We start from the raw sequence: 72,089 nt of genomic DNA on the forward strand, positions 1-72,089 counted from the left end.
TAGAGGAGGTGGACGAAGTAGACTAGGGCTTCTTTTGATCTTTTGGGCTCTGTAGTGTTTAGTTTTGTTGGCCCGTTTGTGCTTGTACTTAGTTTTCTTTAGGCTTTGGTTTGGGTCCACTTTTGCTTTGTTTTAATCTTGTAACTAGGCCTTTTTGTGTACTATGTTGGCTGTTGCTCTGGAATGATATTTCCAGTTTTCCCAAAAAAAAAAAAAAAAAAAAAAGAAAAAAAAAGGGTTTAGGGTTAAAAGAAGGTTAAAAAAGAAATCAACAATTCTAGAACGAATTCCTAAATAAAAAAGAAATGAGAAACCCTAAATTCGAAATACTTTTGAAACAGCCCTGAAATTGAACAAATTAAAAACCCTAAATTCCTAAATCACAAAGAAACCCACATAATTCAACAAGCCTAATTCATAAATGACCTTGGGGGTGTACATGACGACGGTGATTGGTGAGGTGATGCCGTGTGGTGGCTGCAATCTGTGATGTCAAGACAATCGAATTGAAATTGACTCAGTCACTGTCAAGAACGAAAAATGATAAACAGAGGTGAAAGGGACCACAATAAAGGAGTCGAAAGAGTCGAGTCGAGTCGAGGCTCAAGGGTGGGAAAGACTAGGGAGAACGAGAAATAGAGTGTTGTCTAGGACCTAAACAGCAAAGGCTTGTGGAAAATAATTGAATTGTGGTGTTGGAAGCAAGGTAGCTTGTTGATATTGATCAACGAATGCTTGAAATGATTATGAAGTTCATCCAGTGTGGTTGAAGAAATGCGAAGCATAATTGAGTCAGTAAGGTATCGTTTGGTACGCAGACGGGACGGAACGGGACCAAAAGATTAAAATGACTAAAATACCCATGTTCCGTCTGTTGTTTGATGCAATTTTATGCGTGGAACGGGACAAGACTTTTTTTTTTTTTTTTTCCCTAAGTTGTTCAAATTTGAACACTATTATCCATTATTTGTCTTTTCTTGGTCCAAATTTTATTAGGTATATGTTGTGTTCCACATGCAAACCCTTTTAAAATTTGTAATATGTCTTCTATGATTTGTTGATGAAGTCATACTTCCTTGAGCCAGTGAATATTGGAAGTAATGAGATCGTTAACATGAATGAGATGGCTGAGATGGTTCTGTTCATGGTTGCCATGCAATGTTGAAAAATATAAAAGTTTAATGATCATGCATGTCGTAAACGTTTTAGGGTTTAAACATTCAAAACTTAAACAAAGAAAATGAAATATCTAGAACTTAAACATGAAATATCTGAAATCAAACATTCGTCCTAACTTAAAAAACAAATAATGTCTTGCTAAAGCAATAATGAAAACACTAGAAGTTGATAAAGTTTATCATACTAAAACCACAGATACTAAAACCCCAAATGCTCAAAGGCTCTCCATAAACACTTTAATGAAATCTGGCTTCTGTGAGTCATCCAAGGTGGACCAAATGTCCATCAGATCGGTATCTTTCACTAACTTCATTAAAATTCTTAGCACCTGATCGTATGAGAGACTCGTGTCCTGAAGCTCAGAAGGTAGTCTAGCTTTCGCTTCTTTGAAAGTAAAACTTTCACCTAATTTCTTCATTTCAGTAACAGCTTTATTCCAACCTTTACTAATAACAGATACAATATTTGCATCACCATCATTCCTACTCCTTTTCCTCTTCCTAACAGGTTGAGATGCACTAGATGTAGCAACAGAAGGAGATGGGGTAGGTGAAGGTGGAGGCATCTCGGAAATCTCACAATCCTCACTTTCCAAACCCATATTTTCTATTGCATCTCTGCTAATTCAGCCATACTACCCGTGGCTCGGTCTCTCCCAAACACCGTACATAACCGCGGATACAACGGGAATGGCTTATTTGGTTTGCAAGACACATTGGGATGTTTCTACAATAAGAATCCAAAGAAATCAAGGTTAGGACTTTCAAAGCAACTAATTGATAAAGAATAAGAAACAAAATTTACCTTCACCCACTCCTGTAGTATCTCGTCACTATCCACAACAACACATTTTTTCTCATCATCCCAACCAAATCCAGATGTATTCATCATGTCATATGCAGATAAATACTTTTCTTTCAGATGCTTCGATTTGTTTTGTATATGCTTCGACTCTATATTAATGCTAGGAATCTGTTCCCTTATCTTGGAGGCAACCATACAAAAGTACCAGCCTTAAAACTGTCGGTCTCACATCTAACACCATTAACAACCATCTCCTCGAGGATGGTAAGTAGTACATCCTTCTCTTGATCAATCCAATTACTCGAGGTGGCCATATAATCTATCAAAAAGCCATATATTACATAAGTAACACAAATAAACATATTAGTAATCCATTCAACACTTAAATAATAGAACTCCCATATACAAGGAGGAGAGCTAAACGTATATGAGAACACCAAATAAAAGACACCAGGCTTTATCAGCCATAACATACAGATAACTCCCAATTACCACATTACAATAACAAACATCTCAATAATCTTGATGTTACGAATTTTCAAGTCAATTACAACAACTACATTGAGTCGACATCTCAATAAAAGACAATTACAACAGCTACCATGTTAACCAATTTTCAAGCCCTCATGCCTCTCCACTCATCATATATTTCTCTTACAAGATCATCCCTCTATTGAGTCCATGTCTGGCTTGACCCAACGGTTTCAATGTAGGCTAATACTTATGGTAAATCTTCCCCTATAGGTAATTCTTCAAATTCAAGCCTTGCATTTTCCTCAGGATCAACCGCCATATACATTCTGATAAAATTATGAAGTAAACTACATGCGATGATCATTCGTCCCTGAATCTTGATTGGATAGTGGGAAAGACTTTGTAAGATAGCCCAACGTCTTTTGAGGAGGCCAAAACATCTATCAATGACATTCCTAGCATGTGAGTGTTTCATTTTAAAATATTCTTCATGATTCCTAGGTGCACGTGAATTGTCTTCCCACTCTTGCAAATGGTATCTAGTGCCTCTATACGGTGCCAGAAAACCCTCACCATTTGTATATTCGGAATCAACCAAATAGTATGTACCTATATTAGTTGATAATAAATTTTAGTTGTTGGCCAACGAAGGTAAGGAAAAATACTAGGTACTTGTCTATCTTACCAGTTGGGACCTTGTGTCACATCCTGGCCCGGGGGGGGGACCACTTCCTGGCCTTACTCCACCACCGTAGCACGATATTGTCCGCTTTGGGCCCCGATCACGCCCCTCACGGTTTTGTTTTTGGGAACTCACACGAGAACTTCCCGATGGGTCACCTATCCTGGGAAGTTGCTCGTGAGTTCCCAAAAACAAAACCGTGAGGGAATGGTAAGCCCAAAGCAGACAATATCGTGCTACATTGGTGGAGCGAGCCCGGGAAGTGATCCGCCCCGGGCCGGGATGTGACAATTTGGTATCAGAGCCTAACCCTGGTCGTGGTGTGCAGACGAGGACGTCGGGCCCCTAAGGGGGTGGATTGTGACATCCCACATCGCCCAGGGGAGTGATCCTTACATGTATATTCCCATCTCTACGTAGCACGAGGCCTTTTGGAAGCTCACTGGCTTCGGGTTCCATCGAAACTCCGAAGTTAAGCGAGAAAGGGGCTAGAGCAATCCCATGATGGGTGACCCACTAGGAAGTTGCTCGTGAGTTCCCAAAAACAAAACCGTGAGGGAATGGTAAGCCCAAAGCGGACAATATTGTGCTACGGTGGTGAAGCGGGCCCGGGAAGTGATCCACCCTGGGCGGGGATGTGACACCTTGAGGTGATTAGCTCTAGTAACAGCGTCACCAAGAACTCTCGAATCAGTAGCTGATCCCTCCCAACCAAATAACACATATACGAATTTGAGGTCGTGTGTGCATACGCCTAACACATTAGTTGCTATATGACCCTTCCTTGTTCTATATCTTGGTCTATCAACATCAGGCACAGTGACCCCTATGTATGTTCCATCTAGCGCTCCTAAGCAACCCTAGACAAAAGAAAAACTTATATTAATTAGCAACTACAAATAATTATGTTATTAATGATTTTACTATGATGCTTACCTTAAAGCATTTCCATCTCGATTCCATGCAATCCTCTAGGATAGGGATTGGTTTTGCAAATAACACATCTTGCAAACTGAGCAACGCACGCAATACTTTGCGGACATACCGACTAATAGTTTCACCAGACCTAATGAATCTAACTTGCATTGACCTATTTTTATTGTGGTGGGCTAATATGTTAATAAAAGGAGCTACTTGCTCATCTATTGTAACATGACCATCATCTACCAATCCTCCACAAGTTTGTAGTAAATCACATAAAACTGTAAATGCATTCCTATCCATTCGCAGCTCCAACAAACAGTTAGTATCACTCAATTGCGTGATACGATTTATTTCCTCTCTCCTAACATGAAGTCTAACAAATTCCCTTTGCTCTAAACTAGCTATTTCCTGTTGTCTCCTTTGTTGTTGTCTATACCTCAACAATTGTGCATTCATAGTACAGACTTGTACAATTATAATCCAAACGTTCAAAAGAACAAACAATTGAGTCCATATTCATCCATACCTTCACGTTCTAAAAAACAACACATGAATGAGTGGAGCATCAACATACGTAGAATTCAATTACAAGCGTATGATTAAATGGTAAAACAAAGTGGAGCATCATATCCTAATTGCAATTCTTAAAGCGGAGCATCAACTTTGGCATGCGCTGAAAATCTGAGAGTGCTACCATATGAGGATTCGACTAATGCTATATGAATGCACTTTAGTCTTGCAAAAACTAAGGTCATTAAAAATTAATGCAAACAAAGAGATGCTGCAAAGTGAAGATTTTTTTTCCATAAATACTTCTAGAACCAACTTTTTTTTTTTTTTTGGGGTAATATAACCTATTTTATTGTAGATATTAAGGTTTGGTAGAATTCTACGATGAGAGTTTGGCTCCTTCAAATTGAGTGAGGAATTTTTTTTTTTTTTTTTTCCATAAATACTACCAGAACCTGTTTAATTTTAGATACTTGGTTGGACTTGGTAAAATTAACTTGGTAAAATTAATGATAAGAGTTTTACTCCTTTAAGGTTGAGTGAGGTCTTCGAAAGATGCATTTGTTTGTGTCCATATTCAAGATATGCTGGGAGTGGCTCTTGAACATAGAAGCATTAAATTTGGTTTTAAAAAAAATAACACAGAACACAATCCAACAGAGGAAAATCCAAAACATGTAACCCAATCCAATCCAACAGAACACCAAGACATCAGATTTATAGATTTCAGCACATAAAAATCGAAACTTAAACAATGAAAAAATTAATCCAGATAGAGATACCTCTGAATGCAGTACTGTTCAATAGGGGGAGTGGAAGTAGATAAACAGAGGCAGAACTTTGGTTGCAGATGCAGTATTGGGCAGATCGATGCACTACAGAATACAAAGAAATTGAAACAAGCAAATCATAAAAGAATACAAAGAAATCGAAGCACTACAAAATACAAAGAAATTCAGTAGAATCAAGAGAGGCTCGAGGATTTGGCAAAATGGAAAGCTCAGTCTGAGCAAAGCTTGAAAGTGATTTTAGGTTCTTGGAAGGGTATGCAGGTATATAAAATGGAAATCCCAGTAAATTGTTTTGTCATGTTTTGCAAAATCCATCTATTATTGGACAAGAAGTATGTGTTTTGTCGCGTATGTTTACGACATTTTGGTTCTGATGAAATTTCATCTTCTTTTCTTTTGTACAGGACAATTTTGAGGAATTAATGACATGGAAGGATAAAGTCGAGCAACAGGTAGTGGAAATTACAAATGTTTTGAATAATATGCAAGGACCAAAGGAGATCGAACCAACCAAAGTAGACGAAAACAGGTAGTGGAAATTACAAATGTTTTGCATCTTAACTGGGTGTTAATGAAATCGAAACAAGCAAATAAGAAAAGAATAATAATGTCACTTCAAATTTACATCAAAATTAAGACCTCCTGGAAGCAATTTTTTTATTTTACAAAGAAAGAGAGACCGAGAGGCTACACAAAAACAGATCGAACCTGGAATAGAGATGCAGAGCTACTACACGGAAGAAGATGAGGAGGAAGGTTGCGAAGGGGAGATGCAGAGCTGAGAGGCTACACGAAAGAAGATGAGGAGGAAGGTTGCGAAGGGGGGATGCAAAGGTGAAGAGGTTCACAGCTGCTGAGAATAAGATAAGATAGTTTTAGGGTTTGTTGTATGATTTAGATGATATAAATTTTGAAAAAGACAAGGGGTATTTTTATCTTCAAATGTTATAAATTTGTGTCCCATGGACGTGGAACAAGTCGTTCCAGGGGGAGGCGGAACGAAAAATCATCTAAGACTTGTCCCGTGGAACAGCGTGTTCCACTCGTTTTAGGTGCACCAAACGTGAGACGGAACATCTCGTTCCACTCCGTTTCGTCCCGTCCCACGTACCAAACGCGACCTAAAGGACTCATTAATCCGGAAAACCATTGAGAGTAACGGCGATGAGATCATGCTCAGAAACACACGCACCAACAACCATTAAGACCATCTCCAAAGGAGATGTCAAATTTTGAACCTGAAATTTAATTTGACAGCTTATGTGGCATTTTGACATATTTTCATGTTTTGCTCTCCACCACCTGATATGTCAAATTAAATTATTATTTTATTACATTATTTTTGTTTTCTTAATTTCTGTCTGATACTTTAAATTTTACATATAAATAATTCATAATTAAAGTCTTATTAATTTCTGAGGCTTCAGAGCATCACCGTCGAACCGTAATCCAAACCCCTTACTTTTCATGGTGTTGGAGTTGCGCTCCATGGTGGGTAGGTCTTTGTCATTGAGAATCTGGGTGGGGAACCAAAACGCAAGGTCGGCTAACGTATCAACCATCTAAGAAGAAGGGGTGAACTACAGAAAAGAGTAGAGAGAGAGAAAGTGGGGTTTGATGGGTTTGAGATATGGGGTTTTGCTGCTTGGTGAAGGTATAATAATGGCGAAGCCAACTTGGTTTGATGGTCCTACAGAGAAACTTATAGGGACCCAACAGATATGAAGAAGCAGAGGTTAATGAGAATGAGATAATAGAGGAGGAAGATATCTCTGGGATGATGAGAGGCTTTATTGAAAGTTGAGAGGAAGCCCCTAATAAATTACATTAAAATATTAATAAAACGCATTTAATAATTAGTAAAAAAAAAATTTGAAGCTGTTGTCAAATTTGATAGCAAGCCCTTTTGCTGCCATTCCATGTCATGCCACATAGGATTTGGCATTTCAGTTGGAAACAATTAGTGGTTGTTTTTTTTTTACTGTTATAGCTTACGTGGACAATTTGGCATCTCCTTTGGAGATGCTCTAAGGCATTAGAAATTCCTTTAATTCGTTGTAGGTACCCAGAGATAGGAAGATCACCTTTCTGTACAAAATGAAGATGACATTTGAGTTGGTGAATGTGAGCAGTAGAAACACCACCAAAATGATCTTCAAGGTTCAGCCAGAGCACATGAGATGAAGGTACACCAACAGTGAAAGGAATTATGTCCTCTGATAGCATGGTATTGAGCCAAATTAGAATGTTCTAATCCTTTTCATATCTGACATCAAATTTAGGATTAGGAACACTAGTACTATTACTAGATCCATCAAGAAGAAATTACACTTTACAAATAAAGCTGAGTAACTAATCACATCTAATCAACTCACTAAACTAGGATTAGTTACAATGATTACAACCATATGACAATTGTACAATCTAACTAAGACTCATTATGCGTCCCTTACTAGCATCGTATTAAGCTGAAGTTTGGTGACATTGATAATTATTTCTCTAGGACGCGTGAGTGCCTGCTAAGAAGAGTTAAAAATGAAGAAGAGACTTGCTCCTCAAGGATTAAGAAAAAACTCCTCTTTAAAATATTTTGCGGCTTATTTATAAAATTTTATGTTTATGATTGGAACTATTCCTATTGTATATCATTCTATAAAAAGCACCTCTACAAAAAATAAATTAAAATTAAAATCGTTTAGTCATCGAATTTTATAAAAACAGATGAACATATTTGTTAAATGTATTACGAGCTGTCGATTTATTTGTTAAAATTGATTAACTAAATAGTCTTAATTTTAATTAAATTATTCTTTACAGAATAATTTATAAATTAAATGAAAAGCAAATTACCAGCCATTCGAAGAATGTTGTAGTGGCACATTGTATACGGGAATTGAACACAACATTCCCTTGAAAGCCGGACCTATCAGCTTCACCCACGTGTAAACATCGACGTGCCGGCACCGGCTTCCGTTCCAGCTCCTCCAGAAAAGACAACCTCACCGCATCGATAATACCTTCTTTCTCTCTCTCCCCTCTCTCTTCCCTCGAATCATCGCCGCGTGCTTAGCTCCCGTTTTCGCCCCAATTCTCAATTCCTGTGCCCCGAACACCAATTTGCCTTCTATTTCCTTGAAATTCGTGTCGGGATTTTCTCGGGAAACGTAAGGGTTAGGGTTGGGGAGGGACAGCAAAGATGAGCTTTCGGGATCTGGAAGCGGGTCGGGGCACCAATTATTCCCGGCGAGGAGACCTCATCAATGGCAAGCGGGACCCCACCCAAGCTGTGGCCTCCGGCATTTTCCAGATCAACACCGCCGTATCCACCTTCCAGAGGCTCGTCAACACCCTCGGCACCCCCAAAGACACGCCGGACCTCCGCGAAAAGCTGTGAGTTGGTTCTTCACTTCCGATTGTCGATTGTGTATTGTTTACTGAATTCTGTTTGAAATGTGAGGTTTTGATTTTGTATTGTATGGTTGAGTTATTGAGGATTTTGTTTAATCAAGGTTGAATTAGGTTTTAGTTGTTGTTAAATCATGATAAGTCGGGTTTGATTGTTCGGATGGGTTTCGGCCTCCTGTTTGCTGTATAATTCGATGGATTCGGATTTATCTGTTTCGCTATCGTTTTGGAGGTGCATGTAGTATCACTTCAAAGTATTCAAGAAAAAATAGATAAGGGGCCAGTACAACTTAGTTGTGACCCAATCATAAAGAATAGCGACATCCTGGATAGCAATCACGATTACTTCTTTCAAGTAATCAAGTTGCAAAATGTCATTTCTGGTCGTTAGTCATTCTCTTTTCTTGTGAATGATTTTAGCAAAATACTGCATGCATGATAGATTCCATCGAGTAGTGCTCCCCGTATTGACTTTTCCTGATTGCAGGCACAAGACAAGACTACATATCGGGCAATTGGTGAAGGATACTTCAGAAAAACTTAAACAAGTCAGCGAAAGAGATCATCATACCGAAGTTAATGTAAGTTTCTCTGTCACTCTCGTCCCGTCTCTCACACACACAGACACACCCAAAAGTAGAGACACATGCCTTTCAAAGTCCCAAATTCTTCATTTCCACATCCAATTTCATCCAAATTCCTCATTTCTGATTAAACCCTAGATCCCAAATCCAATCCCAGAAGAAATTCTAGTGTAATCAATTCCATTTCCTTTCTGTCTATGGGGGTTTTAGGTCTGCTATCATCTTCCAGCATGCCTCGCCTTAGTCTTTGTCTTTCTCTTCTCTTCCTCCCAGTTGGTAAGCCTCGTAACCAATCCGCTCCGACCATCTGGGGTGGTATAGCGAAAGTTGGTTTGTCACCAACCAATTCCAGCACTATTTGCTAGGCTAATTAGTCTTGGAAAGCCTTGCAGATGCTCCAGAATCACTGAAACAAGTCCCACAGTTATCACCCACTAAGGATTATTGTGTTTGGAATCAGGTCAAAACAAAGATAGTATTGACGTTACGAAATCTAAAATTAATGTCGGACTTTTACCCTGTCAAAATATCATAACTAGGTAAAATCTGATTTTCACTCAAGGGAATTTCCTTATTGGCCCCGCGAAATTGATGTATTTGATTCATTTGAAATTGTGCATTCTTGTTCTCTATTGCGGGTTGGTCTTTGAAAAACTCAAACTTTTTGGTGTGATGAACATAGATGTCTTCAACTTAATTGCAGGCAAGCAAGAAGATTACAGATGCTAAGCTTGCAAAAGATTTTCAAGCAGTGCTGAGAGAATTTCAGAAGGCTCAACGACTTGCAGCTGAGAGAGAAACAACATATGCTCCTTTTGTTCCTCAAGCAGTTCTTCCATCCAGGTAACTTTTGCCAGAGGATTTATACAAGTAATTCCAGTCTTTTATTTGTGTCCACTATTTATGTGATATCTTCCAGAAGATATTTTTGTTTTGTTTAGTTTGCATTACATCTACTGTTGGAGGCCCTCAATCTGAAGTTGTATGATTATTCTAAATGTTTCACGCAGTTACACTGCTAGCGAGATAGATGTAAACTCAGACAAAAGTCCAGAACAGCGTGCTCTCCTTGTGGAATCTAGAAGGTGAGTTTTACTTAACAATGATAAGGAATTCTAACTGTTTTTGCAGAAAAGGGGTTGTTATTCTACAACGACATTAAACGTAACTCCAAATCAAATGCTGAAAGGCATTAGTAAATTTCTGTTGGAAAAGAAGAAGGAAAGACGAGGGACAAACTAGTAGAATCGTGCATTTTCCAGTAAAAGGAAATTGAATGAAATTATATGTTCAATGGGAAGACGATGAGTTATGTACTATAATCTGGAGACAATCAATGCAACATAAATGAATTTTTCTCCAAGTCTAGTTTTAGGTTTATGGTGGAGGGATAGAGCCTTTGGTGGGAAGTGGTGTAGTGTAATGTGGTTCATAGAAAAGGGGTATTTTATTGGTAGTCATGGGATAGGGTGTTAGAGACTGTTATTCGTGGGGTTGCAATCCCTTTGGAACAAAGTGCAGGTCAGACCATGAGATTGAGTGAAGTGTTTGATGAGTGTTGTGGTGTTGGAGCTCTGTGTCTTGGTTCTTCTAGTTAGTGTTCTAAAAATCGGCCTAGGTGGCCACCTAGGCGCTAGGCGGTGGAGTGCCGCTGGGATTTATGCCAAAGTGTTCATCAAATCGGGTGGGAGTTAGTTGGCCACCTAGGTGCTATCTAGGCGGTCTAGGCGGCCTTGTAAGAACCTCAACGGTTCTCCATCTCATTGCAATCTGACAAGAAGAGAGGGGCGATGCATACAAACCCCATTGATCGTTCAAAGAATCCACCTCAGATTTCTTCACAAACTGCTGCTTGACCAGTGGGCCACGCCGATGTTGTTTGATCATTCGGGATCTTGGGATGAAAGTTGAGGGTTTGGAGTAACTTGTGGAAGTGGGGAAGAGGTCTGATGATGGGAGAGGCCTCTTGATTCTAAAACAGAGAGGAGAGAAAGCGGCTTCTCTTTGTCGAAAAAAGAGTGAAAGCGATGGAAACGAGGGGTTGAAATGAGGAATCGGAAATGAGGCTGGTTTTAATAAAAGCGAGAGAGGTATCTAGATGATTTGACTATTTTAATTAGTTGATGGAAACGAGGCATTCTTATAATAAAAGAGAGAAGATTTGCCATAAAGAAAGGGTGGGGTGGGTTTGGCTGGGACGGGCCATTTTATATGCTTATCATTTTTTTCACTCTTGAATTGGGGTTAAAAAAACAGCCCATCTTATTAAGTAGACCTAGTTTTTGTTATAATAAATTTAATTAAATAAATAAAAATTACAAATCTGTCTAGGCCGCCTAGGCACTAGGCCCTAGTCAACCGCCTGACTAGCGCATAGCGTTTTTTAGAACCATGCTTCTAGTATTTTGGTCTAGAAGCTATCTTTGAAATTTTTTGAGTCTCCATTGTTTGTCGGAGTGGTCTATTGTTTTTCTATTATTTAACTAGTCTTTCAGTGTTTTGAAGAACCATACAAGTCACTTGGGTCAAGGTTGTTTCAGTCTTTAACTGTCTACAGTTAATACTCTCTTCTGCCAAAAGACAAAACATAAAAAACTGAACCATCTCTTTTCATGGTCGTAAAACTTAAAGGTGGTGGAACCATCGTACCATTTCAAAACTGCCCTCAAAAAGGGAACTGCATCGGCACTGACTTTGTTGATGCACAAAATCAGCAAGACTTTGGAACAACATAAAGTGTCAGGTTTGTGACCCTCGCCCGGTTGCTCCGGTCACTTCATGAGGATAATATGTAAGGGATAGAGGTTGGGAAGCAAACACAAGATGTATGTAGTTAACCCTAAGTTTGGCTACGTCCACGGAGTAGAGGAGTTTTCATTAATAGTGAAGGGTTACACAAATACAGAAGTTTAAGCATAATGACTACTTTAAGTACAATAATGACATTAGGGATTAATTGTAGGAGAATGGTCTCCTTTTATAGTTGAGGAGAGTCTCCAGCTTCTGTTCGCGGTCGATGTGGGACTCTGTGAGCTTTATTCTGACGTTGACATGTGTCATGCTGTGATTGGCCTCCTGGTTGGAGGGAAACTCTTGTGCTTCGGCAAGGGTGCCTCAGCATGAACCCCTTTGTGGGTTCTTGACGGTATGACGTTGACTGAGGCTTGGTAGTTTCGAGATTGGTCAAGTATGGTACAAACAAACCTCATTGTACCTCCATTCTTATTAGAAAAAGTTATATCCCAGAAAACATGTATTCCTTTCTTATTAGAAAGGCCATATGATAATTAGTAGTTAGGGTGGTTTATCTGAATATATGATATTGTGCCTTTGGTGAAGGAAACGATGGAGGGGAACAGTCGGTCAATTTCACTTGTTAATTAGCAAGGGAAAAAGTTTATGAAGACTTATTACATTTAAGATGGGTAAATTTCGAAAACAAAATTGAATTAATTTTAGGGATTGAATGCTTAGTTTTAGGTTCTAGAAAATTGACACCTGGTGGAACAGTGAGAAGGTGGCTAGCATTCCCCCTCTAAATTTTTAAAATTCCTGACATCTGAAGCTCAGAATAATCATGCCGCACACACCTTGTGTTGTTCTACATCAAACTTCCAACGCCTTTTTTCTGTCCTTAATGATACAAAAATAGTTGGCAGTGGGAGCCGTAGCATCAGCTGTCTTTGATTGTTGTTTGATTTATCTGCTTCAGTTTAAAACTCTTATCAAGGTTAGATGTGCCATATATCTTTGGTTATAAGTGAGCTTTGCTGCAGACAAGAGGTCGTGCTATTGGATAGTGAGATTGCTTTCAATGAGGCTATCATCGAGGAAAGAGAACAGGGAATACAAGAAATCCAGCAGCAAATTGGTGAGGTGAATGAGATTTTTAAAGATCTTGCTATACTGGTTCATGAGCAAGGAACCATGATTGGTAACTTACCTTCTCCTTACTCTCTTGAAGGCACTTATACTTATCTGGCTTGTGTTTTCTTATTGGTTATATCCGCTTTGTAGATGACATTGGCTCCAATATTGAGAGTGCTCACGCAGCTACTGGGCAGGCAAAGTCCCATCTAGTGAAGGCGTCAAAGACCCAAAGATCGAATTCATCTCTGGTAATTTGTTCACATTTTTTTATATGACAGTCTACATCTAAGTGTAAATATTTATATATTTTTCAAAATGTTCGCTTCAGGGACTCTTTGGTAATTTTTGTTGCTAGGTTGTTATATGAATGATTCTTAAGTTCATTCTTGCATGAACATGGGGTCCAAATTCACAGGTTAAACTGATGGTCCATGATAGTTTTCACAGCCACAACGTTCTTCATTAGGATTCGACATGAATTTTCAGATCCCGTAAACACATGAAATAATGCATTTAATCCCACTTAAGAAATATTGTCGATCTGTTTCAGTTCCTTTACAAATATATTATGGAATCACTTTAAAGTTAATGTTTTTATTTTTTGCAGACTTGCTTGCTCTTGGTAATATTTGGAGTTGTGCTTCTCATTGTGATAGTAGTACTTGCAGCTTAACCAGAAGATTGTGCTGAGGTATCCCTCTGCTATTTCTGCGATGCCTAACTTGAGTATGTTGTTGTATTCTAAGTTCGTATATGTATGTATGTGTATATGTATGAATAGGGCTGGACCGTGGGTATCCTTCACAATTTCTGGTTGCGGTTGGGTGAGGTGTCTCCTGTTTCAGTAAGTTGGTGTTTGGGGCTTCTGATGGTGTTGTGTGTGTGCGCGTTGTTTTTTCTTCATTTTTTTTTTTTAAATTGTAAATGTTACGGTGTTCATTTTTATTTATATATAAGAAGTTATAATTGTTTGGGTTTTCATTTATTAACGTTAAATAGTAAATTATTGATTTCGAATTCGATTTGGAGCTGGAAAAGGTATTCGTACATGATATTTTGAACCAATTTGCTAGTCCAGAAATACCGAGAGGAGAATACTATTACTAGCAAACATGGTTCAAGGCATGAGAATTGTTGGGCATTCAAGAATTAATTGCCTCTTTTCTTGCCTCTTGAGAAAGGAGAGCAATGGCACAACAAATATTTGAACTGCAGAGGCTTTGACTATTTGTGAGAAGAATCACGGAGCTACTTGCAACTTGAAACCAAATTGAATAGTTGGTTTCAAATGGGGAAATGAATGATTATAATTTATAGCACAATATGAAGGAACAAAACATGTCACCTTTTAGCCATCTTCCCACAGGCGCCTTTGATGCTGTGACTAAGGTACTTCTCTCGATGTTTATCAGCCTTAATAACATCGTCCCAACTGAATTAATTTTGTGCATCAAGGGAGAAGCAGAAAGTTGGTTAAATCAAAATTGAATTACAAAGCTTTCCAAGATAAGAATGCATCTACGATGTACAAGCATTATTTTCATTGACCGTGTCCATGATGTACAAGCAATAATGTGGTTCAAATTCCTTTTTGAAGAGAATCGAACCTAAGACCTCTCACTTACAAGTAAAGAGGAATATTATTAGACTGTAATACCGAGTGGTAACACCTTACCACGGTTAGATTACGCTGTATAGAATTTCATACATTATTGCCATTTTTGGATCTTCCTATGATTGGCACCAATAATTGTAATTAATTTCTGTAACCAGTAGGTTCATTTTCCTACAACTATCAGGGTTCCTTTGTGTAGGTATTAATGGTTTCTTGTGCTTCAACTGCCTATTACAATAAGCCTTATTATAAAACTACTGAAATTATTCGACTCTTTTAACACAAAAATCCCACTGCCGCCCAGGGATCGAGTATGTATCTGTCTACGATCATATGACCTAGTTTACGCGTATCAAGGTATTTTATGATATACTCTCAGCTTCACTAACCAAATCAATGTCGGACAGCTTTACTAGCCAAGGCTAGTGCCGATGTAACATGTATTATGTTTTCTTATAAGCACAATCCAATGTCGTATAACTTCACCTTCAGGTTATGGAGCTCATTATATTTCTTTCCTGACGTAACCCAATGAAATCATTGAAGGAAAAGACCAACAGCGCAACACGCGTCCATTGTCTAATAATAGAGTGCCAACTCCAATGAAGTAGATGGCTTCACTGCAAAGCTTGGCGGCAGCCTCTGCCCCAATCTTAGCCTTGATGGCTTCCTCTGTCTTATTCAAATTCTGTACTTGACCATCAGACGACATTCTATCAATTTTTTTAATTAAAATAATAATGTCACATCCACTTCACAATTGCTATAATAGAAAAAAAAAACATTATTGTCAATATATATTGAAGAAAAAAAAATAAAGATACAATAAGTTAGAAGGGATATGAAGTCAAACTCTAACAAAAAGTAGAAAATTATAAGAAACTAAAATCAATTAAGAGAATTTCTAAGAGAAATGAAAATTTGAAAACCATGAAAGTTTATGAACTGAAGCCACAATTGCACATGGTGGACAAGAATCCCACCAATGAACCCAAACATGACCAACACCATAGTTTGCCAAACAATCTGCCACCTGATTTTCTTCACTATAAATATGAGAAAACCGAACATGCATGCATGGAAGAGAGGATGATACAACAATTTACCCAATCAACCGATAAACGCCAAGGCACCAAAGATCCATTAGAAAGAAAATGCACTGCTAAACAAGAATCACACTTAATCCAAAAAGAATATCAACACTGTCCAAAGCGATATAAACAACATGAATAATAGCCTAAAGTTCTGCATGTTGGAGTTTTCGAGTGGAAATTTCCTTTCATCTCAATTGTTCCACATTGGTCAAGTCGGGAAGTTTCACACACCTTATAACATCTTATTCATCATACAAAGTGATTGGAAAAATGGACCATTGAAAGAAAAAATGGGCTTGAACTTTGAGTTTGGGTTTGGGTGTGTAATAATTAAATATATAAATAATATATAATTAAAATATATTTAATTGTCAAAAGATGGGCTCAAATATTAAATCTAATAATTAATTACTATTTTTAATTAATTATTTTTTCAACAGACTCATCCTTTGGATGAAGTCTAAGACGATGAAAGAACGCCAAAGAGCAACACACCTCTCTGAGCAAATGCCTTCCAAAAGATGCATCTCATATTCATACATGTTGTGAACAGACATTTGTGCATTATATATACATCCATTTGCATGACATTTAGAACACAGAAAAAATGAATTCTCCTAAAATCCCAAAACCTTCTTACTAAGAGAACCACAAAGATATTCGCCAGAAGCCAAATTTTCTGGTGCTGGAATTTTGATTTGATCGTTGAATCCTGGTGAAACAGACGTCCATCGAACTACAAACACTAAGTAGGGATGAAATTATGTTTCAAGGATATTGCGATGCGCAAGTCTCGATCACTGTTTTTTTTTTTTTTTTTTTTTCATTTTATATTAATTTCATCTTGTTCACTCTGCCAAATTATTGATTTGCATTTATTATTTATTAGCATATTCAAATTTATTTCTATATATAAATTTTTCATTGATTGTTGATAACATCTGACGCCGCTCTAAGGCAATAACAATACCAAAATATCCTGCAAATCAGCCAAGACAATGACATTCTCTGGATATGTCAGAAAGGAAAATAATAAATAATTTAAGATTATAAAGCATTTACTCCTGCACTTGAAGTTGTGGGTTCAACGATGTGATCATAAACATAAGAGGATTAATATTTTTGGAAGACTATAGTAGTATGTTGTTCTATATAAAAAAAAAAATGTCGTAATTGATTGTTAATTCCCTATACACAAGCTCAAACGTTGTTCAAAATCATCCCCTAATGTGCGATCACTTATTAATTTTGCATTTTCAAATTATATGTCAAATTGTCACACATAAATGAAATGAAAACCACTAAAGGAGAAAGTGCTCCACTATACAATAAAAAACTGCGTGAATTGAAGAAGTTTTTTTACATAAAATGAAGAATATTGCGAAGTGACGGATTACGTAGTGACTAGGGTTTTCATCTTTCAACCAACCTAACAAACTATATCCAGTTAAAAACAATACTCATCAAAGGAACCATCAAATTCTTGCACAGCAAAACAAAATTCACATTGCATATATAGAATGTCTAGAGGGCTACTTTCTGCCCTTCTTGGTCTTGCCTCTCTTGTTCTTGTTCTTTATCTTCCCCTTGTTTCCAGTACATTGGGAACCAGCAGCATAAGCCAACAGATTTGACTCATTTCATATGCAATTCTCCTCACCTATAATGTGGCTGTCCATGTAATGGCAAGTTAAGATTTTCAAATAATGGGATCATGATATATGTGGATGCAAATTTTCGCCTTCTCCTTCTTGGACAAAATTGCACCTACAAAACAGATAACACCTTAGGTCAAGGCCAAGAACCTCATGTGCCCATGATGAGTTTGGGGGGGGGGGGGGGGGGGGTGAAGGAGAGGGAGACTTTGGCCGAAGAACTTCAGATGTCAAAGTTAGAATTTGAAGAGAAAAGTGTTTGGAGAAGTTAGCAAGAGACTTCGAATTGAGTTTTGGAGAGAATGATGAGGTTTTTATAGGGGTGTGGCTGGCCCCCTTGGGAGAGGGAGAACCGGCCACTTGGATTGTTACATCCTAGTCTCGACTCCGCCATAGCACGATATTGTTCGCTTTGGGCCCCAACCATGCCCTCACGGTTTTGTTTCTGGGAACTCACACGAGAACTTCCCAGTGGGTTACCAATCTTAGGATTGCTCTCGCTCGAACTCGCTTAACTTCGGAGTTCCATTGGAACCCGTAGCCAATAAATTTCCAAAAGGTCTCGTGCTATATGGAGGTGGGCATGCACATATAAGGCACATCACCCCCTCTCCGTTGGTCAATGTGAGATGTTACAATCCATCCCTCTTAGGGGCCCAACGTCCTCGTCGGCACACTTGCACCACACAGCAAAGTGACTCTGATACCATTCTGTCACATCCCAGTCTCGACTCCGCCGTAGCACGATATTATCTGCTTTATTTTTGGATTGTATATATGTTTCAATTTACAAGTATAGTTTATTTTTTAAGTGTTCATATGCACTTATTTACATAATATATAATAACTTTACTTAAATCCTCTTAGTACCAGTTTGGCTCAGCTGCAATTATAAAAAAAAGCAGCCATGAAAAAAAATTGGGGTGTAAAATGTGTTTGGTAAGTGTAAAAATAAGTACTTCTTTTCAAATTTCCAGCCAAAATAAGCAGGAAAATGGACGCAGCATTTTACTGCTTCTCAAAACCAGCTTCTTTTCAAAGTAGACGGATGAACACTAAAGTTTAATGAAACTTTCTTAAACCCAATTATACCCTCTTTCTCCTTCTCGCTTCCCTCCTCGTATCAAATCGTCGAATCCGTCGGTGTTAGCGACGAAGGCGTGATGGCGCTTAGTTGAGGTCGTCCCATTGAGACCTTGTTGCGACGGCGGCGCCGGGAGCTCTCTGTGGAGAAAAGGGAAAGGGTGGTGATTGCACTTTCCCGCCCTCCAATGGTAGCATACCTTCGGGTTCTTTGATGGGTCGGATTGCTGCCCACCCAGTTTGTGGAAGACCTGTTTGCTTCCCCCTCCGTCTACATCCATTAGCTACGGATTCGAATCTCTGTGTGGCTATATACTTTGAACTGAAACTCAATATCTCAAGAACGTGCCCCCAAACAACAAAATCCAATTCCAGATTAAAATTTCCATAGATTCAAAACCCAATTACCAAATTCAGCTAAACATACAAGTAAACCAATATTTGTGGCAATTATTTTTCAGAAATTGAAGACCACCACCGACAGAAAAAAGTAGCAAAGCGAGGGGGGAGAGAGAGAGAGAGAGAGAGAGAGAGAGAGAGAGAGTTTGACTCTGACCTTGTTGCGGACGGCGGAGGATTGAGAAGAAGGGGCGGAAATGGTGAAGGGGAGAAGCTTGGAGAGTAAGGGTTGGAGGCTGGAGTCATTGCAGAGAGCTAGCCGAGTTAGCAACTGGTCCAGCATCTCTATTTTCTCTTCATCCGACTGTTGGTATTCACAAGAGTTTACTAACTCAATACCAAAATATGTGGGTGATAAGTTTACAAACTCTATCACACCTCTCACTTTCACTCTCAATAAAATTGGACAAAGAAATAGAGAAAGGAGGGAAGCAACAAGCTTTGGTAAAACACTTGGACTTTGATATATGAAAGAAGTAGCAAGCTTGGTGATAACAAACACTTTGAAATATTAGAAGAGTTTACAACTCTTAAAGCTTACAAGCTGAAAATGAGAATGGAAATGGGATTTGGATGGGATGCTATAAAGCTTAGCAAGATGGCCTATTTATACAAAACAGAAATTGATAAACAATGCAACAACACATGCAATGAATGGGGTGTTTAACATCTTTACACCCTTTAAAACACATGCAAGAACTTTGGACAGTCTAGCACACATATGCAGCTATCTTTCCAGCTTGCAATCAACACTCTTTCGGCTAATACACAGCAGCACACTGTTGTCTTCCTGCTAGCACATCACATGGCAGCACACTTGCTGTCTTTCATCACCATTTCAGCTAGCACATGGAGGAAACTTTAGTCTTTGTAGTTGCAGCATGTGTGGATACAACCTGTAAAGAAACTAACAGCTAGAAGCAACCTTTTACAGCCTGTTTTTATTTGAATTTCCAACACGCCCCCTCAAATCAAAACGCCTTCATGCCTAGCATTTCACGCAATAACCGGAATGATTCAACTGGTAGTGGCTTAGTGAAGATGTCAGCCACTTGTTCCTTTGTGTGACAATAGACAAGCTCAATTGTCTTTTGCTTCACATGGTCCCTTAGAAAATGGAACCTGGTATCAATGTGCTTGCTCCTTCCATGTTGAACAGGATTCTTTGCAAGTTTGATTGCAGACACGTTATCCACATGAATCACAGTCAATTCCACTTGTGGATGACATACTGACTTCAACAGATTTCTTAACCAAATTGCCTCACACACGGTTGAGGCTACAACAACATACTCGGCTTCACATGATGACAAAGCAACAATTGATTGCTTCTTTGAAGTCCATGAGAAAGCTGTTGATCCTAGAAAAAACACATAGCCAGTTGTGCTTTTCCTTTCATCTTGGTCACCTCCCCAATCACTATCTGAATAACCAAATAATTTTGCATCTTCACCAAAATTATAAAATAGACCATAGTTTAGAGTACCTCTTATGTACCTCAAAATTCTCTTGGCGGCCAGCCAATGAGACTCCCTTGGTGTTTCCATGTATCGACTCACGAGTCCAACACTATAAACTATATCAGGTCTTGTGATTGTAAGGTACCTTAGGCTTCCAACCAAGCTTTTGTACACGGTTGAGTTTACAAACTCACCTTCTCCTTCCTTGGACAGCTTCAATCCAGTTGCAACTGGAGTGTTGACAATATTGCACTTGTCCATATTGAATTTCTCCAATATATCTCTCATGTACTTTTGTTGAGAGATGTAGATACCGTCACTTCCTTGCTTCACTTCTATGCCAAGAAAGTATGACATTAATCCATTGTCAGTCATCTCGAATTCACTGAACATGGATTGCTTGAACTCACAGAACATTGCTTCATTGTTTCCTGTAAACAACAAGTCATCTACATAGAGACAAATAATTAAGAACTCCCCTTTTGCACCATTCTTCATGTAAACTGAATGCTCGTATGGACATTTCTGAAATCCATTTTGGTGAAGGTAGTTATCAATCCTTGAGTTCCAAGCTCGTGGTGCTTGCTTGAGGCCATACAAAGCCTTCTTCAAACGATACACCTTTTCTTCTTCTCCTTGTACTTGGAAGCCTTCGGTTGTTCCACGTACACTTCTTCCTCAAGAACTCCATTAAGGAAGGCTGACTTGACATCTAATTGATAAATTTTCCATTTATGCTGAGCGGCAAGAGAGATTAGTAATCTTACCGTGTCAAGTCTTGCAACTGGAGCATAGACTTCATCATAGTCCACTCCATACTTCTGTTTGTAGCCCTTTGCTACAAGCCTTGATTTGTACCGATCTACACTCCCATCTGCAGTGCGTTTGATCTTGTACACCCACTTAACACCAATAGCCTTCTGATTTGGTGGAAGCTTTGTCAACTCCCAAGTGTCATTCTTCTCGATGGCATGGATCTCTTCTTCCATGGCTTTCTTCCAACAATTTTCTTCCACAGCTTCATTGAATGAGAGAGGCTCATGGTCTGCATAGAAGCAGAAAAAATTGGTTTTTTCTTCTTCTTGTCCATAAATCTCTGTGAGACTCCTTAACCTCACTGGAGTTGAGGAGCTGCTTTCCTCACTAGATGTAGGACCACTCCTTGCAATTCTGTGCACTAGAGTTGTTGTGATTGTTTGAGCAGGCTGTTGCTCAATAGGTGGTACAACTTCTGGTTCTTCAAAATCAGTGGAGACGATCTTCTCTTTACTGACTTCTTTGTTGTTCCACTTCCATGTCTCTTCCTCACTGAAGATGACATCTCTACTAACCACTAGTTTGCCAGTTAGTGGGTTGTAGAGCTTGTATGCCTTGGACTCTTCACTATAGCCCACAAACACACACTTCTCACCTCTATCATCAAGTTTCCTCCTCTTGGCTTCTGGAACTTGAGCATATGCAACACACCCAAAAATTCTTAGGTGTGTAACATTCGGCTTGTATCCACACCAAGCCTCTTGTGGTGTCATCCTCTTGACACTCTTTGTTGGACATCGATTCAACAAATAAATCGAACAAGCTACAGCTTCTGCCCATAACTCTTTTGGCAAATTCTTCTCCTTAAGCATGGACCTTGTCATGTCAAGGATGGTTCGATTCTTTCTTTCGGCTATCCCATTTTGCTGTGGGGTATAAGCAGCAGTAAGTTGATGCCTAATTCCTTGCTCCTTGCAGTATGCTTGGAAAGCATTGGAGGTGTACTCTCCACCTCTATCTGATCTCACAGCCACAAGCTTGTGGTTACTTTCAGCCTCTGTGAGTGCCTTGAACTCCTTGAAAATTTTTAGGGCAGCTGACTTCTCCTTGAGAAAATAGACCTAAGTCTTTCTACTGAAATCATCAATGAAGGTAATAAAATACCTATTACCTCCATAAGACATGGGATCCAATGGACCACATATATCTGTGTGCACCAACTACAGTGGTGCTTTTGCTCTCCATGTATCACCAACAGGGAACGATAGTCGTGCTTGCTTGCCAAGCACACAACCTTCACATACTTGGCGTGTGGCTTCAATCTGGGGTAAACCACGAACCATTCCTCCACTTGACAACAACTTTAGGCCATTGAAATGAAGATGGCCAAATCGAAGATGCCATTTCCATGACTCATCTTCCATCACACCGATGTTGCAACTCCCAATCTTTGTGTTCAACTTCAACGGGAACATTCGGTTCTTTGACATTTGAACACGTGCAATAAGTTTTCTCCTTGCATTTCTGAGAGTGAGAAACATATTCTCCATATGTATAATGTACCCTTTCTGGAGCAGTTGACCAATGCTTAGAATGTTGCTCTTCATACCTGGTATGTAGTAGGTATCGGAGATGTATTCTTCTTTACCATCCTTCTGGATGATCTTGATCTTCCCTTTGCCTTCAACTGGCAACTTTGAGGAGTCACCAAGACTTACAGATCCATAGGCCCCATCTTTTAGTTCGGCAAAAAACTCCTTCTTTCCACACATGTGATTGCTTGCACCAGAGTCCAAATACCAAACATCTTGTTGGCTACTGGAATCATGGTGTGCTAGCAAGACTGTAAGTTCTTCATCAGTATTTCCACTTGATTCTGCCATGTTGACATGCTCACCATTTTTATGTGAACATTCATTGGCATAATGTCCATATTGCTTGCAATTGTGACATTGGATATGCGCCTTTCCTCGAGTAGATCTCCACTCTTGAGACTGACCTCGATTTTGTGCATAGCCTCGACCTCTTCCTCGAGCTCGTCCTCGGCTACGGTTAGATGAACTCCCACGACGTGAGTTCCACTGCCCACGACCTCCATCTGGTTTGTCAATATTCAACTTTGACTCCAAAGCTTGCTCTAGCGTTGTGGGGTTTGCATTCTTCTGAATGCGTTGCTTGTGAACTAGGAGGGATCCTAGTAGCTCTTCTGCGCTCATCACCTCCAAATCCTTGGATTCCTCAATGGCAGTCACCACATGCTCAAACTTAGATGTGAGTGACCGGAGTATCTTCTCCACAACTCGTACTTCATCGAGTCTCTCGCCATTTCTCCTCATCTGATTTACTATCACAATGAGCCTTGAGTGATAGTCGGAGATGCTCTCCCCTTCATTCATGTGAGCAGTTTCAAAATCTGCTCGAAGTGACTGTAACCTCACTTTCTTGACTCGATCTACTCCTTTGTAGATTGTACTGAGTGTATCCCATACTTGCTTGCTCGTTGTTGCTTCTGCAACCTTCTCGAACGTTGAATCTTCCAAACCATGGTATAGAAGATACAGCGCCTTTTGGTCCTTCTTTCGTAAGTCCTTGAGAGTGTTCCTTTGATCCGCAGTATATACGGCTTCTTGCTCGGTAGTGGGTACAACATACCCACTACTGACAACTTCCCATAGCTCCTGTGATCCAAACAATGCTTTGAATTGGATGCACCATCTTTCATAATTTTCTTTCTTCAATGTGGGAACTTGGAGTCGCACTAAATTGGACGCCATAGCTACTGCACTTGCCAGAATGGTATTCTGGCTCTGATACCAATTGTTGGTATTCACAAGAGTTTACTAACTCAATACCAAAATATGTGGGTGATAAGTTTACAAACTCTATCACACCTCTCACTTTCACTCTCAATAAAATTGGACAAAGAAATAGAGAAAGGAGGGAAGCAACAAGCTTTGGTAAAACACTTGGACTTTGATATATGAAAGAAGTAGCAAGCTTGGTGATAACAAACACTTTGAAATATTAGAAGAGTTTACAACTCTTAAAGCTTACAAGCTGAAAATGAGAATGGAAATAGGATTTGGATGGGATGCTATAAAGCTTAGCAAGATGGCCTATTTATACAAAACAGAAATTGATAAACAATGCAACAACACATGCAATGAATGGGGTGTTTAACATCTTTACACCCTTTAAAACACATGCAAGAACTTTGGACAGTCTAGCACACATATGCAGCTATCTTTCCAGCTTGCAATCAACACTCTTTCGGCTAATACACAGCAGCACACTGCTGTCTTCCTGCTAGCACATCACATGGCAGCACACTTGTTGTCTTTCATCACCATTTCAGCTAGCACATGGAGGAAACTTTAGTCTTTGTAGTTGCAGCATGTGTGGATACAACCTGTAAAGAAACTAACAGCTAGAAGCAACCTTTTACAGCCTGTTTTTATTTGAATTTCCAACACCGACTTCGTCGCAGACGCGGATGATGCTTCCGCCATTTCTTTAACATCCCCCTTTTTTCTTTTTCTTTTTCTGGGTTTTTTCAAAATTGATTGGATGGATTGGCTGATTGGAATCCGATCATGGAGTTGGAGAGATTCGGAAGCTCGGAATTCGGGTCGGCGATTTGGGTGATTGGGAAGGGGAGAGAACAGAGGGTTGGAGGGGAGGGATTTGGATCTTTAGCTGTGCCCTGGAAATGATGAAGATTGAAGATGAAATTATAAATAAAACATAAAATAAATTATTGTATCACATTTAATATTATACATTTTTAGTCATTTAACATAGTCATAGCAGTTTTACATAAAGCGCACTTGCGGTCGGTACAGAAGCAACATCAATTTGCGGAGACTCTGGAGACTCGTTGGATTCACAATTTTCCTCACTTATAGCGTCTGTCCCCGGCGTCACATGGCTTATCCAATGCAGCACCAGTCTTCCCCTCCTCAGAATTGGTAGCGCAAGATCCAGCTGGCGAAGCTTTTAGGACAGATGGTTTACGAAACAAATTTCTAAATATGTCATCCCTAGACTGGTTGGCCATCATGTCAACAAAGACAGCATCTGAACACAACAACCTCGAACAATTGGTCCCAAAACTTGCTATTACCAAAGGATTACCGACCTTCTTAAGAGCTGCCGCGAGCACATTCACATCTAACCTAACAGATTTGTGGCTCCTCCTGTTTTTGAGGGCATCATAGAACTCCGACGGCAGCTGTTCAGTGACATAGTTCCTCCCCAGCAAATCATGGAGTAAATCAAGACCAATACCAAAATTCACATAAACCAAGCATAACATAACGACCAATCTGAACATGAGTAGTGAATAGTAGTTCTTCCAATCTTCGATGGACGTTTGAATCACAAAACGACCAATCCATTCAACCATATCAACCTTATTGTAAATGCACTCCTGAGTCACGTCAATCACAAAAGGAAGGATGCCATCCAAAGATGGTCGAACATCAGCCCCCTTCAAACGTAAGATGGTATCTTCCCCTTGGTATATAAGCCACTCGGTAAAACAAGAACTTGTAGTGATAGCATGACCCTGAAAGCAAGTCGCCCATATCAGAAGGCGCTCTACAAGGTATAGAAAGCAATCAGGTGTTATGTAATCCTTCACAGCCCTCCAGTTCACATTATAAGTTTCAGCTAAAGCGTCATGGAACCTCAACATTGCAGACACCTCTTTCGGTTCTTGACTGGTGTTTCCATGTTCGACAATCCCACTGAGATTCTCAATGAACGCCTGCCATGGCTGGTTGCAGTCAAGTTTTCTCACAAGCTTCTTGTACAGGTCATTATTAAGCTTACCAGTCCCGAGAATGACCATCACAAGCTTCCCAATTTGCCCAAAAGATAGCTCATTCTTTGCTCTGGTAAACTCATTTATTACTTGTTTCAACACATTCTTTGAAGCATCAGTTCTTCGAAGAGAAATCATATTCTCCCTCAATGAATTCCTCCAATCCACAGGAAATACTAAAGGAACAATACTTTCAATCGAAAACGTTACACGTTTGTGCAGTCGCTCCGCATCATGATACCTTAAGTTCAAACATTTTGATTGCAAAAGATATACCGAGACCTCACAGACATAGCTAAGACAACTGCTTCGACGGAACACAGACTCAACATTCTTGCTGGGAAACTTGTAGATTTCTTCGAGCTTGTCCAAAACTTTCATGCCAACAGAGAGCAATTCTGAACTCCAATAATTCCTAGCGGCCAAAGCAAGCTGCTGAGCATCAACGGAGACCAATTCGCCTTGATTTCTAAAATATTTTTTATTCAATCCATGAACCCAATCAGCATCAGGAATCAGTAAAACATAGACTGGACTCAGATTATGATACATTCTCCAAACTCCCAAGTAATTCAAACAAAACTCTCCATAACTTTTGTATTCACTAACTTCCTGGGATTCGAGGCATCTGAGATATTCAAATATGTGAGCAATTTTATCCTTCCAAAAATTCCAGAAATAAATCAACGATTCCACGGAAGCTTGATTTTCAGAAATTCCATTTTCTGGACACTCTACCAACATTTCTTCCCACACATACTTATCACCACTTGAAGAAAGATGAGCATCCAATATTTTTTTAGCAGACAAAATTTGACCTCCAACACTCCTGTGTCTCTGGCAAGCATTCATGTGATTTTTCATCACAACCAAGTCACTCTGCTCATTTAACAAAATGTCAACCTCAGTGCAAACAAACTCGTAAAAGCTTTCTGTCTCGTGCTTGGCACATGACTTGGCTTTTGATAAAAGCTCCTCCTTTTGTGAAAACTGCTTCACGGGCCATCCCTTGCTGCCATATGACCAAAGAGAGTTGGCAAGCCCATAGAATAGAATATGCAGTGATGCCTCTCTGAACTTGCCAGCCTTTTCAAGGAAATCAGCTCGGAGTAGAATATCACCTTTCAGTTTTGCAATTTCTGCAGCCTCAAGATAGTTTCCCAATCCCTCTTCCAACAAAAGAAGCTCATCAAGACTAGCGTGCTCCTTCAAAAAGTTTCGCATTGAAATTATAGAACGAAAAGCTCTAACAAAATTCATCATGGATCTGTTGTCTTTCAACTTGTAATAGTAAAGTGCGCATCTCTCAAGAAATGCCTGCTCAATTTCATCAGTTCCTTCTCCACTTTGAGCCATAGCACGGTCCTTTACTGGACGCTTCTTCCAAGATTTGATGTAGTTCAGACCCATTTCAAATAGCTTTCCTTGGTCACAAACAGTGAGACACTCCGAGAAAAAATTGCCCTTAGCATACACATCTGCAGCCTCTTGATAGCATCTTGCTAGAGAAAAACATTCCCCAGCTCTTTCCAGTTCACCACATTTATCCAAATAAATCCTAGCTGCATCAGTAAAAAAAGCTTTACTACGAGAATAACTTCATCAACTAGATTCAAGTCAGAACAATAAATACGAAGATTCACGTCCAACAAATAGTAAACCAAATTTGTAACAAATAGTAAGCTAAATTGTATCAGAGTGCTATCGCAATTTCACTATAATATAAATTCTGGAAAGCTGAAATTAACAGTTGTTAAAGAGTCATACCTGCTCTTTCATACTCTCCCAAATCAATAAAACATCTAGCTGCGGAATCTGCCATGCCTATAGCATCATATATCTCAGTAGCTTCCTTAAGAATGGTATTGGCTTCCGCAGGATTTGAAGTCAGCATTCGCTCAGCGATAGCTTTAAGGCCAGCAGCTTTGGACTTCCTTTCCCAATAAGTATCACCAGCTTTTTCAAAGCACATTGTGGCCTTTTCATAGTTATGTTCATGATAGAGCTGCAGGAAAACAAAGATAAATGATTTCGTAAATATTACTTAAAAAACGGTGTTACAACATAAATAAATTATTTTAGCAGTGGGAATCTAATGACGATGATGATGATAACAAATCAAATAAATTTACATGTCTACTGCAACAATTCTTTGTTCCTCCTGACTATTATAGAGTAAATAATGCAAACCTTAATGCCTCGTGATTTCCACGCCTCAGGACTACTAGCAGCTTGCATTGCCTGCACAAGGGAATCGTCCAGTTGTCTAACCTGTACAAGACATTTCTTCGTCCAATAGTCAAACATGGGCTTGGAGAGCTCTTCTACATTCTCGCAAAACCATAATCTTTGTCTCGTTCGAGTAACAGCAACATATAATTGCTTCAGTTCAGAGCATAAAATGTTGTGTTTAGCTTCACTGAAACCTGGAAATTGTTGTGGCAATGTAGAGTCAAGTAAATCTTGCTCCTTCATGTACTCATATATCACCCTCCATTGATTTTTTAGGGGCGATGATCCAAAAAAGTTGTACAAGAGTACATCCTGCAGACAAGACATAAACGATATGAATCAAAAGAAAGTATAAATTTAGAAACATATACAAGATCCAATGCACGAAAATATCATAATTAACAAAAGAGAGATGAAAAGTGCTATCAATCACCTGGAATTCAAGCCCCTTGCATTCCAATATGGTTAGGACAAGAGCATGCTTCCCAACGATTTTCAAAATTTCTTTTTGAGCACCAACATCACGGACCAAAATAACTTGCTCAGCTCCGAAGCCTACTATGTTAGAATTATGAGTTCCACTATTTCCAAAAATTCTGATGATTGCATTTTCATCTTCTCCAGATTCAAGCAGTACTGGAGCTTCCCCATATATCAGACTGTTTTCAGGCCTTAAAATGTCAATATATAGAGGGAAAAAACGATAAAGTAGTTCAACAATGCTCTGTGATAATTTCAGAACGCCATCATGCGTACGGAAGTTTTGAGTCAAGTGAAATGTTTCTGAGATTTGTCCTTTTTCTTTTCTTTCTTGATGCTTATTGCCTCTTGATTCCAACACAAACTTCTTGTAGAACAGATGTCTTATATCTTGGAACCTAAAATCAATTCCCCTGGCAATGGTCTGTGCCGTATCACCGGAAAAAACAAAACCCTCTTCGACATTGTTGCACATATACTTAAACAACGCAATTTGGCTCATGGTGAGATCTTGAACTTCATCAATATAAACAAAATCCATTTGATCGCCCACAAATTTTTCGCGCCTGATCCGATGGTGTAGATCAATGACAAAATCAGCCAAATCAAATTCACCATTCTTCAACTTCATTTTTTCATAAGCCTGAAATATATCGTATATTACTTCTCTCTTTTGCTTGCTTAAATTGGAATCCCGGCCCTCTGACAGTTGAACATAATCCTCCCTACTGAGTCTGCCATCATCTGCTTCTATGGCTCCTAAACCACCTTTAATATGAGATATAATCTCCGTAAAGACTCGTGAAGCATCAAGCTTCTTTGTTAACTGCATATTAAAATGGGGCCAGTAAGATGAACTGAACCTCTCATAATTAACCTCCTTTGTCCTGATGAAGGTTTGCAATGCAAATGATCTTGAGCTTCTCAATTGACCGTGAGTTAGCGTTGTTGCATCAAGGAATCTTTCAAAGTATGAGTTAGTCAGTGTTCCATCCAGCATCATCAAGAACTTATGAAATGTTATTACAAGAGGGTAAGAATCAGGAGGAATATCCTGAAACGAATCCTTGATATCCTTGAATTGAAATTCCTCCTCATCAAAATCAGCCATATCAATCAAAATTTTCTCTGTCAAATCACTTCCACCACATGCAAATCTGTAGTACAAAAATTAGTAACTTAAGGTTATCGATGTGATGTTTGAAATTTACAAAACATTCAAGTAATGAGTCAAGAACAAGAAAAAAAATTTCGTTTGAGAAAAAGAAATCAAGATTCCAAATAAACCAAAGCTTGGGAACATTGTGTGCGCGATACATAGAGTTAACTATGAATAGTGAATGAATGATGCATCCAAGAATCAAGAACAATGAGGTCATATGGACTTGTAATGATCTACAAACACGAGAGAAAAAAAAAGTAGAAAAAATTTTCTTCGTTGAACAATATATGTACCTTTTCAAGTGTAGAACATGTTGTTTTATGGCAAAACATAGCTGAGGACTCACGGTAACAAACAGCTGGTGTAGAGTTCTCTCCTGAGTAGCCAAAGAACTCGGCTCAACCATGCTATTTGAACTACTAACGCATCCTTTCTCTGCCAAATGGTGACGTTGTTCATTTTGAAATAGTTTCATGGTTAAAACTGTTGTCTTCCCTGTTCCTGACCGTCCGACCATAAAGGTACTTTTACGATAAAGGACAATCTCCCTTTCCTGGTCAGTTAATTCAAATGGAAGATCCAACTCTTTACCCTCACAGTCAAGCAACAAGTGATTCACTACACCAGATGACAAGGTGTAAAACTTCATGAGCAACAAACTCTCGCTGACCTGTGAATTCTCAACATAACTTCTACCATTAGAAGCACCATCAACAAAATCACGATCGATTTCAGTGGCACTAAGATCTTTCAACCGAGGCACATCCAAAGAGGTTGGCCAGCACTTCGGAACTTCCAAGTCACTGGTCACAAATGACAGAAAAAAAAAAATTACTTCAGAATTTCAGAAGATTGAGAAACGTTTGTATCTTCCATAAAGAAAGCAATCACAATTAACAATTCAGGCACGTTCAGCACCACAACAACAAAAAAAGAAAAAAAAAAAAAGAAAAAAAAAAAAAAAAAAAAAAGGGGGAATGCAGAAGAACATACCCCTCAAGACATTTCTCATTGCAGCGATTGATAAAATCATCTGTATATCTCTTGAAAAGACTATCCAATCGATTTACCAATTTTGGGATGTATTCTAGAGGCAATAAGTCCCAAATCTTTAACACTTGAGTGTATTCCAACTCCTTTGCAATGTCAATTGCGCAAACAATATATAGACGTCCAACTTTATATTGACTCAAGAATGATGATGAGCCAGAAATAGCCTGGACATTTATCTTTTTAGGTCTCCATCCACCGGCAAGCTTCAATAGAAGATTTAGCACGGACTTCTTCAACTGAATCGACGTAAGTTCTCTGAACGACTTCAGAAAATTACCACTGAAAAGTACCTAAAGATAATAGGTTGGGAGGAGAGAAGAACATAAAAATGAACATAGAAAAATATTTAAGTAACCAGAAAGTCCAGTACAAGAATGCATATTTTCGACTGTAGAGATTTCTTGGAAATAAACAAGGTAAAACTAGAAAGCAACTCAATCATAAATAAAATCCCAGAGCTTTACCTTCCATCTACAACTTCGGAAAAGTAAGCTGTCAGCATTAAGCAAATCATCAAATTGGTAAAATGCTTTCTTCGCCTCTAATATGGCCTTGGCCATATCCTTGTCTGCATCAGCATTAAAGAAACACTGCCGACTCTTGGCATCAAGCACCAAAGCCTCCCAAACAGATTCGCTACCACAAAGAGTTCTCTCATTTCCCAAAATCCAAAGGCAGTGCCTGAATTCATTAGAAGGCCAGTAGTTATTTACACCCTTACCAACGAGTAAAAACAATGCAAAAGCATACAAGTTTACATAGAAGCATACCGAGCCCTGGTGAGAGCAACATTAACTCTTTGTGGTTCCGATATAAAACCGAGTGAGTGATGTTGATTGGATCGCACAGTGGACATGATGATTATGTCCTCTTCACCACCCTGGAACCCATCAACTGTCTTCACCTTCACTTTGAAGCCATCATGCTTATCGTACTTCTGTCCAAGTTTTTCCTGAACTGCACCTACTTGAGCTGCATAAGGAGATATTACACCAATACTGAGCTTCTCCTTTGAAACAACCCATCCTGTTTACAAAGGGAAAGACGAGAGAAAATTTTCAGTCTTATCCAAACCAAGAAGTAATTGGCCCTTACAACAAATATAATAAATAAGAACAAATAAACACTACAAGCGTACAATAAAACATCTAGAAAATAACATAATCGAAAATCTTGAATTTAGAACATGAGCATGGCTCCCTGGTTAGACATACTTTTGTACAAATTCTGCAGTATTTTCAAAGCAATTGCAACCTCTACCATGTTCTTTAGACTATGTTCGTCCTCGTCCTTCTCCTCTCTTCCATCAATTACATTAATAAAAGAATAAGGACCAAACATTGGCCCTGGAAGATAGCGTTTCTCATGGCTTCTTCTTTTAACATTTGGAGCGTCCAGGATCTGGTTATTGTAGAACCTTGAATTTGGGAAGGAACTTATTGAAGGATGCATTCTGTATTGCATGTTTAGAAGGTGTTTAGAGTGACCCATTGAGCTCAACCTCTCAAACAAGCTTCTTCCAAAACCAGCTTTATAGGACACCTAAGGAAGAAAGAATAAGTCGAAAGAAAAATTGCAATCAGAGAAATGATTAAATAAATATAACCAAGTAAGCATCAACGTACATTGCTTTTCACCATAGCTGGTAACTGACACTTATCACCAACAAGAACGGCATGCTTCACACCTGGAAGTTGCAGGGGTATCGTTGACTCACACTCTTTCAGTTGTGCAGCCTCGTCGATAACAACAATGGTCAGTGGCTCCAATTTCACTCTATGCAGCTTAAACGAACTAGATGCAGTGCAAAATACTAAGGAAGCTCTTTGAAAACAAAACTCCATTATAGATTTTTTGTTCCAAACATCTGGGAGGTAAAGTCTTCTAATCGATTTCTGAAGGGCATGTAAAACTGAAAGGCACTCTCTTCTCTTCATGTACAGATGAAATGTGTTGTTGTCTACTGGCTCGAGCACATCTTCAACTTCTGAATGAGAGAAAAGCTCTTCCAGTGCTTCAGAATCAACATTACCTTGCAATAGTATTCCAAAGGAATCAACTAACCCTGAAAGCGAAATCATGTCATGGAAATTACGTGCCGAAATGTAATCTTGGCTTATATGGGTACAGAAGGTAGAAATACAACATTTTAAGGGTAATGCAGTAGACACAAATCTCTCTCTGAAAAATTCAAGAAATGATTTGCACTGGCCCTTGCTAACTTCGGTCTCACTTCCATATCCTTTCTCTATCATTTCACCATCACCATTTTGTTTTTTCACTTCGGCGAACTCATTTTTCAAGAAAATATGATAATGTGAAATGCAATCCTCAAGAAGCCTAATCATGGAAGATGAGCAACTACTCCAACCTGTCACCGGCCTCAGGCACTCGAAAAGACTTTTGACACGGTGATCCAAATATATATCTTCAATATCAGAACCAACTTTGAGTCCCTCTTTATTCCCAAATAAAAGAATTTTTCCCAGAGGACAAAACCAAGCATTGGACTCTGCTTTAGTCACCATCTCTACAAGATGGGAAGCTACTTCAGTTACTGCAACATTTGTTGGGGCGCAAGCAAGAGTCCTACAATTCATCCTTAACAGGGTCAACAGCAGAGTAGCGGTGGATTTAGTTTTCCCTGTCCCAGGTGGACCCCATATAAGTTGCAAAGTAGACTTGGAATCACAAAACAACATTTCAAGACAGGCCAAAACTGCCCCAGTTTGTGACTCATTCAATCCAGAAGATGAACTCTCAACTAACAACTTATCCCGAAAGTCAGCATCCATTTCATATGAGGGAGGATAGTTTTTCTGAGCCTGTTGCCAAGCATAAGATATTTAATCAAATCCAACAATAAATGACAGTGTTGAAATATAGTAACACAAATTATTCGATCAAACTGAATGGAATAGTAGATGGGAGAACGAGAGAGACCGTAGAATCCAGAGTACACAATTGGACCAGTACACATATGCACATGACAGAAACTTTGATCGAAAGATAAAAATGAAAGAAAAATCATCATGCTTGCATCAAAATTATTAGTGTACTATACACAGCGTAAAGTTACGTCGCTGAGTATTTTGTGTAGTGTGTAGAGTGCAGTACATTACCTCTTGCATCATTTATTGTTCACATACCATGAATAGATCCCATTTCAGTGAATGCAATGCACAGAACTTAAGGTCTTACCACAGAATCAGTGCACAGAACATCCTTGATAATCTTCAGATTTCTGAACATGTGCAATGCTTCCCATATTCTGCGATTAGTGGTCAAATTCACAAGGAAAACAACAAATAGTGATGGCGGAGTGCTCATGTTATCCTTGACCTCAATCCTTTTTGATGCCTTGACTTTAAACTCTTTTATTTCAGCCTCTATTTTCTCATCATTAATATCATCTTCTATTTTATTTTCCGTGATCTTAGTGACTGATACAAAAGTCCACGACCTCCCTGCCCTTCGTAAATCAGAATCAGTTTCGGGTTTCGCATCTGCTAAGACAAAAAGATCCCCAGGCAAAGTTTTGTATGGTTCCCTTCCACGTTCTCTTTGCCTGTTTTGCCACTTATCAACCATGATACTATATGTCCTTGTATCATCCAAATTGGACTCGGATTCTTCAAAAACAACTACTTTAGCAAATGGTGCTCTGTCAATAGTTTCCATACTCGACTGCACCTGTGCACGAGTTTCCTCTAATAAAGGAAATGAATAGGACCCAAAATAACGCCCAACTGAATCAAATGATTGAGGAATCTTCTCCACCTAGAAAAGTAGAAGTTCAGAATAAGTTTGTTGATAAATCTACAGATGATGACATTGCATGAGGAAACCATAGAAGCTCAAATATATTGCATTCACAGTCGTTGGAAGCGAGTGCTTTAGCCACCGCATAAATATTTACTTAACCAACTCCAGTGGTTGAGTACCACTAGCTTAAGACTGCATATTACAAGTAAACTTATATGGTAATAGAGGCTGAAGATATTACACACACACACACACACACAAAGTAAATGGGGGAAGTGAAAACCGAATGCGCGGTGTAGGGTGAACACTCTTAACTAATTGGGCTACAAAACACTTGTATAGATGCGGAAGAATTAGAAAACAAAAACGGGCTTTCCCTGTCTGAGTCAAGGCCAGTAAAGAAAAAACTACTACCTTGAAAATAAAAAACCTTACTCATTGAATTATTTCTCAAGGTTGTATAAAGTTTTAATTTTTTGGGTCTTAACATCTTAAGACAAAAGCTGCAGTAGCAATCTCATCAAAATTTGAAGAAAAACAAGATAAATCTAAAAAAATGAAATTTAATACTAAAAGTGGAAGTAAAAACGTGGTTTATGTACAGATCCCCACCTAGAAAATGGGGGAAGTGGAAGAAAAAACCTGGTTTATGTACACACACACACACACACACACACAAAGATAATGGGGGAAGTGAAAACCGAACGCGCGGTGTAGGGTGAACGCTCTTAACTAATTGGACTACAAAACACTTGTATAGATGCGGAAGAATTAGAAAACAAAAACGGGTTTTCCCTGTCTGAGTCAAGGCCAGTAAAGAAAAAACTACTACCTTGAAAATAAAAAACCTTACTCATTGAATTATTTCTCAAGGTTGTATAAAGTTTTAATTTTTTGGGTCTTAACATCTTAAGACAAAAGCTGCAGTAGCAATCTCATCAAAATTTGAAGAAAAACAAGATAAATCTAAAAAAATGAAATTTAATACCAAAAGTGGAAGAAAAAACCTGGTTTATGTACAGATCCCCACCTAGAAAATGGGGGAAGTGGAAGAAAAAACCTGGTTTATGTACACACACACACACACACACACACAAAGATAATGGGGAAGTGAAAACCGAACGCGCGGTGTAGGGTGAACGCTCTTAACTAATTGGGCTACAAAACACTTGTATAGATGCGGAAGAATTAGAAAACAAAAATGGGCTTTCCCTGTCTGAGTCAAGGCCAGTAAAGAAAAAACTACTACCTTGAAAATCAAAAACCTTACTCATTGAATTATTTCTCAAGGTTGTATAAAGTTTTAATTTTTTGGGTCTTAACATCTTAAGACAAAAGCTGCAGTAGCAATCTCATCAAAATTTGAAGAAAAACAAGATAAATCTAAAAAAATGAAATTTAATACTAAAAGTGGAAGAAAAAACCTGGTTTATGTACAGATTCTCATTGAAAATGTCTTCAAGTGACCAAGAAAACACAGTATCCATGAAACAGTCGGAAGCAGACATTGTCTCACTCATTCATTCACTTCCAAAACCTACTTCAATGGAGAGAAAAGTTGATATGATCAGTTTCAGAAAAACAGAAAAAAAGGAAGTAAGACTATCCATACATTACAAGAAAGAGATGGAAATTATAGGGTAAACACAAAAGTAATCCCTTTTAACGGTAAAAAAAGGGAGATTCGTATTCACTGTTCATAGCTTAGCTTACAGGGGAAGTTCTTTTGAAGATTCAGTGACCATATTGACCTTCAAAGGTTCAACCTTCACATGGCTAATTAAAAAAAAAAATGCAAAAGTATTCCCTTTTCTCATGTAACGGTCGGAAGTAGACTTCCATACATTACATTTTCATTTTAGCTTTTTAGACACTTCTGTTTAATTTTGGCTCTTGTTTTTATTTTATTTTATGGCAAAAAACAAAGAGGAGCATGCAAGAGGCTTAGTATGTGAAAATCATTCAAGATACATGTGTAAAAATGCTCTAGCATTTTCTTTTTGGTACAAGTGATGCCACCGCATCCTACTAAACTCGGGAAAGGTAGGTGAAGTCCACTGATTTTACCTGAGATTCTTGGTCCCGCAAGACACGGAAACTTGATCCGATTAGAATCATACAAGTTTCCTATATTCTTCGAGGTTCCTACAATTTAGGGATTGGCATGCATCACAAGTAATCACACTCCTAAGAAGAAACAATATTTAGTCCTAGATATCCTCTTGGATTCTTTCGGTTTAATACGGATGCACTATCCTAAAATGTTTCTCTCTCAACTACTCCGCAAACCCAAGTCCCTATCTTTGGACTTGGAAACCTGAATACAATAATTCAGGATGGACAATCCATAATGATGACCCTCGCTCTGACCCCAGCATTAATTACTGATTTGAACCGCACAGGAACGACATGATGGCGGGACTGTTAGTCATACCACTCAGGTGGGATCCGAGTTTAGCGCAATCTCGATCCTTTAGACACTGTAAGAGGCTCTTGTGTAAAGCCTAGGCATCTCAACTTCGACAATTCGGAGTCATCTAAAGACCAAAAGCGGTGTGGACTGCTGAATCGTAATAACCTTAGGAATGCTCCGATAGATGTTCAGAATCAACTCCCCAACAGAGTTCTCACCAGGGTCGTTGCCTCGGGAAAATTTTACTTATACTCAAATCCAGACCACCACATCATGCATTATCAGAACGCTATGACCCTGTACAGCAACAACGATGCATGCATGTGCAAGATGTTCCCATCCACTATGGAGGGGCTTGCCATAAGGTGGTTCTTGGAATTGCTATCCCTCTTAATCGACAATTTCGAAACTCTCGTCAACACCTTCACGAATACATTCTTCGTATATCATAATGTTCGTAAGCACCATGAGGCTGTATTCCGCATGAAGCCTTAATGCAAGAACGAGATTCTCATGAATTACCTAAAGCGATTCTACGCGAAGTTGGTGGATGTTGAGAAACCAGATGACAAGCTTGCTATGATGGCTTTCAAGCAAGGCCTTTACATTCATTCACCTCTGTCCCAAAAGCTAAACAAGAAAAAATATGATTATATCACTCTAGCAGGATGCTTTGACATGGTCAATGACATTACTATGTGGGATGACAGCTATAAGAAGCAGGAGAATCTGGGCAACAATAGAAAAGAAAGGAAGGCTACATGCAAAATGCCAAGGATGGTTGCTTCCATCAATAAACCGCTTATGATATATTCCAATATCTTGATGTTCTCAGATCAAAACTTAGAAGATGTGCGCTCCCCTCATGATGATGCTTTGGTGATAAAATTTAGATTTGAATGCAATGGTCAGCCGAGTACTAATAGATAACGGATTTGAGTTAACATCTTCTTCAAAGAAGCAGTATAGAAGATTAGGATTATGGATAACATCAATTGGAGTAAGACTACTTTACATACCTTTGAGGGTACTCCAGTCCAATCAATCAAAATGGTTAAACTAGCAGTTCATGGGAAACCTAACAATTTGCTGGCAGTCATCCATGTCTTGGATTGCCAAACTCCCGCATAACACCATCCTAGGCGAAATTGGCTACATAGGATGATGGCAATCCCATCATCGTATCATCAGCTGCTCTAATATATTGCACCTAATGGAATAAAAGAAATCAAAATTGATCATGTCATAGCCTACTCCTGCATTGTGGAAAGCATAAAAAGGAGAACGGAGCTCCATTGCTTTGAAGGAGAAGACTGCAAAGCAACCACAACCTAGGGTTTAAGAAACGAGCTACAAGGAATTGGACATTGACCTTAACCCCTAGGACAACAGGAATTATGCTATGTTCTAATCTCGTTGAGTGGTCCAGAATCCCTTATCGTGTTAGTTTTGCTGAGTGGTCCAGAATCGTGTTTATATGGGGTTTCGTTGAGTGGTCTGGATACCCTGCTTCTTCTAGATGCCATTGAGTGGTTCGGAATTGTGTTATGTTCAGATTCCGTTGAGTGGTCTAGAATTCCTTCTCTTGTCGGTTCAGTTGAGTGGTTCGGAATCGTATCTTGTTGGGTTTCAGTTCAGTGGTTTGGATACCCTACTTCCTTTCCATTATGGAGTCTAGAATTGTGTTCTATTTGAATTCCATTGAGTGGTCCAGAATCTTTTCCCTTGCCGATTTCGTTGAGTGGTCTGGAACCATGTCCCTTTGGGGTTCCGTTGAGTGGTCTGGATACCCTACTTCGTCTCAATTTCGTTGAGTGGTCCAGAATCATGTTTTGTTCGGGTTCCATTGAGTGGTCTAGAATCCCTTCTCGTGTCGGTTCCGTTGATTGTGGTCCGAAACCGTGTCCTGTTGGGGTTCCGTTAAGTGGTCCGGATACCCTGATTCCTTTCGATTCCATTGAGTGGTATGGAATTATGTTTTTTTTTTGGATTCCATTGAGTGGTTTGGAATCCGTTCTAGTGTCGGTTTTGTTAAGTGGTCTGAAATCGTGTTTTGCTAGGGTTCCGTTAAGTGGTCTAATACCCTGTTTCGTCTGGATTCAGTTAAATGGTCTGAATCCCTTTTGCTATTTGTTTCTATTGAGTTGGTCTAGAATTAAGTCCTGAGAAATCTTTACGGCTCCTTTGAGTCGGTCTAGAATGTAAAATCATAAAAGTTGTAGGCTTCGACCAAACTGTGTCGCTTTAGCCCTAGTTTTCAAAATGTTTATAAACAAAAGATTGAGAATCGTTGTGAACTAATTTAGAAAGGACGATGGACGTCTGAATGATTACTTTGGGATTTCTAGCTAGTTTATTTATAATTTTTAAAGTACGGTTTTATAAATGATTTTGATTCGATTGGTTGATCAATGTGGTTAAAGATTAATGTTGTGCATTGTTGGTTCATGGAAATTTTATGTTGTTGATCGATTATATTGTGAACTACGAATGACTTGATCCTATCTTAGGGTACGTAGTCAGTCTAACACAAAGGTTAGATACAACCATGATATAAGAGAAAAGTTACTTCAATGTTCAACTATTGACTATGTTTTGACCATGCCTTAAAGGCGACCCATGATACAGGAACAAGTACATGTTAATGTCACGTGTTGATCTTGGACATTTCTTGGGATTGAGGCATAACATCCTATCACCAAGAGATGGAATATCGCCAAGCTCCGGTGGTATTACTAAGAACCTCTAACGAACAACACGTGATTTGATTATTGTTTGACATGAGTTGATATGTAGGCCATCCATCATGGATTCAACAGCAAAGAATTTCAATGACGTCCGTCTACGCGTAGATATGGAGAAGTACCTCCAAAGCTTGCTTAAGTCAAGGTACATACATTGTGTCATATTTTCATAGCACTGCACCTGTAATTTGATTCTCCAAGTCCAAAGATATATAGGCAATCCAACACAGATTCAATCACACCCTTCATTAAACCCCCATTCTTTTATAATTAGAATATAGTTTGATGGTCGCATGACTTTTGTTTGTTTTTATCTTTTTGCTATACAGGGAATACCCTAACATCCCACATATCACACCACTTTGAAAACTATGCAAGAGTTCAAGCCTAAAAACTTCAAAGTGTTATTGTTAAAGGAGTCTCCTATAGGTCATTATGTTGTGTTCCAGTTAGCAGACAGGGAGGCTCGAGCCGTATTTAGTGTGGTTATGTTAGGTGGACTACTGAAATTAGGACATGACTTTTTTGCCCGATAAACTTTAGTGCATTATCCGACTTCCAAAAATTTTATGCAACCTAAGGGTTGGGGGCTACATAGTCAACCCTAAGCTTTGGCCATTCGAGGGAATAGTCAGAAGGGCGATCCAAAAATCACCCAAGTAGTGGCCTTAAACTCCACCCTCATAGTTCGATTACTTCTATCCCAGACCAGCATACTAAATTAAGTACATTTTGCAGCGATCCCGTGCCTAAAGTAGGTCTGAATGAGGCATCCAGACTAGGAAATTATTAAGATGGACTATTATTCTAATGGAGATCTAACTCACAAAGTAGCTTAGCAAAGTCATATAAGTGTAATCAGATTCGGAAATGCTTAGGTCCAATGCATACAAGGGTTATACAAGGGTCTAACAGAAGGATTCTTGAGATGTTGCTCATCCCACGTACAAGTGACTAAATTCCTAACAAACCGGTTTAAGGTTCACTAGGAATGGACATGCAATTTCAACTAGTAAGGAAATCCCTCCTTGGTTACCCATTTCACTTATTAAAATCCTTAGACCTGGAATGGGGCAGGGTGAAAGAATAAACAAAACCAAAGTCATGCTCAACTTCTCATGCAACACTTAGTTTAATCTTCTGAAAATGTTAACAATCATTACTACTTACCCTACAAGGCAATTGAAACATGTCGGACTGACATTAATATCTGAAGGACATTTCGGACAAAGATAGTCACTTTTTCATCTTAATTCGATCAATGCATGAAGGCAAGTTTCAGAGCAAGTTTCAGATAGGCACTTTTTCATCTTAATTCGATCACTTTTTCATCTGAATTTTTTAATGTTGTTGTCGCACTTCAAGTCCATCGATGGCGTGTTTCGCACCCTCACTCTGGAGATCTTACCTTCCTAATCTTCATCGACAATTAGCACATCCTTGCTCCAATCTTTGTCATGCTTCTGGAAATTGGTAATGTATGTGTCCAACATATAACTAGGCCTGGATTGGAAGAAATAATGAACACTAGAGCTCTTCGGCATGGTTACAAGACATAGAATTCTTGAATTCTGAACTACGTCCCATACAATTTATCCAGAAGCTCATAGCTGGTGATGATCAGGTGAAACGTCAACGTAAGATTGCATAAGGAAAGGTTGTAGAAAATCAGCACTTCTTTTGTCAAGTCTGAAATGAGGAATTTCAGACCCAAATCTATGTACTGGGGGTGGATCCTGGTATAAGGAAGAATTCGACAGAAGGGAGAAGACGTTTTCACTGGCTTCATATTGGATTTTGCAATTGTTCACCAGATTCTATCAAACCTTGAAAAGTGAATCACATTCCTCCTTATTGTGAATTATGATCATCAGAGGTTTGAAGTAGGAGTTATAGATGGTTGTCGGTGCAGGTTAAACACTGGAAGATGCCATTTCTTTGACAGAAAGATAGAGAGGAAAGTTAGACAAGTTGAAGTTTGGGAGGAGTTTAGAAATTTTCAAAATAGTCAGAGGGTTTTTTGCATTTAAGGGTGAATTATAAGCATGAAGAAAATGAAGTAAAAAATCTGAGTTATTGACAGGATTTTTTGAAATCATCTCACCCTTGAATCTGGATCGTCTCGCCTCAAAACCTATGCATTCGAAGACCAAAATCAATCAGTAACATAAAAGCATCTCCTCGTTTTTCGTATACACGCAAAGTGACATCTCTCATCATTGTTATCTCTATGGCACAACTTTAGAGATCACATGCCTGAGACCGGAATGTCTCTACTACCTCACAACGTTAGCAAGACTAGATTGCCATGTGTCAAAGAATACTAAATGGTATGTACTCCGATTTACGCCGAAAGGCGCAGTCTTTGGATAAAGATCCATTCACAAGCAGAACGTCTTTTCAGATAGGGCATTTGTGGGACAATGAATTTTCTAGGGCCAGAATAAGACAAATGAAAATATGCATACCTCAAAATTTTGGTCATAGACTCGACAACTCCAATTGGATTAAGTTGCTTAAACGAACTAGGGTTGCCACCACATCTTGCTGAACTCCGAAAAGGGAGATGAAGTCTACCAACTTCGCAAAGATCAACTATTCTGGACTTCACTAAGATCGACTATTCTTGTTTCGTAAGACATAGAAAGTTGATCCGATTGGGGATCAGACAGGTTTCCTATATTCTTGGAGATTCTTGCGATTTATGGATTGGTGTGTGCCGCAAGTAATCACACTCCTAAAAAGAAACAATATTTAGTCTTAGATATCCTCTTGGATTCTCATAGTTTAATACGAAATCATTATTTTATAAGGTTTCTATCTCAACTAGTATAAATACCCTTATCTATGGCACATCTCTGGTAAATGCAATCTACGCATGCATACTCTATATTTTCTCGTCCACTATTTAAGTCTTCATATTGCTTTCTGATTTGACAGTCGAAGAGCTTTTGGCAGGTACCACACCGGTACCATGAGTTAATCACAATTGTTTGCTTTCTTGTAGGTGGTTGGACTTACATACCTCTTCGTCCGCGACGGTGCATGATTTTGGTTCAACATCTGCAATGTGACAACGACAATAGGCCCAATGCATTTGATTTTTCCTTTCCACACATTTTTTTATTGGTGTTTAATCACGAGAAGAGCTTAGATAATACGTGTATATTGTCACTGCGACATCCTGTATCAACGTCATAATGTTATGTAGACAAAAACTTATTATTGTCTTTGAATTTGGCATGAGATGTTATAATGATAGTATTACTCGTGTAATATAAATTGCTCTCCTAATAACATTTCAATAAGCTCTCCTAATAACATTTCAATAAGCACAATATATTTAATTTTTTTGGTCTGACACATCGATATTCTTCAAACAGATACACATACTTCGCAATCTTTTGCTCCAAAACACATGCCCAGCCAGTCCCTAACTCAGAAACTTTAATTATTTAATTGAAACTGGATGAAGCAAAGTTGATTGTCCGTCATGTTTACTTGTTATGAAAAGGAACGGGAATATGAAGAAGAACAAAGCTTGTCTGCTTAAAAATAAGCAAGAGCTCCTCTTACCCAATAACAACTTGTCACATCCCGGCCCGGGGCGGATCACTTCCCGGGCCCGCTCCACCACCGTAGCACGATATTGTCCGTTTTGGGCTTACCATTCCCTCACGGTTTTGTTTTTGGGAACTCACGAGCAACTTCCCAGTGGGTCACCCATCATGGGATTGCTCTAGCCCCCTTCTCACTTAACTTCGGAGTTCCTACGGAACCCGAAGCCAGTGAGCTCCCAAAAGGCCTCGTGCTAGGTAAGGATGGGAATATACATATAAGGATCACTCCCCTGGGCGATGTGGGATGTCACAATCCACCCCCCTTAGGGGTCTGACGTCCTCGTTGGCACATTTCCGGCCAGGGATTGGCTCTGATACCAATTTGTCACATCCCGGCCCGGGTGGGACCACTTCCCGGGCCCGCTCCACCACCGTAGCACGATATTGTCCGCTTTGGGCTTACCATTCCCTCACGGTTTTGTTTTTGGGAATTCACGAGTAACTTCCCAGTGGGTCACCCATCATGGGATTGCTCTAGCCCCCTTCTCGCTTAACTTCGGAGTTCCTATGGAACCCGAAGCCAGTGAGCTCCCAAAAGGCCTCGTGCTAGGTAGAGATGGGAATATACATTTAAGGATCACTCCCCTGGGCGATGTGGGATGTCACACAACTTGTATGAATAAACTATCCTCCCATGATAATATCATAACTCCGTAGTTGTTAATAAACACGCGAATTAGAATCATACACATTATTTTTAAATTTTTTATTGTTAATAATCTTAATGGTTCACAATTTTCCTTGATTTTGATCAATGTTGTTTGCCTAATTATAATCCTTTACTTATTTTTCAAAGAGTAGATGGCTTCACTGCAAAGCTTGGCTGCAGCCTCTGCCCCAATCTTAGCCTTGATGGCTTCCTTTGTCTTGTTGAAATTTTGCATTTGATCATCAAACGACATTCTCTGAAGATGTCGCGAAGAAAAATAACAAAATAAATTAAGATTATAATGTATTTACTGTTGTACCCTATGTCATATCTTGAAAATTTAATCTCAACAATTTTTTGTTAAAGTCTGATCAAATGATCAAATCGGATTTTAGATTTGGGGACTGAGAGTTTGACAAGATGATTAATGAAATGAGAAATGGATTTATCTGTTAAATGGGTTAACAAAATAGAGTAAAGAGGAAACATTACATACAAACATTATTATTGCTTCCATGTATCAAATGCATTGTTGTATTTAAGCTCACCCGTTCATCCCTTATGAATATTTAACAGGTGAATCTTGAAAAGGTAGTCGACTGTCACGGGAAGTGTAGAGAAAGTTTTGCAATGTAAATTAAGAGATGTTTATTTTCTTGTTACTTTTTTTTATTCGTGCAACTGGCACGAGGTTTAATTTTTCGTTGACCTCGAATTCGAGGCGTGATAATAATACAGGTTATATAGCATCATGCAACATGATGCTTATTTTAAATTGTCTTTTTTTTTTTTTTTTTTTTGGCAAACGATGAATTTTTTAGATTAGGGAGTCAACATGATTGGTGTCAGGGCAATACTCATCCCTATCATTGTGGTAAATGACCACTTACAATACATATTTTAAATTGTCAATAACAACTCTTTTTCTATATTATACGTTTGCATATAAAATCTCAAGGTCGCCGCAATCATGTGTTGTCAATGCGTTGCAACCAATAAAGTCTAGATTTAGTCTCGTTGTACCCAAATTTTTTTTTTTTTATTTATTTATCCAATGGAGAATCTTTCAATCAAAATAAGAGAACAAAGAAACCCCTCCAAAATTTACTTTAAGAAAAACAATTTTTGACCAAAAAAAAAAAAAGAATAAATCAATGACAGATGACAACCATATTTGACGAAATCATAGGTGGATAACTTTAGGCAAATGCAGTGTTCTAAAAGTCCTCACCTAGCGTCGCTTAGGCCTTGCCTAGGCGTTAAACGGCTGGCCACCACCACGATTAATTTCTAGGCATATAAAAGAAATAAAAAGGGCGCCTAGATCTGCCTAGACACTCGTCTAAACCGCCAAAGTCGCAATTCTCACTTAGACAAAAAATAGATAAATTATATTTGGCATTTTATATTGGGTAAATTACATTTTCATACCTCAGGTTTGGGGCCTATTTCAATTCCTTACAACATCTTCAAAACATTTCACTTTCATGCCTTAAGTACTACTTTATTTCAAAATAATACCTCTGTTACATTTTCCATCCATTGATCCGTTAAGTGCTGATGTGGCTGCCACATATATGCCATGTGGCTGCCAAATGTCTGCCACATGGCAAAAAAAAAAATTTAATTTAAAAAAAAAGTTAGAAAACTAGATCCCATCACCCCTAGAAACCCCCCCCCCCCCCCCCCCCCCCCCCCCCATACGTAAACCTTCAACCGAAAAAAAGAAAAAAATAGAAAACCCAGATCCTGCACACCCTCCTTCCCAGATCCCGTCAAACACCCCCTTGGGTGTCGGAGCCTCATCATCTTTCATCCGTCGTCTCACCCTTCCAACCTGAGCCCAACCTACAACCCAAAAAGAAGAAAAAGAAAAAAAACCCAGCGCACCCACCCTCCACACCCACCCTTGCACGCACCCTCTTCCCTCCTCTGCACACCCCACTCCTTAAATCCACACTCATTAGGGAAGACTGGATCTGGGTTGTATGGAAATGGGCAGTTTTTTTTTTCTTTTCTTTTCTGGGTTTTTTGTTTTTTTTTTTTCTGGGTTGCTGGTAGTGGGTGCGGAGGAGGAGGTGGAGGGTGGGTGCACAGTGGGTTTGGGGAAGACAGGAGGGGGAGGAAGATGAAAGATGGGTTTTTTTTTTTTCCCCTCTCCTCTTCTTCTTATGGGTTGCAAGTTGGGTTTTTTTTTGGGGGGGGGGGGGGGGGGGAGGGATGGGGGTTGAGGGTTTAGCTTTTGTTTTTGGTTTTTTTTTTTTTTTTTTTAGAAGATTTAGGTTTTTTTTAAAAAAAAATTAAAAAATTATTTTTTTTGGGCCACGTGGCAGACATTTGGCAGCCACGTCAGCATTTAACGGATCAAATAGTACTTAAGGTATGAAAGTAAAATGTTTTGAAAATGTTGTAAGGAATTGAAATAGGCCCCAAACCTGAGGTATGAAAATGTAATTTACCCTTTTATATTTTTCAATAAATTGTAAAATACTTGTTTGATACTTAGATGAACACTTATTATACATTTGTCCTCATGTTTTCAATATGTTCCAGCAATTTATAATTATGTTATTTTATTTTGTAATTTATGTATCCTGATACAATTATGTATTTATTTTAAGTGTAAGTAGACATTTATATATATGTTATATAATAAATTTAACTAAAATTAAGCAAAAAATATGCCTAAGCCCCACCTAGAAACCTAGGTGCTAGGCCATGCCGCCGCCCAACTAGCCTTTAATGCTTTTTAAAACCTTGGGGCATCTTACATGATGGCCTAAACCAATGTGACATAGAGTACTGATATTAGAGAAAGGTTATATTACATTGTAATTCCAATTAAATAAGTATTGATGGTCATGACATACTACTTAGCGTCATTCGCGATTTGTGAGAATTAGAGTTTGTCTTAATTCACTAATCTATTGAGAATAAAAAAATTATCGTCCATTTCCTTGCTAATTAAAATATGATGGATTATACACCCATTTGAGAAATAGATTGAAGAAAAGAAATTAACAAGGATTGTTACAACCCGTCTCTAATTTTCTATGTTAAGTAGTTCCTATTCAGTCACTGATTTCGACGAATCTTTATATCAAAATCGAAGCCCTCGTCGAGCCCACGACGTTTATCACCTCGATACCCCCCCCCGAAACAACCAAACAAGGAAGAAGTTCATAGCTTTGTTCACAGGGAGACTCATCAGTGTTCATTCACAAGAGGTTCGTAGCTTTGTTCGCATAAACAACTAAAAAAGACCTATAAAGAGCAGAAGGAAATAAAAACTAGGAAAAATCAAAAGACGTACCTTCTACATTCTCTCTCCAGATTCCTTTGCCTACAAAATGCCAGAGCACAATCGGTCTGTAAATGAAGCTGAACAAAGTATGTATGCTTTTTGTTTTCCCTTTTCAAGTAAAACCGATCAACAGGAAGTTGAAATTGGCAGAAAATGAAATCAAGAGACAAGAAAACAACGAAATTGATAGAACGAAATGTTTTTGTTTTATTTTCTGGTTTTCAGTTCCAAGTTTTTCTCTTTTAGAAGTAAATCAAAGTAGATTAATAAAGAAAAAGAAGGTTCTGTGATGAAGAAACTAAACAATACAGGCAGGTGTAATTTGAAATGGAGTAAATAATGAAAATGGAAGAACTTTCTTAGCAGAAGATTATGAGACGAATGCATGAGAGAGACAACGTAGTACGACAGAGAATCCCAACGTAGTATGTGATTGGAAAAGACGAAAGTGGGGACTAATTCGGGTATTCGATTCCTTGGGCAATTGTGAAAAAGATTAATGTGAGGACTTAATCTGGCATTCGATTCCTCAACGGAATTGTCAAAAAAGATAATGTGAGAAATTATTCTGGCATTCGATTCCTTTATGGAATTGTAAAAAAGACTACTGTGAGGACTTGTTCTGGCATTTGGTTCGACGGAATTAATTGTACTGGCTGTATTAGCTAGGTAAGAAAATGGCTGTATTAGTTGACGTCATTAGTTAGCACTTTGGCGTGGGAATCTACACCAACAAATTAACAATATTTTTTATATTATAACATTAATAGGGTGAATGTTCTGCATGAAGAAAACCTCGCATTAAGACTATAGAGGTGCCAAAACTAAATTTTGTGACACCGAGTACAATATTTAGCTTCCTAAATAGTTCCTTTTTCCCAATTCTGTGGTACTAAGATTTAATCTTTTGTTGCTCCTCGAGTTCCATTTGCTTCAAAACGAATTTCAACTTTTGTCTTCTTATAGATCCCCGCCATGTCCTCATCGCTATGTTGAACTAATAGTTCAACCTAGGAAACACATTGGGCAACATTTGGACCTTGTATCTATTGTGAACTAAACCAAAAAAAAACAATCAAGCAATAAACAAATCACAAAACAATTTCAGAATTCCTTTAATATAGGAGTACCTCTAACAACGGAAGCTTTATTGATTACCAATGAATACAAGAGAACTCACAAACACACAATGTTCTCTCATATACAAACTAATGCCTCTCAAACTTTTCTCCCATAAACCCTATCCTACAGCCATCTATTTATACTAATAGATGTCGTGGGTTTTACATAAAGTCCCTAGAATATAGTCCTATATTAAAACTAAATCCCAACCAAACTAGGAAAAATACATACTAATATCTTGCGTCGAAGATATCCAATCCTTCTTTGATTCCTATTTTAGTTTAGGCATGTTGATTTAATGCCAAATCTAACAATCTCCGCCTTGGCATGAAATCTATACGAGGCATCCAACAACAGGTTCCATTGCTCCACCATATCGTAAGATCAAACTGGCTTCAAATGCACCAAATCCAAGTAGTACTCAAACTTGATTGCATTAATCATCTTTGTCAACATGTCAGCTGGATTATCTTTTGTAGCAACCTTCTTGAGATGAATCTCACCTTCAACTACTACTTCTCTCACAAAATGGTATCGTACATCAATGTTCTTAGTCCTAGCATGATGTACCTGATATCTGGCCAACAAATGGCACTTTGCCTGTCATAATATACATCCAACTTGTGTTGTTCCACACCTAAGTCTCCTAACAACTGATGTGTAACTTATGTTGACACACAAATTAAACCCTATTTGTGACAATTGTAGTAATGAAGTAAGTAGGGATCGTTCTAACCGGGGATTAACTAAGGGTGCTAATCTAATTTGAATTGACTCAAAAACACAAAAACTAAAATTTAATTTGGTCGAATTTGAAAGTGTTTATGACTCCAAATGCTTAAAAACACAAAATAAAACAAATACGAATGACTACGACTCAACAAAATATGGGGGGATTGTGGTTGGATGAATTTAAACTAAATGGGCAGATTGTAAAGAAAATAGATTCTAAGACAAAATTTGGATGAATCAATGGATGATGGGATAGCTAAGGGGTTCTTCTCCACACATGAAATATATGCAATGTAAATCAATTTCCAATTATCAATCCAATAAGTTATGAACCTCGACACTCCAAGTTAATTAGGTCCGCTTAAATTAACCTTCAGATTTCCCTAGAATCATTGAATTGGATGAATATGCATCGCAAACAAATTATTCCTAACAAATTCTCTATATGAACAGCATGATAAAGATATAAGTTAGAATCATTACGTTCTTTGGAAATCATAAGCATCGACAAGGCATTTGTAACTATGAAAAGCATGATACGCTTGCCAGGAATCTACTTAACATGATCGTGACTAGTAACCTTCACTACTTGTGAATATAAATTCATAACGATTAGGTGAAACAAACTTATATCCTAGCATCAAATTCAAGCATGCAAATTAAGCGTGCACTCTCAATCAACATACAAGAATAAGTTCTAAATCAAACGGTTAAGCAAATTGTATTCAAAACTTATGCAACAATAACTGGAAGTAATCAACTTATTTCACATATATAATCATGGTTTCGAATCACCCCCTGGCTAACTAGGGGGTTTAGCCTCTCATGTTCACAGAAAGAGAAATACAATTGAATTTAAACATAAAGCACAAAGGATTGATTACACCTAGAACGCCCAACGAATCCACTTGAATTTCGGCGCGTCCAAGCTCATCTTTCCTCTTCTCCTTGCTGCGGCAGAGATGTTGTGTGGGTTTATTTGGGTGATTTTTCTGACTTTGGGATGGATTTAGGGAAGTGTGGTGGTGCGGCAAGGTGGTAGGAAGGTGTATGGAGGTGTGGAAGATGGCTGGAGTGGAGGGGATGGTTGCGGCAAGGCTGGGAATTGGCTGGAGTTTGATGGGAAAAGGCACGGCTGGAAGAATCTGGGATATGGTGGCTGCGGCAGTTTTTTAGAGAATGGAGATGTGTTGGTGGCTGCGAATTGTGTAGAGAATGGGTGCGGCTTAGGGAGGAAAATGGGAGAGAGTGGCTGGAGTTTGCGGCTGTGATGGAGAAAAGGTGAATGGGAGTTTGCGGCTCAAGGAGGAATAAGTAAATGGCCCTTTTTTTGCGGCTGATTTGGAATGGTTTATTAGGGTACGGTTTTAAGAATGAAAATGGGCTGAAAAGTGATGGCATGCACGGCTAAAAAATGGAAATATGTGAATGTTGAAGTCAATGAAAAATAGTGCGGCTGCATGGGGAATAGAAAATGATATCGTCGCTGATTAAAATTGGAATGAATGGGATATATGGTGCTGCGGCAATGAATGATTTTTTTATGTTTATTAGGGTGAATAATTAGAGTGGTGGGTGATGGTGGCGGCTTGGGTTTAGGGTTAGGGCTTTTGTACATAAAATTGGACCAAAGTGCCCCCCTTGCACGGCAAGGGAAGGGAATTAGGGTTAAGGCACGGCAAGGTTGTGTAATTGGGCTCGGGCCTTGGTTTTGTGTCCTAAAATGCATACAAGGCCGTCAAAGTGGCTAGAAAATACGGACGTTTAAGTTTAGGAAAGGTTACCAAAACGGGAAACTTAGGGTTAACTTTCCTATATCAAATAGGAAACCTTGTTTGAGTAGGATTCCTCGTTTTGGTAAGAATTCATCGTTGGAGTAGGAATTCGTCGTTTCTTCAAGTCTTCAACTCATTCATTCCTCTTTCGCTCCAAAAGACTCCAATTTGCATCTTCTTGCACACTTTGGCCTTATAATATGAAAATACACAAAAGTAGCCTTAAACACTAAAATAGCTAAGTAAACACAACATAAATGCACGAGAACAAGCTAATTAAGTCGCATGAATATGCTCCTATCAACAACCCCATAGTCCATATTGCTTCTTTGATAGCTTCAGCAATCGCCATGTATTCTGCTTCTGTGGTTGATAGTGCCATCGTTGGTTATAGTATTGATCTCCAACATTAGGACCCTTTGCCATAGTAAACAAGTACCCTGTCGTTGATATCCTCTTGTCAAAATCACCAGAAAAATATGAGTCCACATATCCAACTGAGAACTTATCAATTCCTTGATCACTTCTTTCAAAACAAATACCTTTGTCCGTCATTCCCCTTAAATACCTTAGTATCCACTTAGTAGCATTCTAATGCTTTCTTCCAAGATTATGCATGAACTACTAACAATTCTAGCTGCGTGTGTAATAGCAGGATGAGTACAAACCATCACATACATTAATCCTCTAATCAAATTAGCATATGGAAACCTTCCATCTTCATCTTTCCTTCATCAATTTTGGGACATTGTTAATTGCTCAACTTGAAGTGAGCACCAAGGGAGTTTCCACTGGCTTAGTGTTTTTTGTTACTCCAAACCTTTGTTACGACTTCGAAAGATACTACTTCAGAGACAAACACACCAAACCTTTCTATTTATCCCTTGTGATCTCCATTCCCAATATTTTCTTGGCTTCATTGAGATCCTTCATTTCGAACTCCCTTATCATTTGTTCCTTCAACTTTTCTATCTCTAGAATATTGCTTGAGGCTATGAGCATGTCATCCACATAGATTGACAAGTACACAAACAAACCATCTTTCAACTTCTTATGATAAACACAGTGATCATAGTGACTTCTTGTATAGTCTTGATACTTCATAAACTTGTCAAATCTTTAATGCCACTGCCTGGGTGACTGCTTTAAACCATACAGAGATTTTTCTGAGCTTACAAACCAATCTTTGTTTTACCTTTCTCATTGTCCATTGCATCATGCTATCTACTATCTTCTTCACTATTTGCTATTTCTTCAAAATTAGTGGGAATTTCAGCCTTAATTACTGGTAGTGCATATACCATGCATGCCGTGCAATCCTTGTATCTCGCAAGTAAGGATATTTCTCTTTTTCGTTTCCTTTTGGCTATGCAAGCACCTTCTATCTTTAAATTCTTTTGTTTCTTCTTCATGATCACTTTCTTCATGTTCAAGTTAATCACCTTGTCTTTCTTCTTCCACAACTTCCTCACTTGGTTGTGAATTCACGATTACTTGTTCCCCAAGCTCTACTATCTAAACATCTTCCCTCATCGAATGTCACATCTCTGCTCACTATAATCTTGTTCAACTCGGAACATCAACCTCGGAAGCCTTTCACACCACCATTGACTCTCATAAAGATAGATTTCTTGGCTCGTGGATCCAATTTGTTTTCCTTCACGTGAAAGTAAGCATTGCATCTAAATGCTCGTAGCTTATCGTTGTCCTTAGCTAGTTCTCCGGACCACACTTCAATGGGTGTTTTTCCTCCAATGCTGTTAATGGTAAATGATTAAGTACATGACATGCATAGCTTAAAGCTTATGCCCAAAACTTTTGGCAGCTTAGCTTGAGATAGCATGCAATTAATTTTCTCTAGCAAGGTCCCATTTAGTATTTCTAGAATCCCATTCTGTTGTGGGGTATGTCTAGCACTGAAATGTTGAGTGATCTCTTCCTTTTTACACACCTTAAAGAAAGGATCAGAGGTATATTCCCCTTCATGGTCACTTCTTAATGTCTTAATTTCCTTTCCAGTCTTGTTCTCCACTATTTTCTTCCATTCTAGGAAGATGTCAAGAACCTCATCCTTTCGTTTCATCATATATATATATATATATATATATATATATATATATATCCATGATCTGTGAGAGTAGTCATCAATGAAAGATACAAACCATCTATTTCCACCTTAAGAAGCATTCTTTGTAGGCCCCCAAACATCATAGTGAACATAGTCTAAAATTCATTTCGTTTGATTAACTGTTGAGCCAAATTTCACCTTTGTTTGTTTGCCAAGAACACAATGCTCGTAAAACTTTACCTTTCCAGTTTTTGCTCCTTTAAAGCACCATTGCTTGATCAATCCTTGCAATGCTTTTTCTCTTACATTTCCCAACCTCATGTGCCATAATACAGACAAGTCACCTTTATCACTTTGCACTTCATCAACTACCATATCCTCTCCATTCTCCAAAGGTTTTCCTTGTCGTAGCATATAAAGCAAGGCATCTTGAGGCCCTTTCATTATGACAAGTGCTCCTTTAACAGCTTTGAGCATGTTATTATCAAGTAAAACTTGTAGCCTTGAAAACTCGTTTTCCTCATGTATAGCCGGCCTTCTTTTCACATTGGGTTTGTGACATTTAAGTTAAGTTGTCCCACAATCTTAGCTTAATGGGCCTAATGGACCGACACCCATTGGGATGTGAAACCCGAAACTAATTTAAAGCTCAACTTGACCTTTTTCATTTGATTAACTTAGTAATTAATCTCAACCATATTCTATTAAACAGTTTAATTGTAATAAGGGTTTATATCACAAATAGTCCCCAAAATTGACCCATCCCATCAAGATGGTCCTTCAAATTGAAAATCGATCAATATAGTCCCTGAAAATGGATGTCACAAATCAATGTGGTCCTTCCATTAGAAATTTGCCAAAAAATTTTGTTATATGATGATGTGGAACATAACTGGGTGGTCCCACAAATTAAATTAAATATTGTTATAAGAATTTAAAAAAGTTAAATAATAAAAAAACATATTTTTTATATACTTAAATCTGAGTGCCATGCGCTGCACATATTCCATGTGCCAATAATACGGATTGCAAATCTGAGTGCCCTTGTTTACATACAGGACATGATGAGCCTGGGTGGCTAGCCTTAGATGCCTAAGCGATGTAGGCAAATTTGAATAAAGTTGTTACAGATCATATAAATAAGTGTCTCTATCATCCAAAATAAGATCATATTTTATGTAGCAATATATCTATTTCATTCTAATATTAGAAACTTGTTGGATCTCAGTGGCACTCTTAGGTTCATTCATCATAGCCATCTACCTCAACCATCATCATTGATCACAGTTCACAGATACATAATATAATCTTTTTGTGGGCAACTTGAAAACTCACTCAACTTGTAAACCAACATCTATAATTCAAATTATTCAATGATTCAATCACGAAAAGTCAAAAACAAGACCTACAACATTAACCTCGTAAGCAAGTGGGTGATTTCTGTACTAGAAATAAAGAATTGAAATGATTCAATCACTAGTTTTAGATGCAATGTGAAAGTTGTAGATGCGAGTCTGGCAGTGTAGCAATTCAATCACCCTGATTTATGTACTCGAAATTAAAGAATTCAAATAATTCAAGTTACCTAATGCCAATGTCAGTTGCAGATGCAAGTCTGGTGGTGTAGCGACTATGAAGGTTGCAAATGCCTGCTATTCTTGCTTTAGAAGTAATAATCTTGATACAACAAATTTCAAAAGTAACATGCAGACTGCTTTTGAAAGTTGCTTCAAAAAAAAAAAAAAAAAAAAAAGGGAGCAGAGCCAAGATCAGAAATCAATATCCATACCTGTTTACTTGAGGTAGTAAATTTCGAGGACGAAATTTTCTTAAGGGGGTAGATTGTAATACCCCGTCTTTATATATATATATATATATATATATATATATATATATCGAGCATTTTTTTTTCAGTATCTCACATTTTGTCTTTAGTGGCCTTAATTTGTGAGCCACTAGGACCCACAATGAAATTTAGTCCCCTTGTTTTTCCCCCTTTATCCCGTGACACCCCCTTCCCTTTTCTTTTATGTCAACTTCCTTTGTAAACACTGTCACTTCTCTCTACACTCTTCCTCTCGGCCCTCTCTGGAACAACCCTCCCCGAGGGCTTTCCACACAAACAAACAACACAACAATGACAACAAAAACCCACCATCAACCCTGTGAATTCAGAATTGAAAGAGAACCCTCCAAACTCTTCCAAACTTGCTGCACAGTGTTCACTACTGTTCACCGAGTTTTTTTACGAGTTCACACCTTTTTCGGCGAATGTAATCCTCAAAATTTGTCCAAAACTTGTAGATCATGTCTTGGTGTGTGTTTGGAAGTAGTTTTGAGAAGTTTTGGTGATGTTTGGACGTAGGAAACTCATGGGGAAAACTTCTCCAATTTTCTGATGACGACAGCCACTTTCGAGTCATTTTTTGGCCAAACCACAACGAATTGATCGTTGACAGTCAACTTTGACTTTTGGTTGACTTTTTTCAGGTTCCGGCCGGAACCCCTTCTAGACTAATTTTGACATCTTGATTCTAAATCCGTGCTCCATTTTCCCAAATTCAATCGTTTTAGTAGAGTTTTACTAATTGGTCATTTTATATGCTTAGGTGCGTTTGTTAGTGGCAAAACCATCCTCTCTAGTTCGAACGACTCTTCCGTGATGGAGTATCTGTGAGTGGACTCCTTCTAAAATGCATGATTTTATTACTAGAAATTCATACATGAAAAGCATAATTTTATGACAACGTTTTATGAAACGTTTATTGAGTTATCAGATTTACGCTTTATGAAAAATCATGCTTTATCGAATTTACATCCTTTGAAATATTTATGAATATATATACTTATGAACATGGTTTATGATGATGTTTTGAGCTAGAACGCTCATATGGATTTATGATATGATGTTTGAGCTATTGAGCTCTGATGGTATATATTTTGGAAAGATTATGTTCATGATTTTTTGTACTTACTTAGTGGATACTCATACAATTTGCCTTTGGGCGGGCGATGTAGTGCCTTCGTGAGGATGATATATGTGCCTTCGGGTGGAAGATATATATGCCTTCGGGTGGGTGATGTAGTGCCTTTGGGTGATTATGAAATCACTACTAAGCACATTGTATGTGATGTATGTTTTACGAAGGTTTTATGGCATGGTAGGGTTTTCGGAAAACCTACTACCTTTATGCTATATGAGTTTTCTAAAAACTGGGGGTTAGTACGTTTGAAGAGTAGTTGACTTTAGTATTATTTATATCAAACTTGGCCTACTCATGTTTTGTTTTGCGCCTTCTTAAAGACTTAGAAATGAGGCGTGCGATCGATCCCGGGGTCGAGGCATTCCCGTATCAGTATTTTGGAGTCATCTTGGTGCACGACCTCTTTATTTGTAATCATAATTAGTAGTATGCTCTAAACATGTCATGCATTATCACTTTTAAATTGTTGGCAGTTGAATATTCTCCTTTGGTCCAGTAACCCGTACCTTATTACTATTATTTTGTTAAGGTTTGTATTTGGATATTATATTACGTGGTTACGCACAAAAATTATATGCATGTCTCACATGTTCTCGGCATATGCATTCTTTAAATGGCTTGCATCATCCTAGGGTGTTGGCCAACACGTGGCCATCCCGTTGTCCTTTGGACACTAGGATCGGGGCATGTCAGATTAGTATTAGAGCTAAGTTAATTCAAAGCATACTTAGGATCTTCTTAAACTGTAGTAATGTGTCGGCCTTGATATCATTTGGATGTCACGGCTTCCATATTTGGTGCCTTTTGGCGCAGATGTGCATACCTTATTCTGTCTGAATTGTCACATCCTATTGGAAGTACAAAAATCCGCGTCGGGATTGTGCCTCATCGATGACGAAATGGAATGATAGACGACTTTCAACAACGGACAGATACTTTGCAACATGCATTCCCTAGGAATGACGGGCAAGGTCGGATTTACATTGAAGTGACGTGAAATAGAAAAATCTCTGTGAGAGGAAGTCTAGTTAAGACTAGCTAAAGATCCGAAACAAGGATGATACTCTGTAACTTACGTTCCCTAGGAATGGCGGGCAGAGTCATATCTATATGGAGATTGCTCAAAACATCTAAAGTTCGTGTGGAGAAAGCGAGTAAGCACTAGTTGTATGAAAAGTTTAGCAAGTGTTAGTTTGGTTGGATCGAATCAATGTCCTCGAGCTTGTTGTTTCTGTTGAGGGAATTCCTATGGACCTCAAAAGATTTCTTGGTGATTACATTTCCTAACAAGTGGACGAATGCTCCAACGACATTCATGAACTTAACCAACCAGTTATTCCACCCATATTTCGACAGATTCGTGATTTTCTTATCGATAACCTTCTTGTCTACTCCAACAAGGAGGTCAAGTTCACTAAACATCGACATTCAGCTTTACACCAAATTATTCAAACGTTGATTTTGCTTAGATTAGATACTTTTCTTAGGAGACTCTATTATAGCAGACGATAGTCTTATCAATTTCTAAAAAGGTTGCGATTGTTGAAAATTGAAAATCCTCACAAGGTGTGGTAAAATACGAAATATCTTTGGTCTTATACAATTAATTCTAGTCTTTTATTTTTGTGCACTATTTATGTGATATCTTCCAGAAGATATTTTTGTTTTGTTTAGTTTGCATTAATCTACTGTTGGAGGCCCTCAATATGAAGTTGTATGATTATTCTAAATGTTTCATGCAATTACACCGCTAGCGAGATAGATGTAAACTCAGACAAGAGTCCAGAACATCGTGCTTTCCTTATGGAGTCTAGAAGGTGAGTTTTACTTAACAATGATAAGGAATTCTAACTGTTTTTATTGAAAATTGGTCGTTATTCTAAAACAACATTAAACATAACTCGAAATCAAATGATGAAAGGCATTAGTAGAATTTCCGTTCAAAAAGAAGAAGGAAAGACAAGGGACAAACTAGTAGAATCGTGCATTTTCCAGTAAAAAGAAATTGAATGAAATTATGTTCAATAGGAAGATGATGAGTTATGTACTATAATCTAGAGACAATCAATGAAATGTAAATGAATGTTTCTCCAAGTCTAGTTTTAGGTTTATGGTGGAGGGATAAAGCCTTTGGTGGGAAGTGGTGCAGTGTAATACGGTCATAGAAAATGGGTATTTTATGGGTAGTCATGGGATAGGGTGTCAAAGACTATTATTGGTGGGGTTGTGATCCCTTTGGAACAAAGTGCAGGTCAGACCATGAGATTGAGTGAAGTGTTTGATGAGTCTGTGGTTTTGGAGCTTTGTGTCTTGGTTCTTCTAGTCAGTGTTCTAAAAATCGGCCTAGGTGGCCCTTTAGGTGCTAGGAGGTGGAGCGCCGTCGGGATTTATGCCAAAGAGTTCATCAAATCGGGTGGGAGTTAGTCGGCCGCCTAGGCGCTATCTTGGCGGTCTAGGCGGTGGTAGGCAGCAGTTTAGGCGACCTCGTAAAAACCTTGGTGGTTTTCCATCTCACTACAATCTGACAAGAAGAGAGAGAGGGCACTGGAAATTTTGACGATACATACAAACCCCATTGATCGTTCAAAGAATCCACGTCAGATTTCTTCATAAACTACTGCTTGACCAGTGGGCCATGCCGATGTTGTTTGATCGTTCTGGATTTTAGGATGAAAGTTGATGGCTTAGAGTAACTTGTGGAAGTGGGGAAGAGTTCTGATGATGGGAAAGGCCTCTTGATTCTAAAATAGAGAGGAGAGCAAGCAGCTTCTCTTTGTCGAAAAAAGAGTAAAGGCGATGGAAACGAGGGGCTGAAATGACGAATCAGAAACTAGGGGTTGAAATGATGAATCAGAAACGAGGCTGGTTTTAATAAGAACGAGAAAGGTATCTGGATGAGTTGACTATTTTAATTAGTTGATGGAAATGAGACATTCTTATAATAAAAGAGAGAAGACTTGCGATAAAGAAAGGGTGGGGTGGGTTAGGTTGGGTGGGGCCATTTTATATGCTTATCATCTTTTTCACTTTTGAATTGGGGTTAAGAAAACAGCCCATCTTATTAAGTAGACATAGTTTTTGTTATAATAAATTTAATTAAATAAATAAAAATTAAAAATCCCCCTAGACCGCATAGGCGTTAGGCCCCAATCAACTGCCGACTAGCGCCTAGCATTTTTTAGAACCATGTGTAGACATCGAAATTTCGGTGAAATGAATGTTGACCAATAATTAAAATTTCAATGCTCACGTGTCACATAAATTTTACATGTAGCGTGTGACTCAACGAAAAATCGAAATAAATTGGAAAAGTCATCAAATAGGACACGTGTCAATACCTGGCAGAAATGATTTATTTCATCTGATTATTTAAATCCAAAATTCAAGTTTTGAAATTCTATAAATAGGCAGCTAAGGCATTCATTTTGGGAAAAAGAAGAAGAAAGAAAGAAGGGAATTTACATCAGACCAAAACCTTGAAGCCTTGAAACTCTAAAGCACTCTTCGTTCTTCGTCAAATCCTCCTTCAAGGTCAAGCCCCAATGGCCCTTGAAGAACTTCCACCAACTCAAGATCAAGCCCCGACGGCCCCTTGAAGAAAGTGTTCATCATCCGTTCATCCTAAGATCAAGCCCCAACGGCCCTTTGGATCAACAACCTCTACAAACTCATACACCCATTCTTCAAGATCAAGCCCAACGCCTCTTGAAGATCCGTTCATCAACTGTTCATCCTTAGATCAAGCCCCGACGGCCCTTTGGATCAACAGCTCATCCACAAACCTACACCCTACGAAGATAGAATCAGAGGATCAAATTACAAAGAGATTGTAACCCCAAAATCATTAATACAAAATATATTTTGTACACGGTATTCTTGTTTCTTGTTGTAGGAATTTTTCATGTTTACAAATTTGGCACGCCCAGTGGGACATCTCTACATCTCATCTCTATCCTCAAATCATCGAAAAACGCAAATGGCATCAAGAAAGGATCAAGCTGTTCCTGCAATCAAAGCAAAGAACAAGAACATCATCGCTGCAAGTGGTGATATTTCGGGCATCATAACCCGAAGTAAGGCAAGAGCTCTTTTTGCTGCGGCTTCCGCCCCTGCATTAACTCTGTCAAAGGAACAAGAGCACTTGAGGTACGAGCCTGTGATCACCTTAGCCTCGCTAAGGGCATCAAAGGGGGAAAGCCCGAGGAAATACTCAGAGTCCCTACTCTCCGACGCTGATTCGAGCGGCAGTACAACCATGCAAGTTATGACCACTGGAGCAACTTCAATCGAGGAGCAGCTAGCTCAGATGAATGAAGCAATCACAAAGCTCACACGGACTGTGGAAGAGAAGGACTTGCAGATTGCCGCACTTGTCAACCAACTAGATGCGCTGCCCGACGTGAAAGTCGACCCACATATTGGCCTATTAAAGAAAAAAGACGACGAAGAAGAGGAGCCACCAGTGGAGAAAGTTGAAGAGAAGCCGAAGCTAGACCAAGCAACGGCATTCATGGGATCTCTCTCTATCCAGCAGCTACAGAAGATGATCGCAAGCACTGTCAAGACACAGTACGAAGGAAGCTCGCATGACTCCGCACTGTACTCAAAGCCTTACTCCAAGAAGATTGATGCTTTGAAGATGCCAAGGGGTTATCAGCCCCCAAAATTCATGCAGTTCGATGGAAAAGGCAACCCGAAGCAACATGTCGCCCATTTCATTGAAACTTGCAACAATGCTGGGACAGAGGGAGACTACCTCGTCAAACAGTTCGTGCGTTCGCTGAAAAGTAACGCTTTTGACTGGTACACTGACCTCGAACCTGAGTCTATCAACAGTTGGGACCAGCTAGAAAGGGAATTCCTCAACCGTTTTTACAGCACTCGTCGTACTATAAGCATGCTAGAGCTGACCAGTACGAAACAGTGGAGAGATGAACCTGTCGTCGACTACATAAATAGATGGCGCTCCTTAAGTCTGGATTGCAAAGATCGGCTTTCTGAAACCTCTGCCATTGAGATGTGCGTTCAAGGCATGCACTGGGGGTTACATTACATCCTCCAAGGCATAAAACCAAGAACATTCGAAGAGCTAGCAACTCGTTCCCACGACATGGAGCTGAGTATCGCTAATCATGGGAAAAAGGAGCCGATTACTAACTTCAATAAGGAGAAAGTATTCGCCCCAAATGTAGACAAGACCGGGAAGAAGCCCGCTAAGGAAGCTTTCACCGTCAACACTACCCCCATCAGGACCTCCTCATCGCCCATCAAGACTTCCTCAGCGCCCATAAAGATCTCCTCCAAGAAGAAAGCAAAGGAGATAAAGACAAGTGAGCCTTCTCGCACCCAAGACAGATACAAGAGCACCTTGAGAGAGTTGGAACAGAAAACGTACCCTTTTCCTAACTCTGACATGGCTGCCATGTTAGATGACTTGCTGGAAAAAAAGGTGATTGAGCTACCCGAATGCAAGCGTCCTGAAGAAATGAATCGCATAAACGATCCTAGGTACTGCAAGTACCATCGTATTGTAAGCCATCCTGTTGGCAAGTGCTTCGTTCTCAAAGAACTCATCATGAAGCTAGCACAACAAGGGCAAATTGAGCTCGACCTTGAGGACACGGCTGCAACGCATACCACTACAATTGCGTTTGGATCGTTTAATCCTGTGCCTCTCCAAACGACACCTGACCGTTCCCGTGAATGCTTAAGTTGCACGGCACCTCCTACACAACCATCACTGGAGAGAAGCGACCAAGATGCACATGCTGATGATGAAGAAGGATGGATATTGGTAACCTACAAAAAGACAAGGAAACCAAGACCACAAGTCATACAGCCAAAGGTGGAACAAAGAAGAAATCACCACGGCTGCAACAATGCGAAGCCTAAAAGAAACATAAAGCATGATAAGACAACATATGCTAGGGAACCTACGAAGCAGGAGCCACGCATTCCCGTTTCCTTACATGAATACTTCCCGAATGACTTTTTCCAACAGTGCACTACTGTGGCCTGTCACATGGTTGAAGTAGAAATAGAAAAGCCCTCAAAAGGCAAAGCTATCGCCACTGAGGTAGAAAAGACCCTTACACCTGGAGAAGGTCTGCCAACACACTTTAGCATCGAGGAAGCGCTACCATTGCCAAAAAAGATGCAAAGAGCACTAGCAACAGTCTTGGCAGGTCTCGACGACCACGAAGTGCAAGAAAGTAACGACGAAGGCTCGAAGCTTCAGCCATATGAATGCGCCACATGTTGTGCCACCCATGACGTAATTAACTTCATTGACGAAGACCTACTGTTGGGATCAAAGCCTCACAACCGTCCTCTCTTCGTCTCCGGGTACATAAGGGAATACAAAGTCAACCGCATGCTTGTGGATGGTGGGTCGGCCATAAACATCATGCCAAAATCAACAATGACCATAATCGGCATCAAGGTGAATGAACTATCCCTGAGCCGTCTGCTGATCCAGGGTTTTAACCAAGGAGGACAAAGGGCGATGGGCATGATCCGAGTAGAGATGACCATGGGTGAGCTCAAATCAAGCACGATATTCCACGTGATTCATGCAAGAACTTCCTACAGCTTGCTCTTAGGAAGACCTTGGATCCACGTAAATGGGGTAGTGCCGTCCACCCTTCACCAATGCCTAAAGTTTTACCGAGAAGGAGTGAAGGTGATTCATGGTGACACCAAGCCATTCACCGAAATTGAATCACACTTTGCAGATGCCAAGTTCTACATGGATGAAGAGACGGTACCCGAAGCCCTTCTGGAAGAGATCAAATCCACGGGCAGAGCAGCACCTAAAAAGCAGGAGTGGCAAGCCATGCCTAAAAAGCAAAAAGAGCAGGCCGTGCCATCTTCAAGCAAAGACGATGACGAGTTTGCTAAACCTGCAACAACCAAAGGGAGTAGGATGCCGTCAGAAGGACCGAACGCACCCATATTCCGGTATATCCCGATGTCAAGAAGAAAGAATGGTCAATCTCCATTCGAAACTAGAAAAGCCAACACACAGTGGCACACGGATAATGTGAAGTTGCTCAAGACGAATGCAGTTTTGCCTCTGACACAGCTAGGGGGTGCTAAGGCCGCAAGACTACCACAAGGCTTCATAAAAGCTCTACCAAAGAAGGTGGAATCAAGCTTTCTTCCAACCAAGAGGACCGAGGAAGGTTTCGACCCTAACGCCTACAAACTCATGTCAAAGGCCGGGTACGACTTCGCTTCTTCTGCAGTGGCTGGAAAGAAGGTTTCAAACACTGTCAATGACGAAGAACGTAACCTCACCAAAACTCAAAAGAAGTTGAAGGAGCATGGTTACGGAGTTGACAACAACAAAGCCGGACTTGGTTTTACACCAAATGCACCTGTGATGATTTCAAGCCAAGCGAAAAACACTAGCACTCAATATGTCAGCATGAGCATTGAACAAGACCAAGAAGAGCCTAAACCCTCCCATCGGACGTCGGTCTTCGATAGGATGAGCCAGTCAAGCTCCAGAACTTCAGTGCTTAATCGCATTGGTGGTCAAGACCGAACCTCTGTCTTCAAGAGGCTTAACGCGCCAACATCCCAAAGCTCTGTTTTTGAAAGGTTGTTAAAGCTTAAGAAACAAAGCAACACAGTTATCTCTCCTCTGCGACGATTAGCTTCAGAAAGATTTGAAGATAATGAGAAGCCTTTTGGAAAGAGGAAGACAACACCAAAGGGAGAAAAGCTTGATGGGTTAGGAGAAAAAGACGACGTTCGAAGCTTGATTCCTTCAAGGATGAAGCGCCAAGCAATCCTAGAGGTTGACACAAAAGGACCACTGAAGGTAAGGAGGCGCATCATCGTCCACACTGGCAAATCTTCATGCCAACAAACCCAAGAGAACGGCATTGAAGATGAAATCCCTAAGAAAGATGTCACTTCTGGCTCTTTCGACTCAAAGTCTTCACCTCAACCGCTGGGGGCATGCTCCAAAACCATGTCAGTCAAGTCAAGTGAAGATGAAGGATGGATTCATGTCACTCTGAAGAAGCTGCACGAGAAACATATGTTTTGTCCACAAGTTCACCAATTGGAAAGGGGGCAAAGCAGCTACCGTCAACCTTCAAAGCTACATGAAAATGTTGAGGATGATGAAATTACAACACAAAGATCGTTCATGCGGGATCTTTTCTTCCTCGAAGACGTCTTCAATTTCTCGATCAAGGCTCCTTGTTATGAAGATTGTGAGGAATGCATTTCGAAGATCGCTTCGAAGAAATTGGACAAGCAGCAACCATCTTGTCCACAAGTTTATCAGTCGAAAAGGGGGCAAAACAGCTCCTGTCAACCTCCAGAACAATGTGAAAGTGTTGGAGATAATGAAATTTCGACACAAAGATCGTCCATCCCCATCACAATGTGTGACCTCTTCCCAGAAGACTTCTTCAATTACTCGGTCAAGGCTCCTTCCTATGAAGATTGCGAGGAACGCCTCTCCCAGAACACCAGACAATCCTTATGCCGACAAGCTCGAGAAGACAGCACCGAAGAGGAGATCCAAGATGTTTTCCACGTCACGGTTCAAGAAGGTAAAGAAGACGAAATCCCCGAGGAAGATGTCACTGCTGCACCACCACAGCTCGAAGATGGAGGGCAAGCCACGATCGATGATCTCAAGGAACTCAACTTAGGTACAAGCAAGGAACCAAAGCCTATCTTCGTAAGTGCATTATTAAGTACAGATGAGATAGAGGAGTATTATCAGCTATTGTTAGAGTACAAAGACGTCTTTGCCTGGACCTACAAAGAAATGCCCGGCCTGGACCTTATCATCGCTATTCATCATCTTGCGGTCAGGCCTAGAACACGACCGATAAAGCAAACTCAAAGATGCTATCGATTTGAGCTTATCCCACAAATCGAGGTCGAGATCGACAAGCTAATCGAAGCAGGCTTTATTCGAGAAGTGCAATACCCCAAGTGGATCTCCAACATCGTCATTGTTCTTAAGAAATCAGGACAAATACGTGTTTGCGTAGACTTCCGGGACCTCAACGATGCTTGCCCAAAGGACGACTTCCCCTTGCCAATCATTGAAATCATGGTGGATGCAACCACTGGCCATGAGGCATTATCATTCATGGATGGCTCTTCTGGGTACAATCAAATTCGCATGGCCCTCGAAGACGAGGAGCTAACAGCCTTTCGTACTCCAAAAGGTATCTATTGCTACAAGGTGATGCCCTTTGGTCTAAAGAACGCTGGAGCTACGTATCAACGCGCAATGCAGAAAATCTTCGATGACATGCTACACAAAAACGTAGAATGTTACGTAGATGATGTGGTGGTCAAGACGAACAAAAGATCAAACCACTTGAAGGATCTGCGAATAGTGTTCGAAAGGCTGCGAAAATACAACCTCAAGATGAACCCGTTAAAGTCTGCGTTTGGCGTCACCTCTGGAAAATTCCTCGGCTTCATCGTCAAGCACCGTGGTATTGAAGTAGACCAATCAAAGATCAAGGCCATTCAAAGCATGCCCGAGCCAAGAAACCTGCACGAGCTGAAAAGTCTACAAGGACGGCTAGCCTTCATCAGACGCTTCATCTCCAACCTCGCAGGGCGTTGTCAACCATTTAGTCGCCTCATGAAGAAAGATGTTCCATTCGTATGGGACAAAGCATGCCATAATGCTTTTGAAAGCATAAAGAAATATTTGTCAAGTCCACCTGTCCTGGGGGCACCTGTGCCCGGGAAACCACTCATATTGTATATTGCTGCTCAGGAAAGTTCAATCGGAGCACTCTTGAAGCAAGAGAATGAATCCCAAAAAGAAGGAGCACTTTACTACCTCAGTTGAACTCTCACCGGCGCTGAGTTGAACTATTCCCCAATAGAAAAGATGTGCCTCGCTTTGGTGTTTCCTATTCAGAAACTCAGACATTACATGCATGCTTACACCATCCACTTAGTTGCTAAAGCCGACCCTGTCAAATACGTTATGACTAAGCCAGTCTTGACAGGGCGACTCGCTAAATGGGCTTTGCTTCTTAATCAATATGAGATCATCTACGTCCCAGCTAAAGCCGTCAAGGGACAAGCGCTAGCAGACTTCCTTGCCGATCATCCAATCCCGGCTGATTGGAAAATCTCAGACAACTTGCCTGACGATGAGGTGTTCTACGTCGACATCTTCCCGACATGGACGATGTTCTTCGACGGGTCCGCACGAGCAGACGGAGCAGGGGCAGGAGTAGTATTCATGTCACCACAAAGGCAAATACTACCTTACTCCTTCCAACTGAATGAGCTATGCTCCAACAATGTTGCTGAGTACCAAGCATTGATCATCGGGCTCCAAATGGCGATCAACATGGAAATCACAGCTCTTGAGGTATATGGCGATTCCAAGCTCATAATCAATCAACTCTTAACTGAATATGAGGTGAGGAAAGATGATCTCGTCCCATACTTCCGGCTAGCGACCCAACTACTACAAAAGTTCGAAGCTGTGACACTAGAACATGTGCCAAGAAAGGAAAATCAAATGGCAGACGCTCTTGCCAATCTAGCCTCAAGTATGACACTAGGAAAAGATGAAGTTGTAGACGTGCCAATTTGCCAAAGATGGGTGATTCCGCTCGTTAATGAAGTGTCACTAGATGATACAAATGTCATCTCGGTACTTCCAGTCGATGCTGAAGAGTGGAGACAGCCGTTGATCGACTACTTAGAGCACGGAAAGCTTCCAGATGATCTTAGACACCGTTCCGAAATACGTCGACGAGCACCTCGCTTCCTTTACTACAAAGGAACACTCTACCGACGCTCTTTTGAAGGAGTGCTCCTGAGATGCCTAGGTGAGGAAGAAGTTAATCAAGCCATGGAAGAAGCACATTCAGGTGTGTGTGGGGCACATCAGTCTGGACCAAAGCTACATTTCCGGCTTAAAAGAATGGGTTACTACTGGCCGAGCATGGTGAAGGACTGCCTGGAACACGCCAAAAGGTGCCAAGCCTGCCAATTCCACGCCAACTTCATACATCAACCGCCTGAACCATTACACCCTACAGTTGCTTCATGGCCGTTCGACGCATGGGGATTGGACGTTGTAGGACCAATTACGCCAAAGTCATCTGCAGGGGAAGCTTACATCCTAGCTGCAACAGATTACTTCTCCAAGTGGGCTGAAGCCATACCTTTAAGGGAAGTAAAAAAGGAAACTGTTGTTCGTTTCATCAAGGAGCATATCATCCACAGATATGGCGTGCCTCGCTACATTATCACTGACAACGGAAAGCAGTTCTCCAACCGACTCGTGGACGAGCTTTGCGACAAATACAAGTTCAAGCAGCACAAGTCTTCCATGTATCATGCTCCGGGCAACGGCCTCGCGGAAGCATTCAACAAGACGCTGTGCAACCTCCTGAAAAAGGTAATCGGCCGAACAAAGAGAGACTGGCATGAAAGAATAAGTGAAGCACTTTGGGCATATAGGACTACACATAGGACTCCTACCCAAGCTACACCTTATTCTCTCGTATATGGCATAGAAGCTGTTCTACCGCTTGAAAGTCAAATCCCCTCACTAAGGATGGTTATACAAGAAGGCTTGACTGATGAAGAAAATGCAAAGTTGCGCCTTCAGGAGTTGGAAACGCTGGATGAGAGCTAGGGACTCTTGAACGGCCAACTCATCGGACCGTCCTGAAAGCAGCCTACTATCTTTAGGAGTGAGGAGGTTCCTAGCTACTATCGTAGCTGTTGTTGCATCCATCATCATGGAGTCTTCACCTGTAAGAGGACCATTAGAAGATAAGAAAGACGGGCACCATACCTTAGCCTGACGCGGCGTAACCGGATCACTGCTGAGACTCAAATCTAAGCAAATGTTCGATGGGTTAGCCATTGTCAATGGGTTAAAAGAGAAAGGTGGATGGAGTAAAATCAAAAAGGGCCGAAGATGATTTTCACAAACGGGCGATCTTCAAAGTGTGCATGTTGGAGGTGATCGATACCTTTATAAAAAGCCAAGGCAACACGACCACCGATTCAAAAAAAATCGGATTTTCCTGCGTGAAGTTCGGCGACGCTTTCGCGGCTTTTCAGATAACGCGTTCAACTTTGTCAAAAGATATCTGACAAAGTTGAAAACACGTGAAGGTTATCATCCCAACTACGCGCCTTTGCCAACAAGCGTGGTGACAGAGCCGCACCCGTGACTACTTTTTCGAAGAGGCGCTCGCTCAGAAATCAAAGAAACGCTTGTTCAAAAATCGAAGAGACGTTTGTCGACAAGGGTAAAAGAACAGTACCACCACTGGCTATTGGGAAATCCCTATATATGTCGACCTTCATCTTTTATGGCAAGGCAGACCTGAAGAAAATGCCCAACTCTTCCTCACCTCTGAGGGCGCACTCCCAGCAAAGCCTTTCGAAATACTCAATTTTTTCTTCTTCCCCAAAGATGATACCAGATGCCTGGAGTACAGATGACCCAGGAGGAAACGATAGATTGAAGCATGTGCTGATTCATTCACCGCTTCTTCAAAAGCAAAGGTATCTCATATCATCAAGGTCAAAAGCAAAAGTATCTCATATCATGCTCTTTCCCTGTCTTTTTCTTTGTCCTTGTTCTTACTCGCATGGCAAAGTGAAAGAAGCAATCAGCCGGCACTTGGAGTCAGTCTTCCGATCTGGAACCGACTGCCTGGAATCTATTCCCTGGTTGCTTACCTAGCGTTGCTCTCGAGTAGTCATCTTCAACGGTTGATACACTTCCAGAGAAGGAACCACTTCTGCAAAGGGGAGCAAGTAAGGCAAGTGAAAATGATACATTGAAGCATGTGGAGACAAGCAACAACTGCATATGCTGAGCTATCCTCTAACCCTCTTCAATACGAATTGGAGAGATTGAACAAAGAAACAGATAAAAGGAGTAACCTCAGACCTTCGATGGAGACCAAAAGAATCCTGCTGCCCAGTTCAAGAGTAGCACAAAGGAAAATCAACGATTGGAGGAAACTAGAAAATCTTCCAGTCGAACTCAAGATCAAGCCTCGATGGCCCTTGAAGAAATCTCCAGCCCAGTTCAAGATTAAGCCTGTGGAAAATCAACGATTGGAGGAAACCAGAAAATCTTCCAGTCGAACTCAAGATCAAGCCTCGATGGCCCTTGAAGAAATTTCCAGCCCAATTCAAGATCAAGCCCCGACGGCCCTTGGGTTGACATCCACATTAAGGGACTTCAAAACGCATCTTCTACACGTGACAAGCACATGTCTACGACGCGCCTTGAAGTGGGGGCATTTGTAGACATCGAAATTTCGGTGAAATGAATGTTGACCAATAATTAAAATTTCAACGCTCACGTGTCACATAAATTTTACATGTAGCGTGTGACTCAACGAAAAATCGAAATAAATTGGAAAAGTCATCAAATAGGACACGTGTCAATACCTGGCAGAAATGATTTATTTCATCTGATTATTTAAATCCAAAAATCAAGTTTTGGAATTCTATAAATAGGCAGCTAAGGCATTCATTTTGGGAAAAAGAAGAAGAAAGAAAGAAGGGAATTTACATCACACCAAAACCTTGAAGCCTTGAAACTCTAAAGCTCTCAAGCAAATCCCGAAGGATCAAGAAAACACTCTTCGTTCTTCGTCAAATCCTCCTTCAAGGTCAAGCCCCAACGGCCCTTGAAGAACTTCCACCAACTCAAGATCAAGCCCCGACGGCCCCTTGAAGAAAGTGTTCATCATCCGTTCATCCTAAGATCAAGCCCCAACGGCCCTTTGGATCAACAACCTCAACAAACTCATACACCCATTCTTCAAGATCAAGCCCAACGCCTCTTGAAGATCCGTTCATCAACTGTTCATCCTTAGATCAAGCCCCGACGACCCTTTGGATCAACAGCTCATCCACAAACCTACACCCTACGAAGATAGAATCAGAGGATCAAATTACAAAGAGATTGTAACCCCAAAATCATTAATACAAAATATATTTTGTACACGGTATTCTTGTTTCTTGTTGCAGGAATTTTTCGTGTTTACACCATGCTTCTAGTATTTTTGTCTATAAGCTATTTTGAAAATTTTTACGTCTCCATTGTCTGTTAGAATGCTCTATTATTTTTCTATTATTTTACAAGTCGTTTAGAATTTTAAAGAACCATACAATTCACTTCGGTCAAGGTTGTTTCGGTCTTTAACTGTCTACAGTTAGTACTTTCTTCTGCCAAAAGACAAAACAAAAAAAACTGAACCATCTCTTTTCATGGTTGTAAAACTTAAAGGTGGTGGAACCACAGTACCATTTCAAAACCGCCCTAAAAAAGGGAACTACATCGGCACTAACCTCATTGCATCATGCTGTGATTGGCCTCTTGGTTGAAGGGAAACTCTTGTGCTTCGGCAAGGGTGCCTCAACATGAACCCCTCAGTGGGTTCTTGACGGTATGACGTTGACCGATACTTGGTAATTTTGAGATTGATCAAATATGGTACAAACAAACCTCATTGCACCTCCATTCTTATTACAAAAAGTTATATCCTAGAAAACATGTATTCCATTCTTATTAGAAAGGCCATATGATAATTAGTAGTTAGGGTGGTTTATCTGAATATATGATATTGTGCCATTGGCGAAGAAAACGATGGAGGGGAACAATTGGTCAATTTCACTTTTTAATTAGCAAGGGAAAAAGTTTATGAAGACTTATTACATTTAAGATGGGTAAATTTGGAAAACAAAATTTAATTAATTTTAGGGATTGAATGCTTAGTTTAAGAATTTAGGTGCAAGGAAATTGACACCTGACGGAAAAGTGAGAAGGTGGCAAGCATTTCCCCTATAATTTTTAAAATTTCTGACATCTGAAGCGTAGAATAATCATGCCGCACAGCTTGTGTTGTTCTACATCATTGACATTTATTACCCGCCATCTCCTTACTCTTCACTTTTTGCTTTTAATATTTATTTTCTCATATACAAGATACATATTAGGTAACCATTTTTATTTTTTATTTTTATTTTCCTAAATATGCTCATGATTGACCTGTAGAAAAAACATCTTTTTATTATATATTTTAATGTTATATTATTCTTTTATTTTTAAGTCTTTATATTTAAGGAAAACTAATGAAAATGGCTTGAAAATTTTTAGTTTTAATAATAATAAAAAAACCATGTTATAAGTTTTGTTTAATGATTAGTACAAGGCCCATATTAAAGTAGTCCAACTAAAAATGGCCCAACTATAATAAATTATGATTTGTTGATTTTACCCATAATTTTTTTAGGTTGAGTACCAAATTTTTGTCGTTAATGGAGTTCATTGTTGTTTTGCTGACCTTCTTCTTTTTCTTTGAAACAAAAATATAGATCCTCATGCTATTTAATTTATATTTTGTATTATTTCGTTGAAATGTGATCGTCATTATTATTCATAATGTATTCGAGGTACTGTTTTTCAAATTTTCATCGTCAGTGGAGTTCATCGTTTGTTTCTCCAGAAAATAAATTTGAGATCTACATGCTATTCAATAATAACGACGAGTCACTGTTTCTAGACTGTAAAAATAAACTGTTTTTGGAATCTAAGTCACTATTTTTGGATCCAAATGAAATAGACACATTGTTTTTTAAATGTAAGTTAGAAAAGAAATAGTGAAATTCACTGTATTTGGATTCAAAACAAAATAAGCATCTTGTTTCTTAAATATAATCAACTGATGCATAGACTGTTTCTGGAACTAAGTCACTGTTTTTGGAATTTAAGTCACTGTTTTTGAAATTTAAATCATTGTTACTGGAATTTAAGTCACCGTTTCTGGATTTTGGTTCTTTTCCTTCCAGATATAGTGTTTGTTTGTGCACAGACAA

The 72,089-nt window shown here is 39.4% G+C and overlaps 3 protein-coding genes across 8 annotated transcripts; 1 reads left to right on the forward strand and 2 right to left on the reverse strand.

The window, feature by feature from the left end:
* The first annotated feature begins 8,560 nt into the window (after positions 1-8,560).
* On the forward strand, positions 8,561-14,204 carry LOC103932354 (syntaxin-22). Of its 2 annotated transcripts, XM_048570701.1 has the most exons (8): positions 8,561-8,754; positions 9,257-9,350; positions 10,057-10,196; positions 10,364-10,438; positions 13,130-13,287; positions 13,371-13,471; positions 13,831-13,914; positions 14,005-14,204. In XM_048570701.1, the coding sequence occupies exons 1-7, from the start codon at positions 8,561-8,563 to the stop codon at positions 13,894-13,896; spliced, it is 828 nt and encodes a 275-aa protein (XP_048426658.1). In that variant the 3' UTR covers positions 13,897-13,914; positions 14,005-14,204. The 2 variants fall into 2 exon arrangements, with proteins under 2 accessions (XP_048426658.1, XP_048426657.1); XM_048570700.1 differs by having other exon boundaries at positions 13,831-14,204.
* Positions 14,205-15,242: 1,038 nt separating this feature from the next.
* Positions 15,243-24,885, reverse strand: LOC125470903. 3 transcript variants are annotated; one of them, XM_048570672.1, is made up of 3 exons: positions 24,764-24,885; positions 19,227-19,375; positions 15,243-15,526 (listed from the first exon to the last, which is right to left on the reverse strand). In XM_048570672.1, the coding sequence occupies exons 1-3, from the start codon at positions 24,792-24,794 to the stop codon at positions 15,344-15,346; spliced, it is 363 nt and encodes a 120-aa protein (XP_048426629.1). In that variant the 5' UTR covers positions 24,795-24,885; the 3' UTR covers positions 15,243-15,343. The 3 variants fall into 3 exon arrangements, with proteins under 3 accessions (XP_048426629.1, XP_048426630.1, XP_048426628.1); XM_048570673.1 differs by lacking the exon at positions 15,243-15,526 and adding an exon at positions 16,646-17,699; XM_048570671.1 differs by lacking the exon at positions 15,243-15,526 and adding an exon at positions 18,289-19,006.
* LOC103938123 lies at positions 24,824-47,895 on the reverse strand. Of its 3 annotated transcripts, XR_007253263.1 has the most exons (14): positions 47,542-47,895; positions 36,227-36,339; positions 34,239-34,817; positions 32,663-33,862; positions 32,252-32,579; positions 31,808-32,063; positions 31,502-31,718; positions 30,978-31,327; positions 30,278-30,787; positions 28,776-29,979; positions 28,301-28,654; positions 27,878-28,115; positions 25,102-27,672; positions 24,824-24,988 (listed from the first exon to the last, which is right to left on the reverse strand). XR_007253263.1 is itself a non-coding variant. In XM_009348125.3 (13 exons), the coding sequence occupies exons 2-13, from the start codon at positions 36,320-36,322 to the stop codon at positions 25,181-25,183; spliced, it is 7,824 nt and encodes a 2,607-aa protein (XP_009346400.3). In that variant the 5' UTR covers positions 36,323-36,339; positions 47,542-47,895; the 3' UTR covers positions 25,043-25,180. The 3 variants fall into 3 exon arrangements, 2 of the variants coding, with proteins under 2 accessions (XP_009346400.3, XP_048426627.1); XM_009348125.3 differs by lacking the exon at positions 24,824-24,988 and having other exon boundaries at positions 25,043-27,672; XM_048570670.1 differs by lacking the exon at positions 24,824-24,988 and having other exon boundaries at positions 25,043-27,672; positions 36,227-36,342.
* Between the last annotated feature and the right edge of the window lie 24,194 nt (positions 47,896-72,089).

The sequence above is a fragment of a genome, unplaced genomic scaffold, assembly GCF_019419815.1.
Source record: "Pyrus x bretschneideri cultivar Hongxiangsu unplaced genomic scaffold, Pyrus_bretschneideri_v1 Contig54, whole genome shotgun sequence".
NCBI classification, from domain to species: domain Eukaryota; kingdom Viridiplantae; phylum Streptophyta; class Magnoliopsida; order Rosales; family Rosaceae; genus Pyrus; species Pyrus x bretschneideri.

Bases quoted from the DNA above. Each gene is read 5' to 3' on its own strand.
- LOC125470903 (XM_048570671.1), bottom strand. From the start codon at position 24,794: ATGGCGGAAGCATCATCCGCGTCTGCGACGA. The intron at 19,376-24,763 runs AGTCGGTGTTGG...GTGAATACCAAC, and splicing joins ATCATCCGCGTCTGCGACGA to AGTCGGATGAAGAGAAAATA. The intron at 19,007-19,226 runs GTCAGAGTCAAA...CACGTTCTTGAG, and splicing joins CCTCCGCCGTCCGCAACAAG to ATATTGAGTTTCAGTTCAAA.
- LOC103932354 (XM_048570700.1), top strand. From the start codon at position 8,561: ATGAGCTTTCGGGATCTGGAAGCGGGTCGGGGCACCAATTATTCCCGG. The intron at 9,351-10,056 runs GTAAGTTTCTCT...ACTTAATTGCAG, and splicing joins ATCATCATACCGAAGTTAAT to GCAAGCAAGAAGATTACAGA. The intron at 10,439-13,129 runs GTGAGTTTTACT...GCTTTGCTGCAG, and splicing joins CTCCTTGTGGAATCTAGAAG to ACAAGAGGTCGTGCTATTGG.
- LOC103938123 (XM_009348125.3), bottom strand. From the start codon at position 36,322: ATGAGTGAGACAATGTCTGCTTCCGACTGTTTCATGGATACTGTGTTT. The intron at 31,719-31,807 runs GTATGCTTCTAT...TAATGAATTCAG, and splicing joins GTTGCTCTCACCAGGGCTCG to GCACTGCCTTTGGATTTTGG. The intron at 29,980-30,277 runs GTACATATATTG...TTTGTACTACAG, and splicing joins CATGTTCTACACTTGAAAAG to ATTTGCATGTGGTGGAAGTG.